The sequence below is a fragment of the Protopterus annectens genome, chromosome 1.part1, assembly GCF_019279795.1.
Source record: "Protopterus annectens isolate FY-2018-M chromosome 1.part1, PAN1.0, whole genome shotgun sequence".
Lineage (NCBI taxonomy): Eukaryota > Metazoa > Chordata > Ceratodontiformes > Protopteridae > Protopterus > Protopterus annectens.
In genome coordinates this window covers 1,459,282,989-1,459,355,077 of record NC_056726.1, presented here as the reverse complement: position 1 = coordinate 1,459,355,077, position 72,089 = coordinate 1,459,282,989, and positions in this window count along the sequence as shown.

The following is a 72,089-nucleotide window of genomic DNA, read 5'->3' as shown; positions in this document are numbered from 1 at the left end:
GGGCGTATTACTGTATCAAACTGTAGTATTCCCACAGGCATATTACTGTATCAAACTGTAGTATTCCCACAGGCATATTACTGTATCAAACAGTACTATTCCCATGACAATGTGCTCTAGTGCTACACGAAATACACAAAGGTTGTCAATGTCTCACACAATGTAGAGAAAGTCCCAAAATGTCATGGTGGTCGAGAAATGTCAATCAAGACCCCAATAACATTTTATTTTATTTTTATTTTGTTGAAATGGTTGTGCTGGTCTCATTTCTCTTTTGTCATAAACCATCTCAAAGACAAGAACCATTAATTCTTGTCATTTGTCACAAAATTAATTCTTGTCATTTGTCACAAATTCTAACTTGTGATTGTTACAGATCAAATGCTACCTTATAATAGTGGACTATTACTACCATGAGGTATAATTAATATATGTTTCATCCACAACAAACCAATAAATAATAGCTAATTTTAAGACAATGGTCACAAGATAGGGAATATGTGTTGAAGTAGCTGCTGACAAACGGTGCACAATTTGTGCCAGCTGTATTCCAACAGTTTGTTGCTGACAATCAGTTTACTCATACTGCACTCTCACTAGTTTCAATTAAATGGTGATGCTGAGATAACAGTTCAAACAGTTAAAATGCTATTAATACAACCTGGCCTTCACAGATCTCTCAAACATCATATCAAGCTACTTCACACAGTACAAAGCATATCACAGCTAATGTGTAAAAGACAAATGAAAACCAGTGTGTCAATCTTAATGCCAAAACCTGAGCTTAAAACTGTTCCACACATCCCAGTTAAACAAAATGACCAGCAAGCCAAAGTTTGTACAAAAAGTTCTATGCCTAGTGTTAATTGCTCAGCTCCCTATCCTTTAACCAGACTAATCAGTATTCCTGAAGTCGGGGGGACAAAGTGGACATAACAGGTGTTACAGATCCGAAAGCTAATGAACCAAGCTCCTTCATGGTGCAAACAGAGGATGGAACAATAGATAGATGAAATCTGAGGATTAATTGAGTAGCTCCTGATGAGTCTCAAACTGAAAGCAGTGTTCTTGAGAGAAGGGTGGAAGTTTGAAATCTACAATGTGAAATGACAGACCACGTGTTGAACAACTGAATGCAGCTGTTCCTGATCCTGTTAAAACTGCAGTGCAGATTGTCACTAAGCATAATACTGTTCATTATAATTGATTGTTTAATAGTTCTCCGTACACTGGTTCCAGTTCCTGTGCTCATTGAGTGACAAGCAAGGGCTGTAAAATTAAAACAGTGATTCATTATAAAGATTGTAATAAGATCATATGGTCAGATAAGTGGCTGCATGAAATTTTTTCTTGATAAAAATCTCTTGCTAGTAATGTCTACCTCAAGGTGCTGTTTCATAAGTAATCATTTTAGAGTGCATGAAAAATGTTAGAATATTGTTGAATGTATCCACTGAGAGGAGCAATACAGAGGGTTAAATGTATATGTGCATCAGTTGCTCCCGCAGCGGTACTTCATAATTCTAAATAGACAATTCTCTTTCCTTTGGTGGGGGGGGGGTCATGAGAAATAAAGGAGATTCATGCTGACTCACAGAAGGTAGTTTTGGTGGACACAAAAAAAATGAAAACTGTTCACCAAAACAACCTTCAGCAAACACTGGGGAAAACCTTTTTTTTGTATGGGGAGACAACCCCTACACCCCCTGGACTTATATATACTAGCTCCAAAGTTGCACAACAGTTTATCAGTGAAAATAGTTTTCATTTTTTTATCTTTAATGAACAATGTTCGAACATTTTACTCTCATCAAAACTACCTTTAGTGATTTGACATATTATCAAGTAAAGGAGAGTTGTTTATGTCTTTAAGTACCATGAATTTGGATTATAGTCATTGTTACTTTGAGACTATTGTATAGTATATTCATTTTAATAATGACTGCATTCCATAAGGCATTGAGTTTGATGCCTATTGCATGTGTATTCATGATGACTAAACTGTAACTATCTAAACTCTTGGGGCTCACATTACTGAGGGTGGAGACTGAATGGCCAAAAATCTGGACTTACATGTACTAAGTCTGAGATTTCCATTTTGCAGACTATTTTCTTTTCCGTAACATATGGTCATGTTGGAATTGGTATGTTTAAGTTCAGGTTAGTGCAGGGGTTTGCCTTCCCAGAAAAAAAAAACAAGTTTAAAGTAGAAGACCAAAATTCAATATCCTCTGTTCTCCTGCAGTTTGGTCTTTATTTTCAGTGTCTCAGGACTTGGCAATGCGAGTCTCAAGATTTCAATAAGGAGCTGACTGAACTGTTGACATCATTCTCAATGAGCTGTCATTTTGTAGAAAATAAAACTTAACTCGTTGATTAAAATGGCGATATATATCCTGAAACTAATAACATTAGTATCAGAAGTGCAGGCCAACACAGAAGGTCTTTGGCTAACAAAGTTTGCAGATGACTGCAAACTAGGAGCCATAATCAAAACTCCTAACGATGTGGACAAACTACAAAAGGGCCTCACTGAGACAGATACCTGGTGTCAAAGCCATGGCCTGAAGCTCAATGCCAAAAAGCGTATTGTCATCCCCTTTGGTAAAAACTCTGTACCCATAAACTACCACATAGCTGGTAGTCTAATTAATGCTGAAAATGTGATGACACCTTGGGACACAGGTGGACAGTAGTCTCTCCTTTGATAATCACATCACCACAGTGGTCAGGAAGGCTCATCTCATCACAAAAGGATTCTCATCCAGAAAAAAAGAGGTCATTGTTCCCCTTTACTCATCACTCATTAGACCCATTATAGAGTACAATGCCCCTTTTGGTATGTACCTCACAAGACATCTACAACAACTGGAAAGACCACAGAAATACCTCACAAAGAGGATTACTGGCCTCAAACAGATGCCCTATGCAGACCATCTCAAAAAACTACAGCTTTACTCCATCACATATCGCCTACTCAGGGGCGATCTCTGCCTAACATACAAAGCTATGTCAAACCCAGAGCTGTTGGACATGCTCCACTTAAAGAAATCCCAATCCCTCTGAGCTACACGCTCTAGGGACCTTAACCTTGTCACCACAATAAACAGAACATGCTGGAGGGATAGATTCCTGTCCCAGAGACTTCCCATACTCTGGAACAGACTACCTATCTATGTCAAACAGAGCTCCTCATTAGCACTCTTCAAGAAGAATCTTGATGATTGGATGGGAAATGGGAAATTCACCCTGGGGATCACTTTTGAGGCTCTGCTCTACAGGGGCACAGGAAAATAATTTTCTTGGGTGGCGAAAGCCAGGGTACATTTTTTGGCTAGGCTTGTATGAGCCGTAGGGCCGATAGCCTAGTACCTATCTATGAACCTATGAACCTATTAATAGGCAACATTATTGGGCAATGAGAGGTGCACATCATGCTAGGATGCGCCTTGCATTTTTTTTAAGCACTGTAATATTTTCAGTTACTTGTTCATTTAAAGTATCCCCTACAATAACATTTTTTTGATAGAGTGCACCTTTTTTTTGATAGTGAAGAACTGAAATAATTTACCAAATAAAAAGAATATGTCTTAACAGGAAGATTCAGTTTTCCTGCACAAGCCCAGCCAGTGACTGATACTTTTATTATTGGATGCATGTACCTCTAATGTTTGACTGTGATTATGGGAAAGAAATTATATTCACAGTAATGTATTTCAGTTTGTTTCAAATACGTATACACTGTCCTGACTATCACACCTCAGAATCTTAACCAGTCTTTTATAGTGTTTCCACTATTACTTCATAGTATCATAAACTATTACTTTTTCTCCTTCTCCCTCTCCTGCAACCCCTTACTTGCTTCCTGCGTTGCTCTCCCTTTGACGGATGTTTTGGCATACCACAGGTCAGGAAAAGAAGCTACATCCTTCTAACATATCTTGTGTTTAAAGTGGGCAGGACTGAAATTGTACCATAAAACTGAGACAATATAATGATTGAAGGGATTTGAAATTTGTATTTCTGTGTTATGAAGGGATCTGAATTTTGTGCCTCTGTGTTAACAAGCAAGTATGGCTGTCTTGTTAGGCTGACCTCTCATAAAATCACAGAACCAAGACATACAATTTCCTCAGCATTTGGTATGGTCACTGTGCTAATGAAAGCCATATGTGTTTCATTTGTGTGACTGTAGTCCTTTTAATCTGAATCAGTTTCTAGATTCTACTATATGTCCAGACTGAGATATCAGTCCTGTCACCCGTGGTCTTTAGCCAATCAGATTTTGGGATTTTTATAATTCATACACCTGTAAATAAGGGCAGCTTGAAATGCGACCCATTAACTATTTATTATGTCACAGGCAATTATCAGTTTGAATAATGTGATGATGTCACAACTGGGAATGCTTCAAGATCAGCAGAAAATGTGGTAGGATTGCTAGTCAAATACTTTTACATTTTCTTCTTTACATCTCAGTCTATGTGATATATTTATTTACACTTTGTTGACTTGGCTAGTGCCACTACGCCAAAGGCCTCTTTTTAGGGAAGATCCAAGGTGGTATTCATACTATATTTTATGGCTCGGGCACTGGGTGATTTTCCCTACTCTTTGAGCGAGATCTTTTACATCCACCTGAGCTACCACCAACTCAAACAGACAGGGCTTTCAATTTTCCATCACAGTCATAATAACAGAAAAATAAAATTTTTACTTAATGAATTTAATTTCCACTGTTTTGTTATAGGTGCTGAAAATATGAATGAAACCAGAAGGTTTCTTCAGTTTTTGCTACTTCAGTACAACCTCTAACAAATCCTATTTAAAAACAATTCAGAAAAGAAGTATGTCTGATTATGTCTTTATTTTCTGATACTCTAAAATGCAAAATGTTGGTTCTTTGTTAACCAACATCTTGACACTCCCGTGATTATTTTATTTAATTAGGAAAGTATATGGCAAATTTTTTTATACTAAAAAAGCAATGGCTGATGTAAAACTATTATCCAGTGGCTAAAAATTTTAGAAGAGCATTTTAAGAAAGCAAAGCGTTCATTACATTCTTTCTCCAAAAGCAGGGCCTGTAGAACATAGATTTGTGCTTTATTTAAATGCTGGCTTTTAGTTCCATTTGTTTCACTTCTTAAAATTACCAGGACTGAAGCCAGATGAAATAATCAGTTGTTTTAGTAAAACAGTCATGTTATTAGAAAGGCATATCGTGCTGAGCCTGTCAGCTGTGTGTCTAATAAGACCATTGAAATTGAGAAATTCATTGCAGCTGAGGTACACAACTTGTTCCAAGTCACAATTTTCTGTTTTTGTACAATGTCCCTGCAAAACTAGTACATCGCATAGCTATAGTCAAACTATGGGAGACACACGCCATACTACAAGGATTGATACTTTTACTTTTATAAACTTTTTATTATTTTTTTAGACTTAATAATGCACATTGTCAAAGTTAACTAGAAATCATTTGAGTGGTACAATCCATTGTATTCTAAATTATACCTGACATACTTTATAAACATACCTCTCAACTGTTCACAGAATGTCCAGATTTTTCCATATATTTTTGGTCTGTTTCTCATAAAACTGTGGTTTTCTGACAAATCACTGGCAAATCGAGGCCTGAAATCAGAGAATAACGGTAGATATTTGAGATTCAGACTTCATATCCTTCAGAAAATGAATGCTGATGCAAAACCTGTTAGTCTATCAACTTTCAAAGCTTGTAAGAGCAATATTTAAAAAGTGTCCTTATTTCTTTACTTTGACCCCCCATTATTTGTAACTTTGTCCAGATTTCTTGCTCTAAGAGGTTGACAGATATGTTTATAAACCTTATTACCTTCCTAATCTTAAAGTTTTCTTGTTCCATAGCAGGTCTTGGAACATTTTCCATTACAAAACCGCAGCATTAAGTTCTCATTTATGACCGATGTTACACTGGGACAGGGGCTACTGCTTGTTATGATGTGGCTGGAGAATTCTGTGAATATAACAAGCTAATAAATCATCTGCCAGCCCTGTTACTGTCGCAGACAGAAATAAATAAATAAATAAATAAAACATGATTTAGATAAGGACTGGAAAAAGAATACCAACACAAACTAACTGTCATATTGCAAGATGAAGGCAGGACACTGTTATACAAATTATAGAAATGTATCACGTTCGCCATTCGCCTTCATGACACCACCTTCTTTCATGTAATAATATCCAAGAAATGCAATTTGGTTCCATCTAACTGCTGTATCAATACACTATAATATGACAAAACTGAAGGTTTGCAGCTGGAACCTAAATAAAGAACACAGCTGAATTTTAAACTGGCATACTTTTTATATACAGACAGATAAAAATAGTTCTAAAAGAAAGGCGGACAAATCCTATTTATTAGGATCAGTGATGCGTAATCTCAAATCACAGGGTAGTACCTTTTGTGAACAAAATCAAATAGCCTGTTGCAATGTGATAGCAAGCCAGGGTAATTAAATATACCGTGTTGAATTTCCATACACTTACAATCAAGCAGACTGCCTTTGTCAGATGTATTATTACATCAAAATAATTATACTTTACATGTTTACAACTAGTAAATGAAGCAGTCATCAATGGTGGGGAAATTGTAAGGCTTGCTAATTCTAGTGATATAAAGCTAGCATTCATTTATTTTAAAGTTAACCCTTCTTTTTGTATACTTTCTGCTACAAAACATCAGTGCCAACTTACACCTGCTAGGGAAATGCCACAGTCTTAGGTCCATTTAAATAAATATAACAACTTTAATGTCCATGGATCCCATAGTCCAATGAGATATACTTTTCCATTAGAATTTAATTATGGTCTGGAAGCCTTATTATATAGATAGACACCACTGATGTCAGACATATTTGCACATACAGTATGTCCCACTCGACTGATATGCATGAATGCCATTGATGGATATACATACAGGAACATTCCAGTACTCTGATGAAAATTACTTAAAATGTGAAAGGTGCTCACATGCAAGGAAAATGCTGATGTAATAGCACTGTCTGGCTTTATCTACACCTACTTTAACCAGGGCAGTCTGCGACTTTCAGCTTTATTTTCCTGTAGAAATCAAATCAGCATCTAATAACAGAATTGTGGAGAGGGTTATAAGACTCACCAAGAATATGTAAAGTACAGTATAGAATTCAGCATGTTCAGGATAAGAAAAGCCAACAACAGCGTACTGTGAAATCCATTTTGCTTACATATGCTTCATAAGGATTCGGTAGTAGAGAATATCACAGAATTAGTCATCCTTCCAATATCACTCTCCGTTATCCGTCTGTCCATATGTTTCTCTTCCAAAAGTGTTGCAGCTTATGAACCTCTGCCAAAATATGCAGTAAATTATGTTGGACTACTCCAAACTCCGACCAGCAACGTCATACCCCTAATGACCTCCATTGCATCTCAGCCAATGTGACAAAAATTATTAAAGATCTTCTGAACAGACTTACTCCTTCAAAGGCACGCACGAATTTAGATGGGTTCATAGTGTTACATTCTTCCCAAACTTTTACTGGCAACACAGTCCTGAAGCAGCACCCCCTTGTAAACATTTGGAAAGACTTGGGGTATAGTTCATTCAAAAACATGTGAACCCCACCAACCAAATGAGTAGTATCCTACTCCTTAAAAAAGATCCACTAATTAAGTAATTCCCATTCCTCAGTTCTAAAGCAGGAAACCTGCTGTAGAAGGACTCCTCATCAGGCTGTAATAGCTTCTCAAGCCTTCATCATGACGTCTGTGTTCTCCCCATCAACCAATCCCTGATAGCTTGTGTTGTCTGGTGGAATTACTAAATTGCACAAGAACTGAGAATTGGAGTGATGATAAAGAGATCTTTGGTCAATCAGAGAAAGTTACTATGTTTAACATATGAACCACAACATCTAACACTTGGAGGGAAAACAGGACAGGATGGTGTAGACCACTTTCTTAATTACCTTTCCAACGAAGGATGGGTTAGAGACCAGGCAATCATTCTCCATTGGTTACAGTCAAAGAATTTTCTTTAAGAACTAGGGTAACAAAATTCTCTGAAAGATGATGGAAATAACCTGGTTCTCAAGGAGCTTTGAGCTATGATAGGAATAACTGGTCCAAGTCAATTAAGAGAGTTTTAAGTAGCCTCTTTGGACCAGGGGTTTGGTTGCAAATGGTCAAAAAATAATACCTGCAACAATCAAAACAATACCCAGGAATTTGTCTTAACTGACTTATTCAAACTCTACCCAGCAGAAGTCAAAGTTACCTATCACAATCAGTCTGTAATTCCCAATGGATGCTTCCAGAGGAAAAGAGTGCCTTACCTTGGAAATCTTTTAATACAAAATGCAAGTTCTTCATAGTCATCAATGGCAAAAATATTTCAATATGGTGGAGGAAGCAGTCACAGAGCTGAGAGTGCTGTCAGGTCATTGGAAAATAAGTGATACGAACAGCGAAAAGAGAATTACCAAGACTTATGCTGAAATTGTGAGTCAAGCAGACAGAAGAAGAAGCACGGGGTAAGTATGAAGTGTAGGCCTAAAAAGGGCCATGAAAGGACTGAATGCACAGAGAAGGGTGGGAGGTTGGTGTAATGGTCAAGGTGCTTACCTTAGAAACACAAGGTGCAGGGTTTGATTCTGACATGGAGTAATTGGCTGGGCTTAAAAATGGCCCATAAGGGCAGTTAGCCTAGTACTAATCTATGAACCTATGAGAAAATAACCAGTGGTGAGAAAACAAAACTAATGACACCATTCAAATGTATTTTCTATTTATTTATTTATTTTACATTTGTTTACCAGGAAAGTCTGACCGGACAAAATGTCCTTTTTCAGCCAACGCCCGGGAAAAAAGCTCCACATTTCTAAATAACAGTAAGATACGTATACAATGTACAGATAAAAATATTGATTCAGTCTTGAGTACTAGTACAAAATGAAAATACACATTATACATTTCACTGATACAATCATATAGTCTAGATAGGATACAAAGAATAGAAGTACTGTGATTGTAGGCAGAACGCAAGCAATTTAAGTATACATATGCTTAGTAGGGGTGTGTTATTCAAATACAAAAATAACAGGTTGTGATCCTTTAGCTGCCTTAAGACATCTATTTCCTAACCAGGGTTTGTGCAAGAGCAGGTCCATGATTCTGATAGGTGTGATTTGAGAAGTTTTGTAAAGTTGGAAGTGTTAGTAGTTCTTATATTTAATAGCAGGGAATTCCAAGTTTTGGCTATACAGTTGGAGTAAACTGAAACTCCAGCTGCATTGTTACATGGATAATTTTAAGAAGGATTTGTTAGTGGAACGCAATACCCTGTTATTGGAGTAGTGTATTAGTAGATTTTGATGTACTGGTGTTTTTTCTGGCTGATTTAGTATTGGATAGGTGAAGGTGAGTTGATTACAAGCAAGAATTTGGTACTTCGAGCCAAGATAATTGTTTTAAAGCCAAACCATAATGGTATCTGAAATTTGTTTCTATGGCAAACTTTGCGATTTTATTATAGCAAGTTTCAAGTTTTGCTAGGTCAGATTTCTTAATGTTTGTAAGAATTTGTGAGGCGTATCGTAGTATAGAGATAAGATGGGTTCTTGCTATAGTGGCCTTTGAAGATTTATTTAGAAAGTGCCAATTTCTGTACAGGGCTCCTAGTTTTTTGTGAACATTTTTAATGGTCTGTGATATGTGTATATCGAATTTTATATTATGGTCAATGACCACTCCAAGTAATTTTGTTAGTGAAACTAGAGAAATAATTGTATGGTTTGAGATAACATATTTAGTATTGGGTGGGGGTCTGAAACTCTAGTTGGATAGAAGAGCATACGTTTTGTTTTGGTAGGGTTAAGTATAAGTCGTGCATTACTTAACCAAGATTCCACAACATGGAATGACTGCTGGGTGATTTTTTGGAGTTTTTGTAGTGTTGGGTTGCACAGATCAGGGTAGAATCGTCCACATATTGTAGTATGAAGAGTTTTAGTAAAGATAAAGACGAGAGGGCCCAGAATAGATCCATGTGGAACTCCTAAGGTTACAGGCAGTAATGAAGAAAGATTTTGCTGCCATTTTACCATTTGCTGGCATCTAGTTAGATATTGCTGGAACCAAGTAAGTGCAGAATGGCTAAGTGTAAGTTCTGAGAGTGTATTTAAGAGTTTAGAATGAGAGACAGTATCAAAAGCTTTGGACAGATCAAGAAAGACGGAGGAAATAAAATGCCATCACTGTGATGGTGGTTAATAATGTTAGTACAGTTAACAAGGGCAGTGGTGGTGCTATGATTAGAATGGAAACCATGCTGAGTGTTAGATAGAAGATTGTTGGTTATTAGATAGTTTAAGATTTGTGAATGGATGCACCTGTCAAGAATTTTAGATAATGGTGATAGTATAGCTATTGGCCGGTAATTTGATAATTCTGTTGAGTTTCCGCCTTTATGTAGTGAGATGATGTTTGATACTTTGTAAATTTTAGGGACTTGTTCTGAGATGGATTGGTTTATTAATATGGATACTGGAGATGATATTGCTTCTGCAGCGATTTTTAGATATTTTGCAGGTAGATAGCATCAGGTGTAGTAGGTTTAAGCCTTTTGAGATATTTAACTATGGTGTTTATTGGGACAGGTTGGAAAGAGAAGTTATTGGGATCAAGGGTGGGTACTATTTGAGTCTGGGTAGGGGAAGAGCAAGTATTGTTCGTGAGGACTAATATGGATTGAGTGAAGTGTATCTGTTAAATTGTAAGACTCTGCTGTCTTTAGTATCAGTGAATGTTGGAGAGGGAGTACTAGTTTGTCCTGGCTGTAGGATTTTTTGATGGCAGCCCACATTTTTTGTGGGTTTCTTTGATTTTTTGACTGGATACTGCTGTAGTAATTTATGTTGTCCTGTCTAATATGTTTTTTAGCTTTACTTTGTAGTTCTAGATATGTTAGTTAGATGTCGTTTTGCCATTACATTATTTATAATATTATTTTGCCACTGTTTTGTTTTATGAGACATAAGGCCATTAATTCACTTTTGTAGGTAATGAAAGCTTTTGTGAAGTGTCATTTGTTATCAGAGCACTACTTTATGAAAAAGAAAATTTTTTTAAATTATTTTCATTTCAGGGCTGGCAGAATTTAGAATTTATTTCCTATTAGAATGAAGAAGGAAGAAACGTTAATTCAATTTAAATATCCGACTGATAGTTGGATAGAGAAGGGTCTTTTGTTGTAAATTATTTAATGGCAAGCTTTTTTGAAGCTATGAGTTTGTTGAGGTGAACACTGAATATGTAATAAATTAATTGCAAAGGTGTTGCCAGGATTGATAGAGCTTATCAAGATGGTTTTGAGAAATGGAGGCAAACATTTGACAACATTACTAATTCTGTTCATTCCTTTCTGTTATTGCTTTTTTTCACACAGCATGTACATTGGTGCATTAACACAGGACTGGAACTAGTGCACCATCCTCATTTTTATTATTATATAATTTTATTTTTGTTTGTTTTTTCACATGCATTAGCTACTACAAGTCTTTGAACCTTTAAATGTTTGATGTATACTCTCTCTTGCAGACTATTCTTTAGTATTCCATTTTGCTTAGGATCATAGATTAGTACAAGGTTAACTGCCTTTGAGGGCCATTTAAAGCCTAGCCAATTACCCCACATGAGAATCAAACCCCGCACCATGAGTCGGTAAGGTAAATGCTTTAACCATTATGCCAACCTCCCACTTCTCTCACTCCTTGACCTCCTGCTTATTTCCCTAATTCTCCTGACTTTCTCCTATTTGCTGAAGTTCATACTTTCCACTATTTTTTCTCCAAGTCTTTTCGGACCTGAAAACCGCAGCTATTAATTGCAAAAAATCTCTCCTCTCATTACTTTCCCCTCACAATCTAACAATTATGCTTTGCTTAATTTAAACCTTGCCTTGTCCCCCTATTCCCCAGTTTAACGCAAAGCATTAAGGCCATCAGCAGTTACTGAGCTTTATCATTCTCTCAGCCTCCCTTTGCATTGTGATTGACTCTAAGCATTACACTTAACCAGTCATTCTAGATATCCAAATAAAATAAGCTTCGACCCAACTAGACCACCCAAATACATAAATACATAAAGTAAAAAAACTGTTTCATACTCAGGGGAACGATCATCTTCTGCAGTACAGGTAAAAGCCCTTGATGGTGTACATCTCCTCCTTCAGTCTTTTTTTCCTTGCCTATATTCTCCCTTGACATATTCTTGTAAAAGTTGTAACAGCAATTCCGACGCTGCATTCTGCAGCCTTTTCAATATCTTCTGCCTGTATCTCCATAACCTGGGAGACAGCTGTGAACAGCTTCAGATCTTACTTCTCTGCTCTTCATGCACATCTAATGTGCCTTTCCATCTTAAACAGCAACTTATATATATATATATATATATATATATAGTCTATATTAAAACCCCAAAAGATATAAAACACGAATGTATGTACATTGACACATAAAGGTTGATGTACATGCACAGTGAAACACGAAAACAGCAAAAATCAAAATGCCAAACGTGTTTCATCAGCAAAACACGCCACACAGGTAAGTACAATATAAAAAATAAAATACATTAACACGCTTATGCGGGGGGGCTGCCCTGCATCCCCCATTTGGGGGGCTTCACCCCCCACACCCCTTCTTAAATATACCAACTCTGAGACCGCACTACAGTGAGGAAAAGGATATATTTCCTTATCTCCACCTCCATGCTGCTGGCTAGGAAACACGTTCGGAGTTTTGATTTTCACTGTTTACATGTTTTGCTGTGTATGTACATCAACCTTTATGTGTAGATGTACATACATTTGCATTTTAGATCTTTCGTTTCCTAGCCTTAATCTGTCTACACATCCTGCATTTCCTGTCTAATATCCTTTTAGCTTTACTGTAGTTCTAGATATCATAGTTACATGTCGCTTTGCCATTACATTATTTATAATATTATTTTGCCACATCTTGTTCTTGTCTTTATTACTGTAATAATAAAATCTGTTGGACAAAAAGCACACTATCCAAAATAATCTCATACCCATCCTTCACTGCACAGCACTAAACCTAAGGAGAGAAGATTTGGGCCTATAGCCACATACCCCTTCACCATCTCTGTTTTGCTCTTGTTTTTTTCTCATCCTTTCTACAACTTGCTGTAATACATCTGTCATTATTATGCTTCTTTTAAACACCACCCCATCTGCGGCTCCCACTCTCATTTCTTCCATTAAATTGTTCCTGAATTTGATATCACAAGTTTGCTCCAGCCTCTGTCTGGATACATCCACCCAATCACTTTACAGCCTCACAGCTTCATCTTACTTCCGTATTCCCTCTCTTTTCTTCAAAGTTCATTCTCTCCCACATTTTTATCTTATCAATCCCTTCAGTAGATATTTTCCTTATCAACTCCTTCACTACATCAATTTGTTTTTACACCTCTGTTCATTTATAGATCTCATTCCTACTTGAAGAGGATATAAAAATAGTCCATTCCTGCACTCTTCCTTACCCTAGGTCCCTTCCTCTACAGATATAAGAAGTAATTCTGTCCTACACTGCCCCCTACCCTAGGTCCATTCCTCCCCAGTTCTTACTGACCTTATTTTGGCCTTAAGCAAGATGTTTTGAATATTGGATGTAGTACAAATTTATTGATCTTCATGCCTGTCTTAATCAACATGTCTTAGGCATACTAAATATTTGTGAATCCCAATTTAAGTCTGAGCATAGTAACCTACACCTTTACTTTTCTCACTATAACTCACATGCCCTCCAATAGAGCTCAGGAAGTCTGCACTGTAACTTCAAATGAGCGGAGCTTAAGCCTTTTGGCAGACTCAAATTATGTCCTCACATTTCAAACAAATGTTCATATCTCTGGAACCATAGCAATTATGAAAGAATTATGAATGGCAAACTCTTCGGCACAAACTATTTTTTTACAGTGGTAGTATTCTTTAGGTTCTAGGTCTTAAACCAAATTTTATAAGTCACAGTAAACACAGTAACTGTTACATTTGTAATATTTTATAAACAACTTACACCATCTCAGCAACCATTCAAGTTACACACATACTGTCAGCAGCATTTTATTCTTCTAGCTGAGAGCTTTCATATGAGGCTAAGGTTACTTGGTTATTGGGATATTTATAAAAATGTGAAAATTATATATACATAAATTAATATCATAAAAACAGTTAATATCTATTTAACTACACTAGACAGAGCAGAAATATTAATGCAGTTGAATTTGCCATTGTGTAAGATTTAAGATGAAATCTTTTAAAATTTTGTGCAAAGCATGGTTTTAGAATTATTGATACAAATATGAACAAGCAATATTTGACGCCTAGAGGCATCAATAAATTTTAATTGCAGATGCACCTTGAAGCATCACTCGGATGTAATGAGTTAAGGTTACACCATCCAAGCCTCAAAATTGCTGGTGACTGCTTCTTACTTTTTAAAGAACATCTCATGTGTACAGCTGCTATACATTTATAGTCACTTTCCAGACCACAGAACATTTCAGTTCCAGCTGGTTAATCACCAAACTTAGAAGTTCTAACGCCACTGAAATTATAGTCGACATTGTGTTTTTTCATCCCTCAAACAGACATTTAGATTTTGTTCAAATCCTTCCCAAGAGCTCTTCTTGGATATTTCACAAAAGGAACATTCTGGTTTTGGAGTACTTTAACTTAAACCATTTTGCCTCATCTAACCATAACATATTCAACTCTCGCTGATATCGGCCTACGTCATCTGATCAAATACTGTCAAATCTTAAGCAATTAAAAGTCCCAAACCATAATCCTCTCTTGTCTTTAATTTATTAATTTTCTTTTTTTTTTTTTTGCATCTAGCAAAAAGATAGAACAAACCTCCTTGCCTACACCCTTAGACATAAAATTCTAACAAAATGTATGCCCTTGTGCTCCTTTATACCAATTCCACCTCTATTTAGCAAAGTTCCTCAGGGAATTTCACCTTGTTTCATTTTTCTGTTATGATCTTACATCAACTCAACAAACACTTTTCACTCATAACCAGGATTACGAGAGTAGATGTGGAAGGTGGATGTACATAACTTCTTCAGATTCTCAAAAACACTTCAGCTTCTCAAAGACAGAAACATTAGTTTCACCTCTTGGAACAAAAACAGCTACACTGAAACATTATTTTAATCATATTTTACAGAAACGAGGCTAAGAAAGCTTTCAGACGTATAACGCTACTTCTACAGAGCATACCTCTCAACCTCTTAGAACAGGAAATCTGGACAAAGTCATAAATAAAAGTGGGACAACGGCCCAAAAATAGGGACAATTTTTAAATATTGTTCTTACAAACTTAGAAAGTTGATAGAATAATAAGTGTTGCAGTAGCATGAATTTTCTGAAGGATATGAAGTCTGAAACTCAAATGTCTGTTATTATTTTCTAACTACAATTTGTAATGACTTACCATTAATTTGACAGAAAACCACAAATATATGAAAAATAGGCCAGATATATGAGGCCAAAATCTGGACATTCTGAGAAAACCTGTACAGTTGGGAGGTACAGAGATAAATAGCCACATCTCATCTCCTCTCCAAACTAAAACATTTCCAGAAGAAAGTAAACAAAGACATGCAGATGGCAGGTCTCTCCAAAACCTGTCCTAATTATGACAGACACCTTTCTTTCATTTGATTCAGAAGGAAACCTTTAAATACCCCCACAACCCGCTCTCCTTCCGTTCCTGTACCACAGAAGCAAACCCACTCCACCCTAATTTTATTTCCAGAAAATGTCTATAAAGCACTTCAGGTTCACATTCCAGATTTATAGTTAATGAGGCAGGTATTATATATTAACCTGCTTCCAGAAATTATGCAAAGACTGCATTAATACTGCATTAATAAGTGGCCTGGTTACATTTTTAACCTGTCCTTGTGTGACAATAATTGCCTTCCTTAAGGAAAACAGTTATTAACTACATAGGTTAATTCAAGGCGTTTGATCGAGTGAACCATGTCTAGCCTAGCGCATGATCCCACGTGTTCCCTCTTCCCAAATACTACCATCCCTAAGTTTGCCTCCAGGTTCAAACCTATCTTAACATCAGCTTCAGATGTAACTCTCTTTTCCTTCTCTCTAAATTGGGTTAAGCTTTAGACAAATTATTACAGCTCAAGCTACCAACTGCCTAAATACTTAATATTCTGTCTGGCAACTAGTAAAGATGATTAAGGCTATGAGCTGTTAACAAACTACTTCCTGTGGTTCAGGGGTTGGGGTTTGATTCTCTCAGTCTCCATTTGCATCTGTGTGACCCTCAGAATGTTACTTAAGCAAACAGTGCTTTGGCACAACTGGGAAAGATTACATGCCTAGTTACTCCCTATGCCTTCAGACCTCAGCCTAGGCTGAGTCACTCACAACAGCACTACGTGTTATTAAGCAATGTATTCACACAGGTATAGGAAAGGGCTTCTTACTGGGGATCTTTTTATAGAGCTTACAAAAGCTTTCAACATGGTCAGACACACACTTTTCCTTCATTAGCAATTTTCTATATACTTCCCTTTAGGATCATTTCCTGTTTTACATTTTATCTCTCAGATAGATCATTTCAAGTCAATTTTGACTGTCCTGTATCTCCTCCTCACACCATATGCTTAGGTTTTCCCCCAAGGCTCTGTTCTTAATATCTTCTTGTTTTTCTGTCAATCTTTAAACCTTATGCCATATGTTGATGACTTAGCCATCTTCCATCCTTTTTTCCTATCTCAGACAATATCACCTCTGCATTTTTCTCTTATTTAGATAATTTCCATCAGTACCTGAAATTCATTCTGAACTAGAGTAAAACTAAGTAAATACATTTTGGTACTAGTGTTATATGCCCTGAAATTCTTGTTTTTCAAAAATATGTTTACCTTCCTGCATGATAAACACATCAAGCAGGTCTCTTCCTTCAAATATTTAGGATACATCTTCACCCACGACTGCAGACTCAGATCTCTTCATTTGTAAAATTAATGATACTCGGTTTTGCATTTTATAAACTACAAGTTACTGTGCCACATGCTACTGCCATTCCTGTGGACATTCTTTTGCCTCATCTAGAATTTGGTCCTCCACTTTGGGCAATGTGCACCACTGGGTGGCGCAGTGGTGCAGCAGTAGCAATCTCGCCTCACAGCAAGAGGTTCTCCGGTTTGATTCTCCCTGCTGTGCCTTCTGTGCGGAGTCTGCATATCCTCCCTGCGTTCATGTGGATTTCTTCTGGGTACTCCAGGTTCCTTCCACATTACAAAGATGTGCATCTGTATCATTTCTCCCCAGGCCTCTCCTGAAAATAAGTTCTGTCCTAGTCAGACTTTCCTGGTCAACAAATGTTAAATAAATAAAAATGTCTCCTCCAAAAAAACAATATAAACTTCAAGTCCTGCATCTTCAAAACATGCAGCAAAATATGAAGTTTAAACAGGTTAAGCAGTTTAGGTGTATAAGATCTACAGTAATGATAACATTTTAGTTGGTTGCATTCATAATGGAAGAAACTTTTTCTGTGAAAGTATGTGTGAAACTCGGATGTGTAAGGATAGTATTGACCCACTGTGACATGAGATAATACTGGCTTTTGCTTAATGTGATTTTTTTTCTTGCAAACATAAAACAATTTTCAGCACACATAGGTAGGTGAAGTGAGATGCCACATGTTAAGCAAATCTTTTAGTATTAAGGAGCCAGTGAATGCTTGCAGGGTAGGTAAGCAATCCTTCATTAATTTATGAAGGGGCATAAGCCTACATATTTTACTTAGTGTTGCCTTCACCCACTTTACACCAGTATTTGAGCCACAAATGACATGTAGAACTGCATATACTATTTCAGAAATATGACCGTAAATGCCACCTAGCAAAGTAAAGTAAGTTTCATGGATAAAAAGAGTACTTTTCTTGTATCCATGTTTAGAGGAACCATAATGGTGTAATCATGTTTTCATTCTGGCTAGAGATTAACCAGGTGCTAAGACATTTAAATCAGGGGACTGATTTTATACCACTAGTAAATAGGTCATTAATGCACACTGCATGATTGTTAAGCCAGTCTGTGGGATGTACCAAACATAAATGTGCATCGCAGTGTGTTTATAAATCTTTTGTCCACAAACATCCTGTCTAGGGAGCACCATTAATTATTTCACCAAACCGAATAAGCCATTTACTCCATAAATCACAGCAGAAACCTAGGTGCTTAGGTGGTGCTATGCTCCTCATTTGATGAAACCAGCTATCCCCTATATTCTAATAGGAGGCGTGAAGAGACCAGACAGCCACAAGGTAATAGACCTTCAGCTAATTTGAGGTGCACACTGACTTACAGCATGGATAATGGATTCATTTGTAATACTATTTAGGAAGTATTGGCCAGTCCTAACTTCGGATGAGAAATTACGAAACATAGTGGGGGATAAACCTAGCTTTGCATTTCAGAAGAAGAAGAATCTGAAGCGCTTATTGTGTCAACATGATGGCCTTAATATTAGCAGATATAGTACACGGAGCCAACGTAAAGGTACCTGGAAAAGTGTTTTTTCCAAAGCCTGCCCTTTTATATGGACACATAATATATTTGAATACCCAGTAACCAAGAAGAGTTATTGCTTTCAAGGTTATGCCACATGTATCAGTAAGAACATTGTATATTTAGCCATCTTTTGGGCATGCTCTTCCTACTATGTAGGTAAAACAAATAGGGCTTTTAAAGAATGGATTTTATGCCATCTATCAGACATAAGAAATCAAGTAGCTACAAATGATCTATATCAGCATATTAGGTAAGGTTGAAGAAAATCACAGTTTCAAATTTATGGCTCTAATGAAGCTGAATGAAATCCCAAGGGAAGGTGACATGAGAAACAGAACAGAGGTGGAAGAGACCAAGTGGATTATAGAAGTGAGAGCAGATAAACCACCAGGCCTTAATAAAACGGTACCTTTAAAACCCATTCTGAAAGAAGGGAGCATAAACATAAAAAGTAGAAACAGGAAGATGGAATAAGCAAAATGTATTCCTGCTACTTGTAATATTGGAGGACTACAACCAGAGGGAACTGTCTCCATTACCCATGGAAGAGAAACCACCCCTGAACAGCATGATTGGTTGAACACTGTTTAAAAGTTTTGCCTTGATGGGAGTGAATAAAGGATCTGAAGAAGGTTTTATCAAAAGCGCTTATCCTACGTTCTCTTCATTTGTTTTGTCTTTTAAGAGTTTTATTAAATCACAGATTTTATAGTGGTACGTCTACATTATTTTTCTACTTTAGTCAGATTTTCCTTGTCAACAAATGTTAAATAAATAAATAAAAATGTCTCCTTCAAAAATCAATATGAACTTCAAGTTCTGCATCTTCAAAACATGCAGTAAAATATGAAGTTTAAACAGGTTAAGCAGTTTAAGTGTATAAGATCTGCATTAATGAAGAAATTTTAGTTGGCTGTATTCATAGTGGAGGAAACTTTTTCTGTAAAAGTTTGTGTGAAACTTGGTTGTGTAAGGATAGTATTGACCCACTGTGACATGAGATAATACTGGCTTTTGTTTAACATGATTTTTTTTTCTTGCAAACATAAAACAGTTTTCAGCACAGATAGGTATGTGAATTGAGATGCCACATGTTAAGTAAATCTTTTAGTATTAAGGAGCCAGTGAATGCTTGCAGGGTAGGTAAGCAATCCTCCATTGATTTATGAAGGGATATAAGCCTACATATTTTACTTAGGGATGCCTTCACCCACTTTACACTAGAATTTGAGCCACAAATGACTGTAGAACTGCATATACTATTTCAGGAATACGACAGTAAATGCCACCTAGCAAAGTAAACTAAGTTTAATGGGTAAAAAGAGTACTTTTCTTGTATCCATGTTTAGAGGACCCAGAATGGTGTAATCATGTTTTCATTCTGGCTAGAGATTAACCAGGTGCTAAGGCATTGAAATCAGGGGACTGACTTTATACCACTAGTAAACAGGTCATTAATGCACACTGCATGTATGTTAAGCCAGTCTGTGGGATGTACCAAACATAAATATGCATCACAGTGTGTTTATAAATGTTTTGTCCACAAACATCCTGTCTAGGGAGCACCATTAATTATTTTGCCAAACTGAATAAGCCATTTACTCTATGAATCACAGCACAAGCCTAAGCGCTTGGGTGGTGATATGCAGCTCATTTGATGAAAGCAGCTTCTCCAGTAATTTTTGATTGTTGTTATTGTTTTAAGTACATTTTCCTCCTTAACTCAGACTGGATCTTCTGCTTTTGCTATCATGTACTGCATGCAAAGGTGCAGAATTCAGTCTGCTCACATAATCCACCAGACTGATTCACTGCCTAAACATCCAACTGGCACTTAGTAGCGTACAGCTGTTAAAGTCCTATTACTTTTTTATGACAAAAACAAGTATTACTGCATGTTCAAATCCTGGTTCTTAGATTGGCACTAATACAACATCTCTTTTTATATATATTTTGTTTTATTTCTGCACCATCTCATTAACTTCTTGCTAGTTTAGTCAATTGCTCATAAAAAGCATTTTCAAGCCTAAGAAATAAGCTATGAAGATCAAGTGCTCGGATAAGTTTAATTGGCAGTATTTTCTATAGCCCCCCTCTTAACTTTCTTCTAAGAATTCCAGCTTTTGCAGACCTGCTCTACACTTCTTTCATTGCAGGGTGTGTACCCGGTTAGTTATTTTTAGAAAAAAATGTCATGCATTCCCAACAATGTTTTTTTCCTTTACCCCCCTCACCCATTGCATTCCTGTCTAGTTTTTAAAAGGGATGACGGATTGGGAGTTTTGAGGGACACTGGCCTGCTGTACTAATAAAATAAATGCTAGATTTAAAGGGGAGTACATACAGTTTGTCATTGCTCTTATTATCTTATTACCATATTAGCAAGAGACCACAAAGCAACATGCTTTACCACCTGTGAGACTGGCGACTTACCCCAACACTGCATTGACCCAATGACACTTTAACACTTTCATTAAGTCACTAATCAATTATTCTTTTGCTGTAGGCATGACTTGGCCATCTTCACAACAGTAACATCTTCTACAAGTTATATGAATGGGTCAAAAGAGATATAGATGTAGTAAAACACTGACATTTATTTGGTTATCAGACAAGTCTGCCTTCCACAATTACATCTTTTCAAGGGTGACCCAGGTATAGTTTGATAAAGTGAATTACTCCAAGGCACAGTATGATGTGGAGATTGAGGGAATCAATCCCAGAACTATACGTTGTAGCTCCATAACAGCTAATAGCCTGAACTCATATAGTGACCTGCTAGAAAGATGCCATACAGAGAATACAAATCAAAAAAATATTTTGGAAGATACTTTCCCATGTTACGGATCTCACAATTTAGTCATGCTGTTTTTAAAAAATGTTTTGGGGTGTAAAAATTTACTGCCATGCAAACAATAGTTAATACAATGCTGAAGTTATTTTTATTACACAAATGGTGGTTCTGCACTAAACAGTCCTTGTCCATTCTGAGAAACAAATAAGTATTTTTGTGTTATTATCCAACTTTCATTTCTCACAGCACATACGGAAACAGCAAGGGTAGTCAGGACTGCATGAGAGAGACAAAAGTCAAGCACAACAACACAAGTACATGGTTAATATGGGGAAAACAAGGCTGAATGGAAAAAAGGGTAGAGTAAATATGACAGGTAGTCATTATCTCTGAATCAGTTTCTAGCCACATGCTGCCTGTATGACTGCCTCTCATTTTCTCCGCACTAGCCGTCCATCTGTGGATATTGCATGTCCCTTAGTGGCTGACTCACTCCCTGTTTTTCTCCCTTTTTTTCTACAGCTGCCTTTCGGTGTCTAGCAGTTTCATATCCTGTACAGCATTTTCACTTCTCAGGCTGTGGTTCAAAGGCCATGAAATTATAACCGCAGTGTACTACTGCAAACATGGTCATAAAGAAAACTTCTAGAACCTGCAGCGTGCAAAACAACAGGAAAATGCCACCAACATCCGCCCAAGTGAATGCTCATGACAATGACTGGCAGTTGTAGGATTGACCAGATATTTTACAACCACATTTCACTTGCTAAAAGACATTAATTAACTTTTAAACATGTTATCAACCAGCTATTTATATAGTTTCAAAGTATTACATTAGGCATTGTACTATTACTGATAGGCCTAACAAAAATAAAATATAAAAAAATCTAAAGCAAAGCTAAGTTTTCTTCATATTTATTTATTCTTATTCTGACTGCAAGTGTATAGCAAGCATATATTCTCTATTCAGCATCTCTTTGTAATTTTATGAATTACAGAGAGAGAGAAAGAGAGAGAGAGAGAGAAATGTCTACATCATGGGTCTGCATAGAAATTGTTGGGACTGTTCATATAAAAACACATTTTCTGATTATACAGACAACACAGTTGAAAATTCTGCATTTATTTATTTTTGGTGAAGACAAGAATTGAAAAAGAACGCAAATCCATTTTAAGTGTGCGCTTAGGTGGGTGCAACAAAAGGGTGCATTCACAACTGGTAGTAGCTGTTATATCACATTGTGGGTGCCAAGATCCCATAATAACATTTCAGGGAACCATTGACAGCTTAAAAGAAACCTTTCCTTTATGTTACTTAAAAGAAAGAGGGAGTTTATATACCAGAGTCAGTGGATGTGGTCAGACAACCTCATAACCAAAAACTTAGCAAAATACTTTTGATTTACTATGACAAATGGTCTCTCTAATGTGCCCCTGAATTCCCAGGTCTTCAGAAACTCTCACTGGAAGGAGTTGGTTATATAACTCAATATGTGTGTATGTGGTTTAACAACACAGATATTTCCACACACCAAGGATATCACGAGGCATGAGGGATTGGGGTTTTGTTATAATGGCAAAGGTGTTTATGCCACAGACACAAAGTACAGGGTTTGATTATTATCTTTGAAAGAGAAACTGGATATGCTTAAAATGGCCCACAAGGGCAGCTAGCCTAGTACTTACCTATGAACCCAGTGTATGAGTGTGCCATAATATATTTTCAGCACACATCCCAGCATTTGTTATTGCACTAGTGAAACATTGTGCAGTCTTTGCTGGGATTTACTTACTTTTGAAATTAATGTTAAACATTTGCAAGCACATTTTAAAAGAACAAGCTGACTCATTTTGTAAATGTGTACATGTTGAAAAAAAAACTGGGACATTTTTCAGTGACAGCCTAAGGCAGAACCCCAAGAACCATAAAACTGCACTCAGAATCAAATAAAAGTGGAAACAGATGACAGAATGTCAAACAAAAAGTAAACTAGCATCAATGTAGCAACAGTACAGCTAATAGAGTAACCATAAGCTAGTATCAATGTAGCAACAGTGCAGCCAATAGAGCGACAATAAGCCGGTATAAATGTAGCAACAGTACAGCCAATAGAGTAACCTTTTGAAATGTCAGGACCTTCTGAAACATGGAGACTGAATGGCTGAAAAAGCAGACTTATATATATCAAGTCCAAGATGGCCATTTCCCAGAATATTCCCTTTTCTCCAAACTATGGCAATCTTGGAGTTGGTTTATATAAGTTTGGAGGTGTAGGGGCTTATTCCCCTGCAAAAAGGAGGTAGAAATAAGAACAGCATTCTTTCACAGTTGTTGTTCTCCTGTAATCTCGGTCCTTTTATTTTTCAGCTTGTTGGCACTCAGTATTTCGAGGGCCAACATTTCAACTGGGAGCCCAAACACAGGAAAAGCTCATGAGGTTTGTAGTACATGTGCAATTATGTATTTTTTCACACCTGTACCTTGTGTCTGTGAGGTAAACACCTTAATAATTATACCTGACACACAGGCCATTACCATGGAACAGTAATAGCCCCACTTTCCTGGAACTAACCCATCCACACAGTTCGTTAAAAGTTAAGGGATAGCAACTAAGACACCATTATTACTCATACTGTTCTTTCAAAGTTCCTTAGATGGAGTCTTCACACCTCCATTAATACATCTAATGATATTTATTTTTTTTCAAATGGTTAAATATTGTCCCTCATTTTTGTCATGTGTTTTCCTTTAACTCTTTTATTACACCTGAGCCCAAACTGGCAGTTAGTCACAGTACTGTGTTCTGCTTTATCATCCCCCTCATTACATCATATTTTCCTTTCACCTTCCCAAAACACATTCAGCAAAATCATGATAAATTTTGCTTATGAATGCTTTTGTTACATTGTTTATTCTAGTCCTATCTTCACGGTGTGTGTGTGTGTGTGTGTGTGTGTGTGTGTGTGTGTGTGTGTGTGTGTGTGTGTGTGTGTGTGTGTGTGTGTGTGTGTGTGTGTGTAATATTACACATAAACACACAGACACAGGCACTGTTAGTGGCTCTGAAGCATGCTTACATTTGATGAAGAAACAATGACATGGCTGTGGGATTTATTGCTATACCAGGTGTTCTGATCTGTGCTCCAAAATGAACTATACAAAGCACCGGGGGGGGGGGGGGGGGGGTAACTATACCAAGAATGTGATGTCCTTGAGATGAGATATTAAACTGAAGTTCTCAGCTGTGTGAACTGCTGGTAACCTATCCGGATATTAAATATCTCATAGCACTTACAAGATAAGATGCAAGAAGAAACAATATAATTTTTGTTGTGTGTCTTGGCCAAAATTGCACTAGTCTATATTAATACAGTTTTAGGCCCCCTTTGAAAGCAGGATAGATTTTATTCTATCTACTTTCAAAAGTTTATTTATCCAGTTCAGTCATAGTACCACACAGCCTAACCCAGCATATAATTGGTATAAGGCAGGAGTCAGTCCTGGAACTGATACTAGTCCATTGCAGGATAAATGTATAGTCTCTCTCAAGCATACACACGCACAAACATACACTTACACACACAAGCACACTTGTGCTCACATATACATGTGCAAGAATGCACACACACACACACACACACACACACACACACACACACACACACACACACACACACACACACACACACACATACCTTTTAACATACAATCAGGGCAAAATGTAAAAGTTATATCTGTGTTTCATTGTTATTATTATTGCATATCTACAAATCTTAAGAAAAACCCAGATTGCTCTTTGAAACATTTGATTTCTGTATAGTTTATTAAAGCAGACATTCTCATTACTTTAGAGGTGGAAACAAAAGAAAAAATATGTTTTTAAGCAGATTCAGACAGAACTAAACCAGAAACATCCTGTTAAGCACAGAAATGTAAAAAACTCTATCTGTTTTTAAGTCATCTTTTTGGTTGAATCCCCTATTTATTTGTCTGGGTAGCTTCTTTGCTTCCATTTAGAAAATCAGAGTTGGATCCTGATTATAGCTCTAGTGATTACCTAGCATTTTATTGCCTGTTTCTAATTTAAACTGTGTTGATCAAGCCCATGTAAAAGCGCACATTAAAGAAACCTCAAAATACATGTAATAGAATATGGTTACTCCAAAAGGCACTGGATATAAAGGCAGGTTTCACACACTGCTAGTTATATACCTAATTTGCAAACCATAAATGCTAAGCATAATGGGAAATATATGGTTCTGTTAAAGTGTTCAGAGCAATTTGCATTGAATAAAATGTACATGATTTCATTGCACAGCTGCATTTGTAACCAGTTTATCTATCAGTAGGTACATAATAGTATGGGTGCAGACACAGTCTGAAAACAGTTTTCACATTAGAATACAGTAAACACATCAATTAATGTTTTTTATTTCTGCACGACAGATAGGAAATGCATTGCAGCAACTGCTTCCCTTCCCTTGCTTTTACCTTCTGCCCACATTCAGACCCTTCAACCCCTATGTTTTGCTGTCTGCTGTTCTCCGCTCTCTGATCTTTTAGCAGAATCCACTATTTAGGAGCTTTAAATATGATAACCCTAACTGTAATGTATCATTCAAATTATTATTTAATTTTTGTAATAAGCCATAAATTACATAACAAGGTCAGATAAAACGTATTCCTGAGATCATCTCATGCAGCTTGTAAGCCAGCAAAACACAATTTTGCAAGAGATATCTCAGTTTCATTTACAAAGGCAACAAACAAATTAGTAGAGTTAGTCTTCAGTAACATAATGTGGGCAGGTACCATGTGAAAACCCTGAAGGGTAATAATGCAGTAACTAAAGTCTTTGCGGTGGTACAGCGGTAGCGTTGTTACCTCACAGCAAGAGGTTTGATTCTCGGCTTGGCTTGGGAGTGCCTTCTGTGTGGAGTCTGCATGTCCTCCTCGCAGTTGGGTAGCATTCGAAAGACATGCGTGCATAAATGGGCATGCCTTCGTTGAAGGTTGAGCTGGCACCTTGGCGTTTCGTAAAAATCTACTGCCAATCATTAGCGGACTGGAGTTCTGCTGTGGCGACCCCTTACCGGGAAAAAGCCAAAAGACAAACAAGAACTGAGGGAAATCTCATGACGTTCAGTACTTTGCTGTGAAACAATTTCCTATTTTGCCGTTTTGCCTTTATTTACTTATTGGTCAGTTGTTCATAGATTTCTTGCTTTAGTTTTGCAAACATAGGATGAAATATCACTTTTAACACAGCCTTTTATTTTATACTTTCTACTGTTACTATATTAGTGCAGGAGGATACTTCTGACCTTGCAACAATGGCACCCCTTCCCCATGTATGCTGTCTTACACCTTACCTATGTACCCATTTACAGATATCACCATTTAAATTCACCGCAATTCCAGCAGTGGTACAGCGGTAGCATTGTTACCTCACAGCAAGAGGTTCTCCTGTTCAATTCTTGGCTTGGGAGTGCCTTCTGTGTGGAGTCTGCATGTCATCCCCGTGGTTGGGAAGTGTTTGAAAGACATGTGTGGGTAAATGGCCATGCCTTCACTGAAGGTTGGGCATTGAGCTGGCACCTCGGCATTTCGTAAAAATCTACTGCCAATCATTAGCAGACTGGAGTTCGGCTGTGGCGACCCCTTACAGGGAAAAAGCCGAAAGACAAACAACAACAACCATTTTTAAATTTACCCTACTCTTAATCCTAAAACCACTTACCAAACTGTTTCCTAACAGCTTTGTCTATCTGGCTTTCTGGCTGACATTGTGGACAGATTTACATATGACTGTACAAGCTGCAAAGACTAACCATGACGGACGTGCGTTTATGGCCATTGATGACATAGCCACTTAGTAATTATGTTTATTTTCCTCACAACTCCATGGACATGGGTTCATTTCTAAGCTTTGCCTACTGTATTTGTGGAGTTTTCACATTCACTTTGTGTCTGCATGTTTTCCTCTGGTTAGCCACACATCTAAAAAATATCAAGTTGAACTGGCTGCTTAAACTAGATGTCACTAACATTAATAATGGTACAGTGGCATTTTTGTGTTTCTGTGTTATTGATGAGACAGTATTGCTTATGCTTTAAGTTACTGCCTGTCTTTCTGGGATATTAGTATGTTTGAAGTTTAATATACAGAGGGAGTATCCAGACAGTGAGGTGAAAGTTTGGTTTGATATGTAAGTAATCTGTTACAGATATGTTTAGGTGGTGACATACATTTGATCTAAAGTCAAAATTTTGAAAAGCTGTTGCTGGCACAAAATATCTAACAATCAAAATATTGAAAACATGGAACTTGCCCTTTTTTACTGTTGTGCAACCCCAGAGTTGGCGTATATAAGTTGGAGAATGCAAGGGCCCCTGCATAAATTAGTTTTTAATTTTTAATATTTTGAGGTTAGATATTTTGAGTTTAAAAATGTTCACTGTTAGATATTTTGAGTTTCGGTACATACCCATTTAGGGGTATACAAATGCAGTAGGCATAGTTTTAAAAAGTTAAACTATTTATTTATTTATTTATTTTACATTTGTCTACAGAGAAGGTCTGAGTGAGCTAGAAGCCCACTTTCAGTGTGGCCCAGGTAGAAAAGCTCCATTACAGTTTATAAGATTACAAGTAGAAAATTTGAACTTACATAGCATGATGTATCGCAAACATAACTAAGCTCTTACAACACAGGTACAAACTGTCAAACATAAGACTGATCACAACATAGATTATTCTAAAATTACACTTACACAGCTAAGTTGTTTCAATACAGGTAGAAACTGCCAAGCAAACATGACTGATTACAATATAGCTTATTTTGTTTTATTATTTGTACAAGACAGTTGAATAGTAATTAAGGAGATCACATAGGCAAATTACATATTTAGGGGTTTCAGTAAACACAGATAAATAGAGATATGGATAGAGGATAGGATGTGGGGAGAGAGCAGCTAGGGGGTATGGTGGTTGAGCATGGTCAGATCATCCTGGGGTAATACAGGAGCACAGACACTTTTTTTTGAGGTCTTCCTTAAGAAGTAGTTTGAATTGTTAGTAGTGCTAAATATATGCTGGGGTAAGGTGTTCCACATTTTGCTGTTTGGTTAGAGAACAGAAAGTCTCCAGAACTGTTGTTGGCTTTAGTGACTTTTAATAGGAGCTTGTTAGATGACCACAGAGAATGACTGGCTGAGTAAGGTTGAACTAATGTTTTAAAGGAAGGGAATTTGTCTGGTTGGTGTATAATGGTGTGGGCAATTTTAAGTTGGTTGAGTGATAGCAGATTTGGTAATTCAGTCCATTTTAGTTGATGGAGAGCAGAGCAGTGGTGTGATCTGTTAGGGCATTTAGTAGCAAATCTATCTATTTTATGGTATAGGCTTCTAATTTGGTTAGGTCAGATCTTCTAAGGTTGGTGAAAATAGGAGAAGCATACAGTATGGTGGGTAGCAGGTGTGATATGACAACAGACTGTCTGGTAGTAGGAGTTAGGGAAGGTTTGGCTATATATAGTGATCCAACTTTGAAGTGGACCTTTTATATGGCTAAGGTTGTGTGTTTATCATATGTCAACTGTGACTCCTGGTAACTTGCTACTGTCAACTGGTTCAATTTTGGTTTTGTTAGAAGAGAGGATGAAGAAGGGGAATGGAGGCTCTGGAGTTCTGCTATTTGAGAAAAGTGTGAGTTTTGTCTTTTTAGGATTTAGTATGAGTTGTTTTTCTGTCAGATATTGTTCTATGCCTGTGAATGCTTTTTGGGTTCTATCCAGGAGTTCACGGAGGGAGGGGTCTGTGCAGATGAGAATGGAGTCATCTGCATGTTGTAAAATTATTGCCAGGCTGGATGCAGTACTGAGTTTATTGGTGAGGATATTAAAAAAGTAGTGGCCTAAGAACTAAGCCTTGAGGGATACCTACTGAGACAGGTAGCAGGGCTGAGATTTCATTTTGCTACTTCACTGCTTGTGGGAGTTCAAACAAGTTGCTAAGAAACCATAAGATGGTAGATCGGAGAGATTTATGGTGGATAATTCATTGAGTAGTTTGTGGTGGAATACTGTGTCAAAAGCATTTGAAATGTCGAGGCACAGTGGTGCAGCAGTAGTACTGTCACCCCACAGTAGGAGATTCCTTGGTTAGATTCTTAGCTGGGGTGCCTTCTGTGTGGAGTCTGCATGTCCTCCCTGAATTCCTTTGGGTTTCTTCCAAGTGCTCTGGTTTCCTTCCATGTTTCAAAGACATGTGTCTGGAGAATTTCTCTCTGGGTCTCCACTGAAAATTGGCTTTGTTCCAAGTCAGACTTTCCCAGTAAACAAATGATGGATGATACAAGTTTGGCATTATTTTTGTATTTGTTAACTGAATCTGTGAAGCTTCAGACAGTGGTTGTGGTGCTATGTTTTGGTCTAAAACCATGTTGAGAGCCGGAAAGAAGGTTATTGTGTAGCAAGTAGGGGAGGAGTTGTGAATGTTTGCATCTTTCTAGTATTTTGGCTGGGGAGGATGGCAATTGGCCTGCAGTTTGATAATTCTGTGGATGTGTCTCTTTTATGCACGGGGATTAATATGGAAGATTTTCCAAAGTTTAGGGACATATTGTTCAGAGATGGAGCAGTTATTGAGTAGTGAAACTGGATATGAGATGGAGTTTGCTGCTATTTTGAGAAATTCATTGGGAATTGGCGGCAAGTGATGTGGGTTTTAGTTGCATTAGGAGATTTTTTTATGAAGCTGGTCTGAATGGGGCTAATAGAGAAAGAGTTGGGTTGAGGGAAATAATTATTGGGAATAGATAGTGGTGTGTTGTTTCTGTTATTTACTACAAACAGCATGGAGTTTATGAAGTGTGAGTTAAATTGGATTACTGTGTCCTGACTGGTAATGGGTAGGTTGGAGGTGGGAGTAGTGGATTATCCTGAGTTTAAAAGTTGTTTTCTGGTGGCCTAGAATTTCTGGGTTTGTTTTGATGTTTTTGTTGGACTAAGGTGTAGTAAGACTTTTTATCATTCCAAATGTGTTTTTTGGCTAGATTTCTTAATCAGTGATAACTTTGGAGGGAAGTTTGGCTTTTGGATTATTGATAGTGTTACCAGGGTCTATCTCTGTTTCATTATCTGTATAGTATCTTTAGTTAGCCATGGCCTTGGCTTTGCTTTGATGTGCATTTTTCCAAGTGGGGCCAGGGAATTAAGAATATTGAGGAATTCATTATTGAAGTATTAGATAGCATCATCTAACTGTAGGTGTTTTAGAGGGGTCCAGTTGCATTGTTTTAGGAGGGAGTTGAAACTTTCTGTGGGGAAGTGTATTTTGCTGTGGATATATTTATATAGATGTTTTTGGTAGGGTAGATTTTCTGTTTGAGAAGATAGGTGGGCATGTGGTCGCTAAGAGTGTCTGGGAGGCAGCCGGAGTGCTTATATAAGGATGGCCAGTTGATGAGTGTCCAATCTAGTATAGAATGTCTGTTACTGTGTTTGTCAGTTCTGGTTGGTGTACAGATTAGATGTGAGAACTTGAAGAGGTTGATAAAGTTGGTTGAGTTGTCTGAGTTATAGGTGGTCTAGTCTAAGATGAAGTAGCCTAAGATTAGTTTTTTCTGGTTATATGTGAAGGCAGCCCAGCAAAGAAGGTTTTCAATTATGGTGGTATTGTTGTCGGGGGGGTGTAGGTAGCTGTGATGATAATGCTCTTTTCAGTGTTAAGGTGGAAATGTGAAACTAGTATTTCTGCATTGGTACACTCAGGTGGGTTGTTATCTAAGTGCTGTAGCATAAGTTTATCCTTACAGGTAATGGCTATGCCACCACCATGTTTGTAAGATCTATCAAGTATGTGGATATTATATCCCTGAATGAGGAATTCACTATATTTAGTGTGTTTTAAGCAGGTTTTGGTTAGTACTGTGATGTCTGGGGAGTATAGAGAGAGAGAGTAGCATGAACACAGGTACTTTGTTTAGAATGCTTCTAAAGTTCATGTTCATGATTAGGAGATCTGAAAACCAATGTGTTTGGATGTGGGAGTTTTGAAGGACAGAATAACCATGTGTGCATGGTGTGTTATTTTAGAGTTCTGGGTCTGGATTTGGGTGAATATCTCTCCTTAAGCTAAGTAGAAATAAATTGACTCTAAAGAGGAGAGAGAGAGGGAGTTTGGGTAGTAGTTTGACATATTTGCATTGTAGATGTGGGACTCCCTGTGTGCTGGTGTATTTATGTGTAAAGTATTCTGTGTAAGAGTTATTGAATAGTTACGGTGATATACCAATGTCTCTTGGTATGTTAATTTTATGTGGGTTAGTTGGTATTGTGGGGGCATAAATATCAGTGGCTTGAAGATCATGAAAGGAGCTGGCTAGGTAAGTTGAGGAAAGTAAGCTGATCAAGAGTGGATGTAAGAGAAACATTTTATGTAGATTAAGAATGGGGTTACTGGTGAGAACTTGTTTGTGAGAGTTGAATATAAGTGAAACATTATATTAGAGATCTAGAGTAGGTGGTATTATAATGAAATAGATAGTAGTAGAGATTGAGTTGAAGATTAGAATGGTTTGGGAGATATGATAAGTGAATGGGAAGAAGAGGTGTGATTATCCTTAACTATAAGCTTAGGAGTATTGGAGGTGGGTGTGATTTGGGGGTAGATTAGGGGTGTAAAGTAAGCCCAAGCACAGCAGGGGTAAACAGAGTGGGTTGAACCAGAAAGTGACCATGCAGCAAGCCAGAAAAAAATGGTTGCCTCTGTTTACCAGATTGTTTAAGAAACAAGCACCCTTTTTGAAGTGAACAGCAAAAACTTTAGCTGAATAATCTGTGGTAAGTATGTTGGTTTGTCAGACTGATTATTAGAACATGGAAATAAGACTCTACTATAATAAAACAGACCAGAAAAATGAAGAGTAATCATATAAGATAAGAGGTGATAGGGCAGAGGGGATTTCAGTAGTGTGCACACCCTGAGCTAGTTCTATTCAGATATTAGTAAGCAAACAAAAATATTTTTTTCTAAGCCACATAGACTGCAGGAAATTTCTTTACTTATGATTTATCACAGCCGTGAGGCTCAGATTGAATTGTAGAACATTTCAGGCAGCTTATTTTTTTTTATGGGTAGGACTTGCAGCATGTATTTGTAAAGGGACTAAAATAGGAAAAAGAGAAAATAGAGAAGGATGCTTATTAAGAGGAAGTGGAAAATAGTAAAAAGAGAGTGTGATAACTGAGTCTTGTACAATCACAGAGGTATATGACAATTAAATAAACTTAGTCAAATTAGCATCATGGAGTTATATAACAGTGGAAAACAGTTACCTAAACTAGCATGCATAGAGTTAACTGTGATTAGTTACAAACATAATCACTTTACCAACAGATGTGGTAACATTTTGGAGTAACATTAGAAATATATGAGATAAATTAGCCACATGTATTTTTATAGTCTCAAAACACTTAATAAGGTCTAAAAAAGGCAAGCCAGTATATTATCTGCACTTGTAGCTGCAACCAGAGAGGATTTATAGCCTCAAAGCACTTAATAAAGTTTAAAAAAGGCAACACCGCATATTATCTGCAATTGTAGCTACAACCAGGGAGCATTTATAGCCTCAAAGCACTTAATATGGTTTAAAAAAGGCAATCCAGCATATTATCTGCACTCATAGTTGTAATCAGGGAGCACCCAAACATTAAGGCAAGTTCTGAGGAGCCATGATCTGGCACCTTTTTGTTTTTATTTATAATGAAGTAAACTTACTGAACACAAGCACCTCTTTTCAGGGATGACCCAAGAAAACTGCCATGTTAGGTGTCTTAGACTCATATGGTAGGCAAATGGAGACTAAGGGAATGAAACCCAGATCTTCAGCAGAAACTCTTATCTTCTAGTCATAATGGTCTTTGTTAAAATGCTGCACTAAGCTAACATCTCCAGAGTCCAGCAACGTTAGCTCATAAAATCCTATTAACATGGCAGGGAGTGCAGGCATAACTGGTACTAGCTGTAGAGGGTTCAATTGATCTATCCTGGAAAGGGAGGGAAAGATTTATAGAGGACAAAACACAGATGATTAAAAAAAGAAAACAGTTACAAAAGTTTTGTCTGGTATCAGTCTTCCATTAATAAACAGCTCTAGAGAACAATTTAATGTGTTGTTCACTTTATTGCACTACTTTATCCCTGGGCTGAAAATGAACACACACACACACACACACACACACACACACACACACACACACACACACACACACACACACACACACAAGGACACATGGACACACCACCATACCTCTTTCCTGATCTTGAGATTACAGAATGGCTTTGATGTAGACTCATATTCTTTCCCTGACCCTCATAATTTATGGATGTTTACAGTAAGTCAGTAATACCAGACATTAGAGTTTCATTTTTCTTGTTAAGAAACTGCATTGTGGTGGTTGACCTGTTACTGTATTTACTGTTCAAGTGACTCTGAGTAACCCTTGTCATCTAATGTTCCTCCTAGCTTTGTCCGAAAGTCTTGAGTACTGTCATTTAGAGGTATGTTATCCCCACCCACTGACATGGACACATCCCAATCCCTCTCAACTATTTCTAATCTTAAAGAACATCCCTGACTTCAGCTCTTATACTCACAGACCATTAAAGTCAATCAGTAATGCCAGACACTGTATTATCATAGTCAGTTGGCCTCTTGTGTAAAAAGTACAAGGTTCGATCCTGACCACTGGCCAATGCCTGTATGGAGTTTTCAAGTCCTCCTGATGTATCTGTGGGGTTAGTCCCGCCTTCCAAAGACATGCTGAGTGTTTCCACCTCATACTCTCCCAAGAATAGAGTTGTGAACAGCAGTACAGACTCTAGATGGCACCCTATAGGAAGAAGAGTTGTATTTCCCACCTACTTTGGGCATCAACAGTGGTACATAGTATCCACTAGACAGCAGAAACTGTATTACACACTGCATGCCATGTCAGCATTAGCCCCTCAGTGGTGTAAAAATTGTCTCTATGTGATTAGGTCATGTTGGCTACTGTCACCAATATATGATGGACCAGCCTACTCAGACCTATGGCAAGGACCCATTATAACAGTGGGAGGTGTCTGTGTGCACCTATTGACTAGTATGTGCCTGCCATTAAGTGCAGCCCTCAGTCAGTAAGATATTTACCGGCCAGTGTCCAGCTGCCAAGCTTGGATTACCTGGGTTAGCTCTGCTAAGTGAAGGTTAGGCATTTAAAAGAATCAACCTCACCATCACCAAATCACCACAATCAGCTTCAAGTATTGGCCAGAGAAGGCTCTAAGGTCAAAAGAGACTAGGTGGAAGACCTAGAAGATGACCGGAAAGAAAGCATAAGAGTTCAAGGAAATACTTGGGGCTTTAGCCCCTCAGAAAGAAGAGACAGTAGGTGGAGTTGAAGGATGGCAGTGCCTTAAAACACTATGTGTGAGGACTATAGAACAGATATGTGACCAAGTCAGGTCTAGAAATAGGGTAGATAAGGAAGGCTAGTGGTGAAATGCTGAAGTCCAAGAAGTTGTCAAAAAAAAGAAGGAATGCAGGTAAAAAGCAGGAGAGAGAGACAGAAACAATAAATCAGGCTAAGAAGGAATATTTGTTGGCTAAGAAAGGAGTTGCAATAATGACCAAGGCATCAGAAGCACTCTACCAGCTTTTGGAAGTTGACTCAGCAGAAGGAACTAAGAAACTCTATCAGGCTACAAGTCAAAGATAGAAAGATAAAGAAGATAGTCATCAGACACTCTTCATAAGTGATTCCAGCAACAACCTGCTCACCAGTCCACAGGACAGCAAAGGCAGACAGAAGGAATACTTCCATCTATATACTTCGCCAGACACGGCTTATCATAAGAAAAGAAGAGGAGCCCATCACAGAAGAAGTAAGAACAGCACTAAGAAAAATAAAGTTAGGAAAAGCAGGAGGCTCAGATGAGGTCACAGCAGATATGATGACGATGCTGAGTGAGTTGGGGATGAGAAATGGCTACTGTGGGTATGCATAGCTGGTTCCTATTATATAATCGAAGATGCAATTCTTCAGCATTGTTACCTCACAGCACGAGGTTCTCCTGTTTGATTCTCGGCTTGGCTTGGGAGTGCCTTCTGTGTGGATTCTGCATGTCCTCCCCATGGTTGGGTAGCATTCGAAAGACATGCGTGCGTAAATGGGTATGTCTTCGTTGAAGGTTGGGCGTCGAGCTGGCACCTCGGCGTTTTGTAAAAATCTACTGCCAATCATTAGTGGACTGGAGTTCCGCTGTGGTGACCCCTTACCAGGAAAAAGCCGAAAGACCAACAACAACAACAACATCTTGATCGAACTTGAAAGCACGAAACAGCAAAATAGCAAAACGGCATATAACAGATTTCTTTCCCTGGGAAAGAAATCGCTTGGCCACCTCCGTTCTTTGCCATTTTCCTCACGGTAGTGCACTCTCGAAGTTGGTATATTTAAGTAGGGGGGTGTGAGGGGCAAAGCCCCCCACTTTATGTAATGTTTTGAAGTTTTTATTTTTATTTTTTTATTTTTTTCCTGGAACAGCGATTTTTTTCCCTGGGAAAAAAAATCGCTGTTCCAAGTGTTCGGGATTGTAAGCTTTCGCTTACATGGGGTCAATAAATCAGCATTCGCTTTTTTAAGCATTCGCTGATTTAATATAGATTCCTCATAGAAATATGGAAAAAAAGACATATACCACATGACTGAAGAATAAGCATACTAGTGCCAGAGTGCAAGAACAAAGGGGACATTCACAACTATAAACAGTGTGGAAGTATCACACTCCTGTCACACTGCATGAAGGTTCTGGAGAATGTGATCAATAAATGATATGCAAAGTAGTAGAAAGAACAGTGGCAGACAAGCACTTCTGATTCAGAGCAGGATGTAGCACAAATGGCTCGATGTTTGCAGTGTCACGGATAAGTGAGAAAACGAAGGTAGAAATTAGGAATTATACAATGCCTACTCTAAAACGTGCACGCCGATTGGCCAGCCCAACCAGCATGCCCGTTGTAAATCCCTCAATATACTAACGGAAAAAGGTCCGGTCGCCCGGACTTTTTCCGTTAGTATAAAACACTGTCTCGCTATGTTAAAAGAGTTTAACATAGCGACACAGATTTAAAAAAAGCAACGGAGATCTCCGTTGCTTTTTTTAAAGCTGTCTCGCTATGTTAAACTCCTTTTACATAGCGACACAGTGTGTAAAAAGCAAGGGAGATCTTGCGATCTCCGTTGCTTTTTTTTAAACCTGTCTCGCTATGTTAAATGAGTTTAACATAGCGAGACAGCTTTAAAATAAGCAACGGAGATCTCCATTGCTTATTTTAAAGCTGTCTCGCTATGTTAAACCCATTTAACATAGCGAGACAGTAAAAAGCAACGGAGATCTTGCGTTCTCTGTTGCTTTTGCCCACAGCTCTGATGTACTGCGAGGCATGCGCAGTACATCAGAACTGCCGCTGAACACCATACAGCCGCGAAGGGCAGCAAAGAGGCATTATATAATGCCATTATTTAAGAAAAGTAATTATTTCTTTTCTTAAATAATGTCATTGTATAATAGCAATAACCCACTTCTGGTGGTAATGCTGGATTTACCCACGGTTGACTTTGTTTGGTCCCTCGGGCTTCACCCTCGGGACCAAACCACGCCAACCGTGGGTAAATCCAGCATTACCCACACCCAGGCGTGGGTTATTGCTATAATAGTCCGACTGGGCATTCCTAGACTTGGGTAAAGCATGTGATCAAGTCCAAAGAAAGATGATTTAGGCAGTCCTGCAATGGTTCTAAGTCCCAGAAACATTGTTAGAATGTTATGTAAAAGGACACAATAACATAAGTATGACCAGTGTTCTGACACACCGAAGGTTTCCCATTGGAAGTGGGTATACATCAGGGTTCAGTTCTAAGCCCACTGCTATTTATACTGGTAATGGACTATATTAGCAAGCAGTCAAGAGCTGAGAGATTACAAAAGTTGCAGTATATAGTGCAGATGATGTGACATTACTGGCAGTCTGATCAAGAACTTCATCAAAGGATAGGTGAAAGAAATGTAAAACTGAAGGCACATTGGATGAAACTGAGTACAGATAAGATTGCTGTAAAGGCAACAAATGGAGGAAGTCAAGAAAAGCAGTGGGATAAGTTAACAGCTTTAAGTACCTGGGAGGTATAGTTGAAGAGAAAGGAAATCTGAATGAGGATGTCAAAGCTGTGGCTGCAGCCAACTGGCTCAGAGTGTTGGGGTAGTGTATGACAGAAGAATGACAAAGATGGTAAAACGTAAAGTATAAAAAAAAGTAGTGCAACCAGAACTACTGTATGGTACAGGAACCTGGGCAGTAAAGGCAGAGCAGTTGATGACGCTAGAGGTGGTTGAAATGAAATACCCGAGGTGGACGGTAGAATGTGCACTGTGGAATAGATGATGAAATGAGGACATCATTTCAGAATTCAAAGTAGCTGCAATTGTAGAGAAGGTCAAGGAGAAGAAATTACAATGGTTTGGGACGTGCAGAAAGGCAAAAGACAATATAGTAAAGAGGATTTGGGACAGACAGGAAGAAGACAAGAGGAAATAAGGTCATCCAGCAATGAGATGGATGGATTGTGTGAGAGAAGACCAGTTGGCAGTCAGCCATGAGTGTCAAAGAAGGTAGGAGGGTGGCACTGAATCAAGACAGAAATGGCGACAGTTGACATGACACCCCAATCCCATGTAGAAAATGTGCAAAAAGGGAGTTGTTGATGATGATGATGATTAGATTATCACACTTCTTATTGTTTAGAAAATTCATTAAACTGAAAGTCCTAACAGTTTGCATGGCTCTCAGTTGGTGGGCAGGATAACACTCTGCTTTAGTAAAGAGCTGCTTTCTGTATGAAGAATACAAGGTTCAAAGAATTTTATTTCTTACCGTCACCTCACAGTAAGACATTGTCCTGTTCGATTCTCAGCTAGAGCGTCTTCTGTGTGGAGACATGCGTGAATGGGGTGTACCTTCGTTGGAGGTTGTGCATGAGGGCCGGCAACTCGGGATGTAAAAATCTACTGCCAATCATTAGTGGACCGGAGTTCTGCTGTGGCAACTCCTAACCGGGAAAAGCCGAAAGATACAACAACCTTAATTTTTTGGGGTTACAGTAATATTTAAACACACCTGGTGTTTAGAGTTAGCAGAGAGGACTGAAGCTTTGTTTTATTAACAAGCTGCTTTTTATGCCACTCGTACAGTGTCTGAAGCTTTTTCCCCTGTTGTTTTTTAATGTTTTAAAGAGATTTATGATAATATTTAAACATTATCCCTGGTGTTTAGTGTTAGTGCAAAGGACTAAAATTCTACATTGTTATCAAGATGCTTTCTGTTCAACATTTACAGGGTCTGAAGCTTTTTCCCACTGTATTTTTAAAGTGAATTATGGTAATAGTTAATGAATGCCCTTGGTGCCTTTTATTCCCCCATACGTCTTACATCTTTTAGGTTGCAAAACCTGGTGTTCTATTAACCTTTTAAGTGAGCCAGTATAATATTTCATTTCCTTGGTTTCAAGTGCCTACCACCCCCACAGCATTTCAGAATTTCCTTATTAATCTAGGAGAGTTTAGAGGTATGGCAGTCTCCCTTCATAGGTAAACACAGTCACACATTTACACACACACACACACACACACACACACACAGACACAAATGCTCACGCACAGCTACACACACACACACACACACACACACACACACACACACACACACACACACACACACACACACACACACACACACACACACACACACACACCTGAGTCTTCTCATCCTTCAGAATTCACCCATGTATGAAGTCACACACAAACACACATGCATATATACCGCACCATCATACCTCGCAACCTCTTAGCACAAAAAATATCTGGACAAAGCCAAAATAATGGGGGGTTCAAAGCCCAAAAATATGGACAAACTTTAAATATTGCTCTTTCAAAAGCAGAAAGTTGTTAGAATAAAAGGTTTTGCATTACCATATATTTTCTGAAGGATATGTAGTCTGAAACTCAAATGTCTGTCATTATTTAGTTAATTCGATCATCTCTGATTTGTTGGAAAGCAATACATTTTATGAGGAACAGAATAAAAATATGAGGCAGCAAAATGGACATTCTGGAAAAATCTGGACATTTGAGAGGTATGCCAACCACTGACTGCTAAATTCCCCAGCACTTACCTCTAACTTGATTTCCCCATTGAGAGTAATGGGCAAATGTGAACATCTAGCCAAGTTAAATAACGCAGACAGATATGCTAGCTTGCAGAGCTGAGTGATTCTCTAAATCATTTCCCTGTTTAAATATCTAACTGCAGACATTTCAAGGGGAGACCACATATCTAATTAGCATAGGCTGCTATCCCAAAATACCTCATTAGTACTTTTGGCAAGCCACAGAAACGACCATTGTGGTGCTGCATCTCTTTGATGTAATTCATTGCCATAGGACTGTTTAAGAATCAGAAATAGTTATCATCAACAGTAAAAAGGGCTTACTGATGATCCCCACAGGCAGTCTGTTCAGGTATGGTTTGGCATAGTATTCACACATACAGCCACTTTCTCGAAATCACTGGCCTCTGCAAAAATTTGCTAGTAAAACATTTTGCAATGTTGCTGTTATATGTTATTTCAGTAGTGCTTGCACTTATATTTATTTGGTAGTTGAACCTTTTAATTAGGATTTCATGTACTTAAAATGCATTTTTTGTTATCAGATGTAAAGATGACAAGCTTATATTCATAAATTGCCTTTGCACTTCCAATACATTGTTTCAGGTTAATTTTGGATCCAAGATTATTTAGCTTTGTTATGCCTGGTAGGATACCTACTACAAATCAACCTTTAGCATTTCTTCTTTTTAGATATTTTTCTGAACACCAGTTCCACAAAGTAAAATACATATTTTGCAACCTCTGTATGGCTCTCGATAACATATGTATCAATTAACTCATTCCTTTTCTTATAATAGCAGTCCAAACTATCCCTTATGGTTAATCCAGCTAAATTATTCACACATCTCTTAAGTCTTGCACAACAGAACTGTAGTTAACATGATAAGCATTATTCCTTGAAGAATGCAGTCGAATTATTGTTGTGACTACCTTATATACCTCCCATGCAAGACTGAAATTATCAGAATTACAGTATTAGGGTAGGACAATATAATTGCATCACTTAACCAGACAACATCAGGTATGGTTTTCCCCTTCTCTGTAAAATCCCAGACACTGAATACCCCAGCAAGTCTTTATTCAGTAAGAATTGTGTAGTCAGTGTTCCCCAACAAATATTTGGCAGTCCAAGTTACCTCTTTTATGCTATTTTTTTTAAGCAGGGCTCAAGAACTCTGAAAAAAATTGCTTCTCTTCTCTGCTCCCAGGTTAGTTGCAAATTCATAAAAATAGGTAATATGCAGTTTAAGACTATCGGCTTCTAAAGTTTTAAAGATGAATGCAGAACATATGTCATCCCATGTATAGACTGAAACACTCCACCCGAGGAATATTGCCAACAGTTAAATCCCTTTAATCGCAAAGACTGATTCCTTAACTTAAACCATTTGTCAGTAATTATAATAATATTATCATCATGGGTGCAATACAGCCACTACAACCCAGCTGCTCAGATTCCACTTCCTTGTAACCAGGGACTTGAGTGACTGATAGCTCATACGTCTAACCGCTCATGCCCGAATCTGAATACTGTGTTTGAGCCAGGTGTGGAAGCCATAGGGAGGGAGTACAGATGCAGCACCTCTCACCAACACAGCATTCATGTTCAGGCAAGGTTAATGGGTGGACATGGGGTGGGAGATCAGGCTGCTTTGGCTAGCAACTGGGAGAGGGGGCTTTAGAATTAGGGTGCAGGAAGGTAGTTTAGGGTTAGGGAACAGGAGGGCGATTTTAAGATTAGGAGAAGGCACTGCTTTTAGGTTTATGGGCAATTAAGTCCTTTTAAGTTTAGGGAGAGGAAAGGGGATTTAGATTTAGGAAGCTAGGAAGGGCTATTAGTTTTTAGGGACCTGCTATGCATAGAACTGAGTAGGAGTTTTAGGTTTAGGGTTTAGGTTCTGGTTGGGCTATGTATGACTGGGACTTGGGAAGGCTATGTAAGACAAGGGCATTGAGCTACTGGAAGTTAGGAAACTTACTTTTTTGAACACTGAACAAGTCTATCTTGAGCAATTAGCAAGTAAATACCTCTAGTAGACCTATTGTAATAACAACAATGCACATTGGAAAAAGCACAGTTATCAGATAAAAATTATGATGCAATAAGGCAAACAATGCATGTTAACAATTTTTACTTTGTATACCAAAATATATGTTTTGTAGTCTGCTTTATATTCCAGTTAAAAGGCTGTAAAACACAAATACACAATAGTGAAATGTAGTGCAATATTTATGTTGACAAAACACCACTTAATGCAGCTGAGTAGCAGAGCATAAAAGAACAGTGCTTTTATCTAACCACTTCAATCACCAAACAATCTTAATTAGTTTAATTTGTCTCTCTCCCAGGGTACTGAGTACATAGTTGCCCCAAAAATTCGTTTTGCAAAAGAATTAGGAAAATCTCACAGCCAAAGGAATTTTCACAGCTAAATTTAAGACAACTTTCTAAAAGCAGTAAAAGGACAAAGCGTTTAGTTGAAATGAATGTAAGGCAGCACCCAAAAACCAAATGAAATTTCTGACATATCTTGACATTAGAGTAGTTTGTACTGCAGTGTAGAAACTGCTGGAAGCCCCCTCCCCCCACATCCCTCAGACTTTATACTGCTTTAGTTAAACCAAATTTAAGACTTTAGCGTATTCTACTTTTACAGAGCAAAACGTCCATGGTGAAAGTAATTCCCTCAGCCACAAACCTTTGCTGAGGCTTTCCCAACTTGAAAAAAAAAAACAGTACTAAATCAGTGAGTGAGTGGCCTCTAGCTAAGGGAACCTCTTGTCAGAACAGTAGCCATCTGGTAAACTTAGCAGCCCTCTGGTAAATGCTACTTCCATAAAAATAAAATTAAATGCTGTGACTCACCTCAAGCAGCCAGAGTAAAAAGACCTCATCTTTCTGTCCCTACACGTTCTGGCTCATTGATCATTTTGCTGGAAAACAATCTGAGGGGGGAGCAAGTGCTACAACTCTCTTTTAAACTCATCATAACTTTAAACTGAAACCCTGCCAATGTGAATGCAATTTTGCCTCCTAGTCACTTCTCCCCCCAATCTAGCACTATCTTTTAATCTCTCTTTCTAGTTGCAGAGTCCTTTCCACCCTTATAGTACCATGACATTTTGAATTCTTCGCTTTCTCCGCAGTATATGAGTATGTTAGCACGCTATCATACTGATTCCTTTGATTTGTCTGATTGTATTTGTTGTTGTTGTACACTGCATTGCCAGGACAAATGTATGAGTTGTTAATGAGCTTTATCCTTTAGTCCAGCGACTGATTATCTAGGCCACTATTTGCTTACTGTATGATTGTGAACAAGTCGCTTAGCCAGACAGTACTCCTGAGCTGTTGGTAAAATGATTCCCAGTGGATCAGTCCACTACCTAGGTAAAAAAAAAAGCCAAGTTACTTCTCAGGCAACCACTCTGTAATCTATTTTGTTGATAGTGATACTTTGTTTTTAAAAGTTCCTCATGATGACTTTCTTTCACCTCATAATAACCACTGCTTAATTTTCTTTTACTGGTTTTATAAAAAAAATCAAAGATGCACACAACTATCTTTTCTCACATATCCATGTCTTCAGATAACATTTATGCCCTTGACTCTGGGCTCTCTGCGATAGGATGGTTATCTGTTTATACAGCATTTCTCTGTGAGAAAACTACACCTTTTGTGCTAGTTAATAGGATTTTTAGTCTTCGGAACAGATCCATTCCTTTTACAACAAGAATGAAATGAGAAAGAAAAGCCTGCATGGCAAAGGAACTTGTATTACCTCTTAAAACGTAGAGGTGATGTCTAGCTTGGAAAACATTATCAATCAATGTGTCATGAGATCACTTTGCTCTTCATATAAAACTGCCTAAAAAGACCCATAGGGAGAAATAAAGCCATTGCCACAGAACCAAACAAATTAAGCACCTCTCTAACTCCTGAGACTTCTGAGAAGAGAAAATTAGCTACATATCATTTGTATGACTGATGTTTAGTTGAATTATGTATAGTCAAAAACAAATGGGTGACGCATTATTTAGGAAGAAGCTTCATTTGGCTGAAAATAATTTCACCAATAGTACTGTCAAATAATAATTTATCCCACCTCTCAGTGACTGGCTCAAAACCCTGGAGTCTGTATATAATAATTCTGAGTTTGCACTACCTTAAATTACAGCCAAATTTGAACTTAATGACTAAGTAAATCCTCACTTTACTCAATTGTATTATGATCTCAGAGTTAGTATGTAAACAGGCATATCATTCGGGGGGTAGCACTTAAAAATTCTTTATGTATCTCAATTACACTACATATATCTCCTACAATATTTCATATTGTTATACTGCCAACCAAATGGTTTTCACCGAAATGAAGTTTTATTCATTTGTTTTCACCATGTCATTCAACCAGATATTATTTGTGCAAATAATGTGGACCTTAATATAATTTCCAGATATTGTAGAATGCAGACAATATTGCAAAGTGCCACATTAGTGCAATTTCTTTTATTTTAATGCATTTATTTTTTAAATGGGTAACAGAACTCGACACTATCTCACTCTTATGTATTCATACGTGATAAACATAACGGTCAATTTAGAATAAACAATTAGCCGACATGTTGTTAGAAGGAAACAAAGTAACTCAATGTAAATGAAGGGACAACATGCAAACTTCAGGGGGCTGATTTGAATCCCCAAACTTGAAAATGTGATGCAGATCTTTTAACCAATGAGACGCTATGCTGTTTCCCGTCCTATTGCCATCTACTTATGTCATCACTGTTTAATACAGTAACAATATCATCCTGACATAAAACAATGAAATCCAAATTTTTATTACAATATTTAAAAGAAAATTAAGGGTGCATTGAAAGCGATAAACAGGAGAGTATGACAATGTAATTGACATAATTTGGTTTAAAGGAGCAGAGGAGAATAAATGTTGCATAATAGGAGTCAGCCATTTATGGAAATTTTTGTAGATGCATAATAAGATAGATACATTGAGAGAAATTCAAAGCGGATTGAAGAAAACATATGCGTTTTGTCATTAGTCTCTACGTTCTGTGCAGTAACAATCTTTACTTTTTTTTTATTAAGTATCAAATGTTTAAACAATGTGTGAGTGACACAGTGATGCAGCAAGTAACATTGTTAGCTCGCAGCAAGAGATCCTCCAGTTCATTTCTCTGGTGGGGCAATTTGCAAAACCTTCCTTTGTCAGTGTGAGGTTGTTCTCGACTTCCAAAGTCACAATATAGTTTGATTGGTTGTTGTTGTTGTTTGTCTTTCGGCCTTTTCCTGGTAAGGGGTCGCCACAGCGGAACTCCAGTCTGCTAATGATTGGCAGTAGATTTTTACAAAATGCCAAGGTGCCAGCTTGACGCCCAACCTTCAACTAAGGCACGCCCATTTATGCACGCATGTCTTTTGAACGCTACCCAACCGCGTAATCTTCCAAATTACCCATAGGTATGAATATGGGCATCCTGAGACAGTGTAGCAACTGCCTTATGTACCCAGACAATCCTCTACTACTACCACCTAGGAACACAATATGTGAGAGATGCAATCACATTAAGAACTAATCCTTGCTGTCTCAGTCACAAGCCAGTACATCTGGCACTGAGAAGGTTGTCTGCACAAACACTATGAACACCATACTTCTAACACCACCAACATCTGTACAACACACTCCTACATATGCGGGGGGTTCTCAGCAAAAAATACCTAAACAAAAGAGAACTCTGAAGCAAAAACACACGCACATCACAACCCACAGCACCAAGCATCACGCATAGTACACACACCTGTGTCTCAAAGCCTCTAAGGCCCAGCCACAAACCCAACATACTAGTCATAGGAGACTCTATCATGAGACACACAGATGCACCCCTCACCAGCCTAGTCAAGGAGAAAGTCACTGTAAGTTGCTTGTCAGGTGCTAGAATCCGCCATATCATGCACGCACTCAAGTGTCTTAACAAGAGGTACTGTTATGACTCTTTCATAGTCCTTGTTGGTGTGAATGACTTGAGAAGTACCTCTCTGGACTATATGAAGAGACACATGATTGAGCTCACTGAATATGTGTCCCAAGCAGGTATGTCCCTAGCCTTAAGCAGCATCCTACCATCACACAGAATGATGTCTCAATACAAACAGAAAATGATTGACTTTAACAATTGGCTTAGTTTCTGGTGTCATTCCAAGGGGATCCAGTAGCTGATAGCCTGGGAAGACATGATTGACAGACCACAATGCTTTGGCAGAGATGGACTTCATCTGTCTCCCCTGGGCTTTAAGCTTCTACAAAGGCTCTTGCCTCCCCTATAGTACCTTTTTTATGTAAAGTCATGAGCCCAAAATTACCAACATGAAAAATTCTTATAAATGAAATTTAAAGGTCATGCTGCTAAAGGCTAGGAGTCTTAGCATGAAACTGCACTGGTTGCAAGCATTCCTTGCCCTGGAAGATGCTGACATTTTTGCAGTCACTGAAACCTGGTTCAAAGCTGTGGAGACCACCCCAGCCTTACCAGGTTACTCATCCTACCATACTTTCAGACTCCAAATGGAGGGCTACAAAGCCAAAGGAGGTGGAGTTTCAATATTTATCAAAGACATACAAACCTCAAGGCTGGTCAAATGGTATGACACACACAGGAGGCACTCCAAGTGCAGTTAACTGTTGACAAAATACCTCTTCAAATAATAGCTAGCTACAGACCCCCAATCATGACTCAGGACGCCCTCTCCACCTGTCTGAACTTACTTGAATCCATCAAGATTCAATCCTCTACCTTGATCCTGGATGATGTTAACTACCCATCCATAGAGTAGAAGACCTATTCTAGCCCAAGTATGAATGCCCAGAGATTCCTCAACTTTACTGGTCGACACCCCTACGAGAGGTGAAAATATCCTGGACCTGATCCTAACCAACATGAGAAGCCACTGTAGCACTCCTACAGTGTCATCCTCCTTGGAAAGATCTGACCATAAATTGATCACTTTTGAAGGCACCATCTCCCCTGACTTCCCTCTTGTCAGGGTCAAATGAAAAAATTATTCCAAAGCTGACTACAGTCTCTTCAGAGCAGGTATAAGCAGCTTCACAGCCACTGTCCCTTCAGTTGGAACAAGCACTAATGTCCAAGCCTACACCAAAAAACTATATGAGCACCTACATAGCTGTATGGACTCAGCAATACCTGACAGGACCAAATCATCTTCCTCAAGGAAGAGTAAACCTGTATGGTGGACAGCAGCAACAAACAAACTCTATAATAAAAGGAAAAAATTGTTGTCCAGGGCCAAGAAAGAGCAGATGCCAAGTTGGAAGCAATCTCTCCTTTGTCTGAACAAGCAAATAAGGTCACTGGTGAAATCCTCTAAGGCTAACTTCAAGTCCAAATTGGCCACATCCACCAAGGACAATCACAAGGCCTTCTGCACATATGTCTTCAATCTCAAAGGCAACACCCAAATCTGCTCTGAACTGGTGGTCAGTAACATCACATACACAAACACCATAGATATAGCCAACCTGCTTGCAGGCAGGTTCAGTGGAAATGTCACCCCCTGCCCCCCATCAGTAAACCAGGAAATCCCCAGCACCTGCCCACCTCCCCTCATCACCAGGGAGCAGGTCCTTAATGCCCTCTCAAAGGCAAAAAATACAGTCTCCATGGGACCCGATAACATCCCTGACTGTATCCTACATGAACTCAGGCATGAGCTCTCAGCTCCATTAGGCACCCTATTCAACCAAAGCCTGAGCATCGGCTTCATCCCAGCTGAATGGAGGACAGCCACTGTTATCCTGCTACACAAAGGTGGAGCATCCACTGACCCAGGCAATTATAGGCCTATCAGCCTAACTAGCCTGATCTGCAAGCCCATGCAATGCATTATCATGGACCTTATAAACAAGGACATTGGCAGTCTCCAAATGCTTGACCCCACACAGTTTGGTTTTGTCAAAGGGAGATCACGCCTGTTAAACCTGATCGACTTCTTTGAAACAGTCACCAAAGCCATGGATGAGCGGAAGATGGTGCACACTGCCTACCTTGACCTAGCCAAAGCCTTTGACACTATTCCCCACTTGGGAATAATAGATAAACTCTCCCAGCTAGGCATCAGCCCATATGTTACCAGATGGGTAGCTAACTGGCTCACTGAAAGAACCCACTCAGTCAAAGTAGGGGAAGACACCTCTAGTAGGAGACCCGTGATGAGCGGTGTGCCCCAAGGATCAGTCTTGGAGCCTCTACTGTTTGGAATATGCTTTTCTGAGATGCAAGCCAAAACCAGTGGTCTGCGGATGACAAAGTTTGCAGATTGGTGCAAATTGGGTGCTGTCTTGAATTCCCCTAGTGATGTGAATATCCTCCAAGAGGGCCTTACCCAACCTAATGACTGGTGCCTGAAACATGGGCTTTAACTGAATGCCAAGAAATGCATCATTATCCCTTTGAGGAAAATGTCATCCCCACTAATTATCACATTAATAACAATGTACTAAGCATGCATTCAGTCGTAAGGGACTTGGGCACCCAGGTTGATAGCAACCTGATTTTTGACCACCACATTGCCTCAATTGTACAGAAGGCTTTCTACATGGCCCACCTCATAAATAAGGGTATTTCATCCAGGAACAAGGAGGTCATAACATCCCTGTACTCTTCCCTTATCAGACCGATTATCGAGTACAATGCCCCCAGGGTCTCAAACACCTATCCTATACAGATAGGCTAAAGCCCTCTCCCGCTACTCAGTCTCATACAGACTGCTCAGACATGACCTGTGTCTGGCATTAAAGGCCATTTCAGACCCAGACTTGATGGAGTTGCTTCATATCCATAAGACAAACTCCACTCATGCAACCCGCATGCAAGGCCTTAACCTGGTCTTTGACATTAATAGAACTTATTGGTGTGATAGATTTGTGTCCCAAAAACTCCCCTTTCTGTGGAATAGACTTCCTCTCCATGTCAAGCAGAGTACCTCTCTAGCCCTCTTTAAGAGGAACCTGGATGACTGGATGGGAAACAGAAAATACACCCCTGGGATCCGACCTCTGTCTTTGCTGGACACGGGAAACAGGTGTTGACTTTGAGGGAACATGGGCAAAATTCTTGCCTAGACTTATAAAGGCCTCCGGGCCAATAGTCTAATATCATCATATGAACCTATGAACCTATAATAAGTGTACATGTGTGTGTTCTGCAGTAGGTCAGCAGCCTGTCCAAAATGAGCTTCAAAGCTCTGTGCTGTTTGAATATTCTCTGCTACTCCCCAATCCTCTGAAGGATAAAGTTGTCAGAAAATGGATGGATATCTGCAACAATACTTTTCAGCAATTGCCCTGAGACAATTAGCAGTCATGTAAATTACTGCTAACTCAGCAGCCAGGACCTTAGTTTAATGTCTCATATGAAGGGCATCACATCACTATTTATTATTTATTATTTACTGGTATTTGATTACTGGGAAATCTGACTGTGTAGAAGTTCATTTTCAGCAGAGGTCTTGGGAGAAAATCTCCAGATTAATACAAAACATTTTAGGAAAAATAATAATACAATCAACAAAAATAAAAGAAAAATATCTGCAGTTTAAATAATTATAACAAATTCGACATAATATAAAAACATTGGTTAAGAATCAGTACGAGGTATATGATAATCATTTAATAAAGACATATTAGACAGTTTGCAGAGAAATTAAAGCTAAGTTAGTTTAATACAAATAGAAATTGCAATATGAGATGAGGGAAAAACTGTCTTATGGTATATTTAGAGAGAAAGACCGGGAAGAGAATTAGATAGCATTAAGAAAGTAAGTGAAGAAGGGAGAGTAAGGAGGTATAAGGAATGAAAAGGTACCTATTCATATTTAGAAATAAGAGTTTATCCTGGTTTTGAGTAAGAACAGAGCTATATTTTAGCTAGGAGGTCTTTCAGAGTGGTTTTGAAAGATGGGAGGGAGGGTATGGACCTGATGGATACATGTAAACGTGCACTTCAGTTTCATCCTTGGGAAATGAATCTAAATACTGGTTTGGGGACAGAACCCATAGCTGATATTCTCTCTGACAAAGATGAGTTGCAGTCTTCTGAGGCAGAAACACTACATGTTGACTATATAAGGCTTGTGGAGATGACATTGTACCATTTCTGCTGGCCTCCTGTGTACTGTTTCTGTCATATCTATATCCTGGCAAAAATAAGGTCTCAGGGTACTCAGTTCTGTAGATGGGATCTTACAACCTGCCTATAAAGATATATCAGTCCTGAGGTGCCATTCTTCAGATAAGATGTTGAGCTGATAGTAGTTTAGGATCCTAGTAAGGAGCCCCATGATGCTTATGGAAAGCTAGGGAAATTGCTCTCTATGTCCAAATCATATTTCCCAATGTCTGTATTTACATCACCTCAGGTATCCCCCTTACAGAAAGTTACAATTTTACTGGGGTTAACCTGGATACAACAGTACACAAATACAACAAAATAACCGAATAGCAGTTAAACATATCTTGTATGTCTACTGTGAATTTAATACTTGATTCAATATTGGCCAATTGTCTTTTATAATTTTTATATAGTTCATATATAGTGCACACAGTGCAGGAGTACTTCAGACTGTGTGATAAATATTTATGCTCCTGATGTTTGAGCACACCTGAAAGCACAAACCACTGTAACGTGACCATTGTTTAAAGGACATAAGCCAGTCACATCAACCTTACTCAGAAATGTACTCTGTTACAACAGATCCCACTTCTCACATGTAAGATGGAACTGGCACATGTGAAAGAATTATGGAGTATAACTCCATTAGGCCCAACTGCCCCTGGTCTACTGTAGTTTTATTAGACGTAAGTTCAATTCTGCCAAGTAAAGATTTGCACGGTATTCTTTGAGATAGAGGTGAAAAGAGAGAGGGTTTCTTCATCGGTCAATTTGAAGATTTGTGGGGGGATTTCACAAGATGTCTGCAAGATATGGGGCAAAGAGAGGGTTGTGAAGATAGAGAAATTCAATGAAAAATATTTCTAGGGAAAGCCACAACCAACAGTAAGTATTTGCTTGCACCTGCCTTCAGATTTGTAAGTTTGCTTCTCAACATCTTCCAAAAATCATTGTGGCACCTTAAAGAAAATGTACTGTTTGCAGAGGTCAGAGGTGGGATTACAATAGTGATAAACCGATTTACTTACATCTTGATTTTAGTTATTATCTTTATAATGATGCACAGATATATGTGAGGTTATTACTATGATAAATGTGCAAAGTAACAGGAAAAGGAACTCTGCTGACCATAACGTTTCCTCTTTATTTGCAACATTGTAAGAGCTGATTCAGTCTACTGCTATCTGCTAAATGGTTTTACTATCTAAAAAACTTCAAAATAGATTGTTGTCACAGTTTGTGATTAATGCACTTCTTTAGTTATACTGATAATGCTACGCAGTCGTGTGCATTTTTTCCATTATTTTTCATCTAGATCACCATAACCTTTGCACTGCTACATATTTATAACTATTATTGCAGCAATATGTTGCAACCCAGTGGTTATAGCTACCCAGAATGCAAGAAACCAAGTTGAAAACAATACTGTTTGCCAAGAGTGCGGTTCTCCTGGTACTGCAGATAAGGAACATTCTCCTACGTTTTCATGGTCTCACCCTTTTTTTTTTTTTTTTTTTTGTATTAGACATTACAGATACATAGCAGCAAGGTGTGTATGTGAATTATTTCTAAAGAAAGAAGAAGTGGAAAAAGCAGCCCGGTAAAGATGCCAAGCATATGACCATTTTCTAATTAAAATATCAAGCTGGGCAAATAGGAAAAAAAGTAATAAAAAGGTTCTGGATCCAGGAAAAGTGATGTTTGCAAAACAAGTACAGTGCCCTAACTGGAGAAATAGAAGTCTGTTAACAGTGGAGTACAAAGGCTGAAACAGTGATGTGTTCTTAATGCAATGTAATATACAGCCAGGGAATGGTCATTCATGAGTATCTGCTAGTTCTGTATGTATTCATTTACTAACTGGGTAACTGCATCAGGTATAAGGGTCTGTTTTCAGTGGTGACCCAGGAGTATTGCCTAGTTACTAAAAAACAAAAAGTACTAAAACTAACATCAGACAGTCTGATGAAGCAGTGACAGCACACCGTGAAAGCGCTTACTCTCTTTTGTGTGCATTAAAGTTCGTTGTTTTACCTTCAGCTGTGTTAGTTTTGGTACTTTTTTCTGTTTTTAGTAGTTTCTTGTTATTGTACCGTTCTATTTTTATTCTCAGCATATTTTTTGCAGTATTGCCTAGTTAAGTGGCAACAGTTTTCTACTTCAGCAGACGGAATTTGGCTCAGGACTGCAGGATAGTGCTTGTTAGCACCTTACAGCCTTAATCTTATGAGCTAAATCATCAAATAAGCATGCTGGAAATATCCACCAGTAGGCACCGAAAGGTGTGGCAAATAGCAGTAGCTGTCTTCATAACCAAGCTTGCTGGGTTGCAAGGACCCAAACCTCCATAACAAACATTTGTGTATGTGTGTGTGTGTGTCTGTGTGTGTGTGTGTGTGTACATGGCTGTGTGTGTGTAATGGTGTGTGTTTGCCTTACAAACATTAGCCTAGTACTGGCCTATGAACCTATGAATCAAAAGTGATTTGAAGGTTTTTGTGGTGGAGTTTATGTGAAATCTCTGTACAAGGGAGACTGGAGAATGTACATATATATGGGTCTCCTTCTGTTTGTCGAACATATTTATATATATATATATATATATATATATATATATATATATATATATATATATATATCATCATCAACCCCCTTTTTCCCAGTTTTCTACGTGGGGAGGGTATCGTGTTAACTGTTGCCATCTCTCTTGATTCAGTGCCACACTCCTGCCTTCTTCAACACTCATGCCTGACTGTCACAGATCTTCTTCACACAATCCATCCACCTCTTTGCTGGATGTCCTCACTTCCTCTTACCTTCTTCCTGTCTGTCCCAAATCTTCCTCACCAGATTGTCTTCTACTTTTCTACACATGTGCCCAAACCACAGTGATCTAATCTCTTTGATCTTTTCTGCAATTGGAGCTACTTTGGCTTCTGCTCTTATGTCCTCATTTCTTTGTCTGTCCTACAGTTTGCATCCTATCACCTTTCTCAGGCACTTCATTCCCATCACCTCTAGCTTCTTCAACTCTTCTGCCTTTACTGCTCAGGTTTCTGTACTATACAGTAGTACTGGTCGCACCACTGTCTTGTACACCTTACTTTTCAGCTTCTTTGGCATTCTTCTGTCATAGACTACACCTGATACTCTATGCCAGTTGGCTGCAGCCCCTCTGATTCTAGCTTTGACCTCTTCATTCTGACTACCCTTCTCCTCAACTACCTCTCCCATATACTTGAAGCTGTTTACCTGTCTCACTATCTTCCCTTCTGTCTCTATTCTCAGCTTCTTCTGATTTCTCCAATTTGCTGCTATTACCACAGTCTTATCTGTGCTTAGTTTCCTCCCATGTGCCTTCAGATTTGCATTCCATTTTCTTATCCTTTGCTGAAGTTCTAGCTCAGAGTCTGCCTGTACTGCCACATCATCTGCATACAGAATCTTTGTTGATCTGTCCCCTTCAACCTGTTTGCTAATATAGTCCATCACCAGTATGAACAGCAGTGGGCTTAGAGCTGAACCCTGGTGTACACACACTCCCACCGGGAACCCCTCTGTGAGACCGAAGACTGTTCGTACTTGAGTCACTAGGTCATTGTAGATAGCCTGCACTAATTCTACCAATGTTTCTTGGATTTCAAACCACCATAGTACTGCCCAGATCAGCTTTCTTGGGACCTTGTCATATGCTTTCTCCAAGTCTAGGAATGTCCATTTGGACTCTCTCCTCATCTCTAGCTTCTTCCCAAGTATCTGTCTCAGTGCAAACATCGGGGCAGTTGTGCTGCATCCTAATCTGAATCCGAACTGCTCATCTCCTATCTTCCATTCTACTACTCTGCATATCCATTTATCAATATATATATATATATATATATATATATATATATATATATATATATATATATATATATATATATATATATATATAGATAGATATATATATATATATATATATATATATATATATACATACATACATATATATATATATATATATATATATATAAAACCCAGCCACTGGGAATGCAGTCCCAAGCCCGGATAAATGAGGAGGGTTGCACCAGGAAGGGCATCCGGCGTAAAACTTCGCCAATCATTTCATGCAGACACCAATAAATAATTTAATACCGGATCGGTCGAGGCCCGTGTTAACAATGACTGCCACCAATACTGTTAGCCAACAGGGTGCTGGCGGAAATTAGGCTGCTGTTGGCCAAAGGAGAAGAAGAGGTGGAAGACATGGCCGAAGACAGGAAGAGAGGAGAAAGGCTAGGACTCTGGTAGTGAGGGTCGGAACTTTGAATGTTGGCAGTATGACTGGTATAGGGTGAGAGCTAGCTGATATGATGGACAGAAGGAAGGTTGGTATATTGTGTGTGCAAGAGACCAGATGGAAGGGGAGTAAGGCTAGGTGTATCAGAGGTGGGTTCAAATTGTTTTATCATGGTGTGGATGGAAGGAGAAATGGCATAGGAGTTATTCTGAAGGAACAGTATGCTAATAGTGTTTTGGAGGTGAAAAGAGTGTCGGATAGAGTAATGTTTATGAAGCTGGAAATTGATGGTGTAATGATGAATGTTGTTAGTGCATATGCTCCACAAGTTGGGTGTGCAAGGGATGAGAAAAAAAAATTTTGGAGTGAATTGGATGAAGTGGTGATGTCTGTACTCAAGGGTGAGAGAGTGGTGATTGGAGCAGATTTCAATGGGCATGTTGGTGAAGGGAACAGAGGGGATGAGGAAGTGATGGGTAGGTATGGTGTTAAACAAAGGAATGTAGAAGGTCAGATGGTAGTGGATTTTGCGAAAAGGATGGACATGGCTGTAGTCAATACATATTTTAACAAGAGGGAGGAGCATAGGGTGACATACAAGAGTGGAGGAAGATACACACAGGTGGATTATATCTTATGTAGGAGGGCCAGTTTGAAGGAGATTGGAGAGTGTAAAGTGGTGACCGGAGAAAGTGTAGTTAGGCAGCATAGGATGGTGGTTTGTAGGATGACGCTGGTGATTAAGAGGAAGAGGAGTGTGAGGGCAGCACCAAGGATCAAATGGTGGAAATTGAAAAAGGGTAATTGTGAGGTGGAGTTCAGGGATGAGTTAAGACAGGCACTGGGTGGCAGTGAAGAGTTACCAAATAGCTAGGTAACTACAGCAGAGCTAGTAAGGGAGACGGCTAGAAAGGTGCTTGGTATCACATCTGGACAGAGGAAGGACGACAAGGAGACATGGTGGTGGAATGAGGAAGTACAGGAGAGTATACAGAGAAAGAGGATGGCAAAGAAGAAGTGGGATTGTCAGAGAGATGAAGAAAGTAGACAGGAGTATAAGGAGTTGAGGTGCATGGCAAAGAGAGAGGTGGCGAAGACTAAGGATAAGGCATATGAAGACTTGTATGAAAGGCTGGACACTAAGGAAGGTGAAAAGGACCTGTACCGATTGGCTAGACATGGGGACCGAGCTAGGAAGGATGTGCAGCAGGTAAAGGTGATAAAGGATAATGAGGGAAACATACTCACAAGCGAGGAGAGTGTGTTGAGGAGATGGAAAGAGTACTTTGAGGGGTTAATGAATGAAGAGAATGAGAGGGAGAGAAGGTTGGATGATGTAGGGATAGTGAATCATGAAGTACAATGGATTAACAAGGAGGAAGTAAGGATAGCTATGAAGAGAATGAAGAATGGAAAGGCTGTTGGCCCAGATGACATACCTGTGGAAGCTTAGAGTTGTTTAGGTGAAATGGCAGTGGAGTTTTTAACCAGATTGTTTAATGAAATCTTGGAAAGTGAGAGGATGCCTGAGGAATGGAGAAAAAGTGTTTTAGTACCAATTTTAAGAATAAGGGTGATGGGCAGAGCTGTAGTAACTACAGAGGGATTAAATTGATCAGTCACAGCATGAAGTTATGGGAAAGAGTAGTGGAAGCAAGGTTAAGGGACGTGATGATTAGTGATCAGCAGTATGGTTTCATGCCTGGAAAGAGCACTACAGGTGCGATGTTTGCTCTGAGAGTGTTGATGGAAAAGTACAGAGAATGTCAGAAGGAGTTGCATTGTGTTTTTGTAGACTTAGAGAAAGTATATGACAGGGTGCCTAGAGAGGAGTTATGGTATTGTATGAGGAAGTCAGGAGTGTCAGAGAAGTATGTAAGAGTGGTACAGGATATGTACGAGGGTAGTGTGACAGTTGTGATGTCTGCGGTGGGAGTGATGGATGCATTTAAGGTGGAGGTGGGGTTACATCAAGGATCAGCTCTGAGCCCTTTCTTATTTGCAATGGTGATGGACAGGTTGACAGACGAGATCAGACAGGAGTCCCCATGGACTATGATGTTTGCAGATGACATTGTGATCTGTAGTGAGAGTAGGGAACAGGTGGAGGAGACCCTGGAAAGATGGAGATATGCTGTAGAGAGAAGAGGAATGAAGGTCAGCAGGAATAAGACAGAATATATGTGTGTGAATGAGAGGGAGGATAGAGGAATTGTGAGGATGCAAGAATTAGAGGTGGCGAAGGTGGATGAGTTTAAATACTTGGGGTCAATAGTTCAGAGTAACGGTGAGTGTGGAAGAGAGGTGAAGAAGAGAGTACAGGCAGGATGGAGTGGGTGGAGAAGAGTGTCAGGAGTGATTTGTGACAGATGAGTACCTGTAAGAGTGAAAGGGAAGGTCTACAAGAGGGTAGTGAGACTAGCTATGTTATATGGGTTGGAGACAGTGGCATTGACAAAAAGGCAGGAGTTTGAGCTGGATGTGGCAGAATTAAAGATGTTAAGATTTGCACTGGGTGTGACAAGGGTGGACAGGATTAGGAATAAGTATATTAGAGGGTCAGTCCAGGTTGGAAGGTTTGGAGACAAAGCCAGAGAGGCACGATTACATTGGTTTGGACATGTGCTGAGGAGGGATGCTGAGTATATTGGGAAAATGATGCTAAGGATGAAGCTACCAGATAACAGGAAAAGAGGAAGGCCTAAGATAAGGTTTATGGATGTGGTGAGAGAGGACATGCAGGTGGTTGGTGTGACAGCGCAAGATGCAGAGGACTGGAAGAAATGGAAACAGGTGATCTGCTGTGGCGACCCCTAATGGGAACAGCCGAAAGAAGATGATGATATATATATATATATATATATATATGTATATTTGTGTGTGTGTGTGTGTGTGTGTGTGTGTGTGTGTGTGTGTGTGTGTGTGTGTGTGTGTGTGTGTGTGTGTGTGTGTGTGTGAGGGGGCAGTATTTATGCTTTTTAACTGGGATAGGCTGATCCAATGGACCTCTTTCATACTCAGCCTGGAATCACTGTTTGGTTGATTGACTTGCTAAGTGTCACACAGTAGACAAATGTAGGCTAATGGAATCAAATCTTACACTAGAGGCCAATGCTCATTAACGGATTACACAACCTAACGCCTGCCACCTCTACAAGACAAATGGAAGATAATGAATATGGCCACAAGCGGCGCTCGGGTAACTTGGGAAAGAATACTAACTGGCATGGAAGTGGCAGGCAAGGAGAAGAAGGCAGAAACATGAACGTCTTATGTCCTTCTCACAAATGGCCAACATCAGAAAATACTTTTCTCAACTACTCACCTATCAGGGACCTTTGTTTCAGCAATAAACTTCTGCTATCTCTCAGTAATTCCTACAACACTGCTGGAAATTCCATCTACTATATTATGTATCAAAACAATGCAAAAACACCCAACAGTGTTCAGAACTTGTTCACAATATTTCTATGCTGTCTGGCCAAAGGAAAAATCTATTATCCTAGCTAACAAATTTAGTGCAAATTTTACTGCACTGACAGTTATAGCTATCCCACACTTTCCACAATCCCCAGCCAGTCTATTTAATTACAGTAGAACAAGTTCTCTCAGTCCTTTCAAAATGTAAGAATACATCATCCATGGGCCCTGACAACATACCAGAGTGCCAGATTATCAGTGCCACATATGGCCTTTCTGAACCCCTTTAATCTAAGCCTACATTCCCAAACCCTGAAAACAGCTGTTCTAATGCCAGTACACAAAGGTGGCCCATCTATGAACCTTGGTAACTATTGACCCATTAAGTCTCACTAGCCTCATATGTAAAGCTATGGACCGCATTATCACAGACTTCATCATTTTGGACATTGAAAATCTCTTAACCATGGACCCTCATCAATTTTATCAAAGGAAGGTCTTGCTTCTTTAATATCATTAATTGCTTTGAAAAAGTAGCCGAAGCAGTGGACAGTAGTTATGCAGTGAATACAGCATTCCTAGACCCGGACAAGGCCTTTGACACTATTCGCTATGCAAGCATTATTGACAGACATGTAAATCTGAATGCAAGTTCTTACCCTGTGCAGTGGACAGCTAACTGGTTGTCTGACAAAACCCTTGCATTAGAGTAGCAGGTGTCACTTCTGAAACCAAAAAAGTTGCCACAGGGCTCAGTTTTGCGGCCTCTCCTGTTTGACACACACACACACACACACACACACACACACACACACACACACACACACACACACACACACACATATACACACACACACACATATATATATATATATATATATATATATATATATATATATATATATATATACATATATATATATATATATATATATATATATATATATATATATAAAACCCAAATACAAGTGGTTTGTTAACTAGTGAGTTGTCTGAACATTTTTATGTTAATCACCTGTTGTTCCCATATTGTATGGCATTCCTAAAATCCACAAACACTTACGTGAACTACCAATGAAACCAGTTGCATCTGGAGGTGTGTGGTTTACTGTGCCTTTGTCAATGTATGTTGAAAAGATGTTACGACCTGCACAGGATAATATCGACACCATACAGTTTTGAGCAGGTAAGGTTTCTGATGCTATGACTCCCCCATTATGTTTGTTGCACTGAATGTAAACTCTTTGTTCACTAACATAACCAATGATTTGGGGGTTGAAGGCATTAAGAGATTTTTATCACAAAGTGCTGATTTCTGAAATAGTAAGATATTTGCCTTTTACTTGACGTTATTCTTGAAAATAATGTATTTTTATTAAATAAGAAGTTTTATTTACAGCGGATTGGTATAGCTCTGGAGCCCGGAGATATCAATGGAGTTTCTACTGTTGTATTAACTTATTCAAGCAGTGTTAATGAGATCTGTGACATTGTTACAATAAACTGGTCTATTCTTATGGAGAATGAGGATTTTAAGAGAATATTGGGCAGTTAAGCAAAGTTTTCTTTTAAAAATGACAGATGCCTTAAACGATAATTATGTTACAGATGTCACAGGCAACATCCTATAACTTCACACCAGAGGCACCTTTCCTTGTAACGATTGTACTGCATGTGTACATCTATCTTTATTCAGTCTGATACCGCTAAATGTTATACATTTGGATTTCATGCTGATTGTAAAAGCACTAATTTAGACTGTTTAGCAGTATGTACCATCTGCTCTTGCTTTTATGTTGGTAAAACAAATCGTTCCCTTAAGGAATGTGTTTTGGAACATTTATATGATATTAAGAAGGGGAGCTCCCTAGTGCATTGGCAAAACATGGTTAAGTGTTTTGATGTTAAACATATGTTCAAATTCTTAGTTCTACAATTGCTATATCTAGATTTAAGGTGGACTATACTAATAGGGCAGAGTGTTCTGAACTAAAATGGATTTTGGAATTGCAAGCTGATACAGGTTCAGTCAGGTGTTAATGATACTGTTGCCTTAAAACTGGTTCTTAGTTCACATGATTTGTTTTGCTACTGATGGCTTCATTGCTGATATATATATATATATATATATATATATATATATATATATATATATATATATATATATATATATATATATGTGTGTGTGTGTGTGTGTGTGTGTGTGTGTGTGTGTGTGTGTGTGTGTGTGTGTGTGTGTGTGTGTGTGTGTGTGTGTGTGTGTGTGTGTGTGTGTGATTGTGTGTGTGCATTTGTGTGTTTATGTGTGTGTGTTTATGTGTGTGTGTGTGTGTGTGTGTGTGTGTGTGTGTGTGTGTGTGTGTGTGTGTGTGTCTCAGAGGATGTGTGTGTGAGTTTATCTGTGTGCGTTTTTGTCTGTATGGTGTGTGTGTGTGTGTGTGTGTGTGTGTGTGTGTGTGTGTGTGTGTGTGTGTGTGTGTGTGTGTGTGTGTGTGTGTATGTGTGTGCAATTGGCTTGTTTTTATATGGTCTGATGAAGCACCTTTTGTGGCATTTTATAATAAAGACTTCTTACTTTTTACTCGATAGTGGTTCACTAAGTTTTTATAAGGCCTGTAGATCATAAGCTTGACAGTCAAACTTATGAATCCATGTATGACTATGGTGTAATGATAATGAATGAAGTCCATTTTTAGGGGTTCAAAAATGTTTGGGGTGCCACATTTTTAAATCATATAACATCCAATGTAACTTTTTCTGATTCCTTAATGCATTTATCAGTTCACTGTTCGGTACTCAGTGTCATGTATTTTTTTACTTAATTTATAAATTGCCATTTTGGAGCCATAAAACAGTGTCACTTGACATATGCATAACTGGCTTATCCAAGCTGCAAATGACAGCTACAGTAAGTTACATCCTTTAGGCCACTGTTTTACAACATCACATACTTACAATCAAAGTTGGTAATTCCTGGTTTCCTTTTGAATTGGTTTGCTGGTTACTGGTAACTGATTCAGTGTCATGAAATAAAGCATACTCAGTGGATCCTTAACGTTGAGTTCTTATGATTTCCCACATCACATTTGCAAAGATAAACCCACACATAATCATAGCGGTGTTGACTGATCCACTTAAACTCAATGTTATTAGCAGCGGATGCTGGAAAAAATTACTCAGTATGTTGTAACTGTGCAGGTACCATGATAACATCTCCTTTCCATGCTGGTGATCCATTACTGCTGTAATGACATTCGCCTCTTTTTCTCTCACTTCATACTGCAATTCCTATTTGTATTAGACTAGTTTACCTTTAAGACTGTCTAAAATTTCTCTAAATATTAAATGACTGTCATATACCTTGTATCAGTTCTTAACCAACATTGTTATAGTATTTCTAATTTGTTATAATTATTTAACTGCAGATGTTTTTGTTTTATTTTTGAAGGTTGTAAATGTATTGCTCTTAAAATGTTATGTAATAATTTGGAGCTTTTCTCCCTGGGCCTCCACTGAAAATGGGCTACTACCCAGTCGGTCCTTCCCAGTAGTCAAATGCCAGTAAGTAAATAAATAATACATCTCTTATCAAACACAAAATAGTGATTACATTTCTTTTCCCCCAAATCAAGTTAACAACCTGTCTTGCTTTTTCATCCACAACCATGAAGTGTATAAGCAATCCTGCTAAAACCAGATCGCACTATAGTCAGAAATGTGCAACTATAATGATACACAGTCAGCTATGCACTCATGACAAATAGGTAAATAAACAGTGCTAATGTCCTTCCACATGATGCAATGATTTATATAAATAGCATTCATGTAAAAGCTGAAATGTAGTTGTTATTGAACTGTAAATGTTAGTTATAATGCAATCTGAATATAAATATTAATTTGAAATGTAACTTTTAAGATCATCTGAAAATGTTATTTTGAAAAGTTGTTATTGCCTCCTGACCAGAATTGTGGCAGAATTAGTCTTCGGACTAATCCGGTTACCCAGTTAACAAAGTTAAATGAATGAGGTGAGATTCTCAGCCTCATATGGAAAATCATGTGCTAGAACAGCACCTTTTCCATGCAGTAAAACACCATGTACCTAATAGAATGACAAGGGCTTGAGGTATGCTAACACCATGTACAGTGTTACCATTTCCTCTGTCACCATGTGCATTTCTTTGCCCATATGTACCCATTTCTATGCTGTTCCAAAATATAACAATGAGTCTAATGGCTGAAGAAATATTAAGATGTCACAACATGTGGCAACAAACTGCCACTTCTATATGCAACTTCATTTCAGACACATTGTTCAGTCTGGGTGTGACGTCCCACGACTGGGTCAGTGATCAAGCAGCCTCAGTCCTCATCATGGACACCAGTGGGGAATGTTCCCTGAGAAAAAAATACAAACACACAGTATTTTGAGATGCAACTCTCTGAACAAAGTACAATTTCCCTTAAGAGCACACAGAGAATGCACACTCCAGTCCTGGGCCTGGGCTTTCTCTCCAGACCCCAAATAAGATTCCCCAATAACCACTACAGAGTTAAGTCTTTAGATGAGTGTTTCAGTCCAAATCCTTCATCACCCTCTCTGTACAATCAGTGTTCTTAGTGTTCCTGCTCAAAGTAGCTGTCACAAACACTCCCTTGATTTGATTCACACACACACACACACACACACACACACACACACACACACACACACACACACACACACACACACACACACACACACACACACACAAAAGGCGGGCACAGCTTATCAGCCCCTCCACCTCCACCCAGACTACAAGGCAGATTCAATGCCACCAGAACATGTGTAACCAGCCATTTTGAGGCTCTTACAAGGGTACCGAGTTACACTTAGTAAAATTAATATTTATACAAATAGAAGTGACAAACATGCAGCAAGACTTTCAGGAATGTGGAGCCACAGCACCACTAAATAAAGGCAAGTACTCTCAAAGGTGAAATATTTTCTAAAAGATCAGCCACAATGAAAGGTTTGCATATATTTAATAATAGATATAACACCAGAGTTTCAATCACTGGAAATAAAAAAAAACAAAAAAAAAAACAACACAGATGAGGAAACTCAGACAGATACAGAAAAACAACATTTAGCTAATCTCACTACATTTTTCTGATGGAAGAATTACTAATGCAAGGCAAGATGAAAGTTGATAAGAGTCTTGTGTCAGGTCCAGTAACAAAGTGCACACCTTACATATCTCACTAGTATTCAAATGCAGTTTCAATGTTGGCTGCAGAATGGCATCACGTCTGGTCATTTGACTCTGTGGTTTCAGCACTACCCCCTTCGCTAGAAATTGAGCCAGGATCTGGCACAGGTATGTCATAATATACACACAGAACTTCAGCTAAGGTTTATTACAGCATCTGGAAATTGTAAAATAATTCCAACACTTCCACCCTTCCTGCAGAAACTAACAAGCTATTTTCTGGAACCCCAGGGTGGCACAGACATTGCGTCTCTGACTGCATTTAGACCTGTGAGATAAAATCTTTATGGCCCAAACAAAGTCATTTAATTTCAGGCTATTTTTCTTAAGGTTAGGTGGGCTGAGCTTAACCTCTTCCCTTCCAGTATCCTTTGTTAAAATATATACATTTCATCAGTTATAACAATACAGTCTGACATACATGTATGTTCCTTTTCTGTCCTACTGTTGATACATTTTTAACACAAGCAACTTTACAAATACATTTTTAACACAAGTATCTGTACAAATCGGTTTGATATTCAAATGACATATAATTCTTTGCAGAACGCCAGCTAGCTATGCTGGCATATGATACACATGCACTGCCCTACTCTCCCTGGCACAGATGGCACTACCTCACATCATCACACCTGTCCCCCTTTGAAGACTCAAGCTAGTTTTTCAAGTGACCCTGGAGAAATGTTGCTTGAGAGAAATGAACCTGGCTGGGGGCACATTAACCCATATCCTGTCTTGAAAGGCCATATGAATTGGCATTGCTGACCCCACTACAGTGCTGCACTGTCATGTTATACAGTATGCCTGCAATTTTAGGCTCAACCATAATAACTTGGCATTTTGCTGGCTGGCTTGATGTAGCCTTATTAAGGGATTGTGGTCTGTAACTACAGTGAATTTCCTTCTGTACAGATAGGGATGAAGTTTTTGCAGTGTCCATACTATGGATAGGCATTCTTTTTCTACAGCGGCATAACATTCCTCCCTGGGTTGCAGTCTACAGCTGAGATATACAGCAGGATGTTCTCCTCCCTCTGAGGAAACTTGACCGAGTACAGCCCCCACACCATGGTTTGAAGCATCTACCTGTACAACAAATTCTATGCTGTAATCTGGACTGGCTAGCACAGGGGTCCTCCCAAAGCCCCTTTAAGCTTTTGGAATGCCTGCTCACAGGCTGGGATCCACACAACCCTATCTAACCTGTTTTGTTTTCACCACGGAAGGACTGTGGCTGAAACATTTTATATAGCCCACCTAATCATGAAGGGGATTCACATCTATCAGGGGAGGTCATCGGCTTCTTTACTCATCCATCATCAGGCCCATAATTGAGTACAATGTACCAGACACCTGCAGCAACTGGAAAGACCCCAAAAGTACCTCACCAACAGGATCAAAGGGGCTCAAACAGATGCCATGCTGCCCCCGGTAAAGAAAACTCAGCTCTACTCAGTGGCATACCGCCTGTTCAACCTCAGCACTGAAATAAATAGGACATGCTGAACCTATGAACCTATGAACCAGGTATGTGAGGGGAGCAACTATTGTATTATAACTGGGAACAAACTTTCTATAGTACTCCACTCTCTCCAAGAATGCCCTCACATGCTTTTTGGTAACAGGGGCAGACCATGCTTGAATAGCTTCCACTTTGGCAGATTCTGGCCTGATCTTATTACTCTCCACTCCGTGTTTCAGGTAGGAGACCTCTGCCATACCCACCTGACACTTACTGGGCTTAATGGTCAACCCTGCTCTTTGCAGTCTGTCTAGGACTTCCCTGACATGCTGAAGTAGCCCTTGGTCAGATCAGTAGTGGTGAAATACTTAGCCCCACTCAGCTGCTGCAAGGCTTCATCTGTCATAGGCATGGGGTAAGCATCTGACTTTGTGTGACTGTTTAGTTTTCTATCCACACAGAATCTGGTGCTGCCATCCTTTTTTGGTAGCAGCATCACGGGGAAGCCCAGGGATGGCTGGATTCCTGGGTTACTCCCAGGTCCAACATTTCCTCTATCCCATCCCTCAGAGTCTATCTGACTCACTTAGGCACCCTGTAAGGCACATACTTGATAGGTCTTTGGTGTCCTGCATCCACATAGTGCTGCATCAGGTGGGTGCACCCAGGTTTCCTAGTGAACATGTCCCCAAGCTCCTGTACCACTGCTTGTATTTCTCAAACCTGAATAGCCACTGGGAAATTGCTACCCCTTGCACTGAGGTGTTAGTCCGAGCCTCACTGAGGAGATCAGTCACCAGATCTCCCTCAGGTTCCTTCTGTCACCCACTGCAAATACTCAGCACAAGGGCCTCCCTATTATGGTAAGGCTTCATCATGTTAATAGGGTAGAGTTTTTGCCCCTGCCTCTTGCCTAGCAGTTTTACCATGTTGGTAACATCACTGCTCTTCCTTACCACTTTGAAGGTTCCTTTCCAAGCTGCCTGCAGCTTATTGTCTCTGACAGAAATGAGCACCACAACTTGCTGTTCAACAGCATACTTTCAGGCTCGAGCATTCCTGTCATACCAGACCTTTTTCTGCTGTTGGGCTCCTGGCAGGTTCTCTTGAGCCACACCCATGAGCTACCTAAGCCTTGTCCTGAGGTTTAGGACATAGACAACACCAGCCTCCTTGTTGGATTCACACATACCCTCCCACGCATCACAAATCAAATCCAAGGGCCCCTCACCCTATGCTCATACAGCAACTCAAAGGGTGAAAAACGTTTGGATTCCTGGGGTACCTCACTGTATGCAAACAGCAGATGGAGCAAATATTTATCCCACTCTCTCTGTAAATGCCCTTAGCATGGTCTTCAGTATAGAATTTAACCTCTCCACAAGGCCATTAGTCTGGGAGTGGTAGGTTGTAGTCTTTAGGAGCTTCACCCAACAGCACTCCCACAGAGAAGACAGCAGGTCTGACATGAAACTGTCACCTCTGTCAGTCAGTATTCCTCTTGGGAACCTACCCTGCTGAAAATATCTAAATAAGCATTTGCCACCTTCTCTGCCAAGATGGAGGACAGAGCCACTGGCATAATATACTACCACTAGAATATATTTCTTCCCTGTGGAACTTTGGGTACTTAGAGGCCCCACAATATCCATAGCCTCTGAAATGGCTCCTCAATCACAGGCAAAGCCATCATTTGACCTTGCCTCCTGCCTTGCCTACTTTTTGCCATTGCTCACAGGTCCTGCAGTGCCCTTTTACATCCCTTGCAATCCTAGGTTTAGATCAATATTTATGTATACCTTTAAAAATCTTTCCATGGGGTTGCATATGTGTATAAAAACTGAGCAAGTGCGAGTCAGACTACCATTTTGTAGAGAGCTGTTGAGATGTAAGCATGCATATATGTAATGGTCAGTCAGTTAATGAGTTTGCTTATATTTTATGTAGCTGTTATCCATCCTGATGTGTTTCTAAATAATAAAGCATATAAATGAAATACCTCACCTGTTCACCTTGAATCATAACATAAGATGAACAACACTAGGCCAATAAAAAATCTGCATAATACATCTTGTGGTACACTTTATGCCCATATGACCTGCAAAGGGAATGCCATGGGTTATGGCTAGAAGTAACAGACAGTAGGCTCTGGGCATTAACAACTTTGTCCCAGTATACAGACTTCACTTTTCCTTGAGAATCAGGTGTCTCCTTAGCTACCTCCCTCAAGCCTTCAAGCCTCGTAATGTAGGCTCCAAGAACTTTACCTTTGTGACCCTTCCCATCTCCCATTCCACAGGAAGTCTGGTATCTTCTAACAGTGGTGCCTCACTGTCAGCCCAGTCACCTCTGCCCTAGAAGTAACCCTGTCCAAGGGAATATCAGTATCTATCAGCAGCTGTGGCTCACCTTTAGGTTCACTGATACACAGTAGCTCCTCCCTTGAAATAGCCACATCACCATCCCCGGATTTAGGTGTGGGTTCCGTCTGGGTCTTCCCCAGTCTATTAGACCCATATGCTTGTCTCCAAGCCTGACTGTGTGTAACAGCATGCACACAAGGTACTGCATTATTAAAATCATTCCCTATCAAGACATCTGCAGGGATATCCTCAAACACACCTACTTGCTTGCTTCCTTTTCCACCCTCCCAGTCAAGGTGAACTCTGGCCATAGGTATTTGGAATGGGAATCCCTCCTAAAGCTCTGACTGGAGTGAACTTCCCAAGCAAGTACTGCTCCTGTTTAACCACTGCATGCTTCACAATGGTTATGTCAGAGGCTGTGTCTCTCTTGGCAGTGGCCTGTTTTCCACCCACCAAGATAGGATACAAACTCCGATGATAGTTTGGTACCCCTATTGTCTCCAGACAACTTACCACTGGCATGCTGTTATTCCCACTTGCTCGCTCCCTTACCTTTTGTTTCCCACCTTGCTTCAGTGGATATTTGTATGCTGTATGACCCCTATGGTTACATTTAAACATCTAAATTCTTATTTAATTATTATTTAACATTTGTTGACTGGGAAAGTTCGACTAGGACAGAACCTATTTTTAGCGGAGGCCTGGGGAGAAACACTCCATATGCATATCTTATCCTGGCCATGTACCTGAACTAGTGGCCTGCTTATTTTACTGGTGGACTCTCTGGATTAGGCTGTCTACCATGGGATCCCTTATATTCATGTGCAGCACTGGGTATTCCCTTCTTGTGCAGTGATGCCCTGCTTGCTAAGTAGAGATCCCCTTTTCTCTCCAGCTCATCTGCAGAGTAAAACTACCAGTCTGCCAACTAGATTCTCATGTCCTCAGGCAAAGTGCTAAGAGCTTCTTCCCTCACCAAAACATCTGCCAGCTTTTCAAAAGTGGTGACCTGATACCCACTCAGCCACCTATGAAAATAAGTGCTTAGCTCAGCAATATAATCACATACACTTTCATCTGCTCTACATCCGTACTCATGAATTTTTTTTGCTGTAAGCTTCATGTGTTAACTTAAAGCATTCCAATAAACATTGTTTGACTTTTTCATAATTTAAATAATTAACATCAGGCAATTTAGAAACAGTAGTTACAGCTTTGCCATGAAGTAAGGGGGTCAGGAACCATACCTGGAGGCCTTTGTCAACATCATATTGTGTACTTACTCTTTCAAATATGTGAATAAAACTATCAAAATGATCACCTTCTTTACACTGTGGAAGAAATTTACTGACATTTGTTGCTTGTGGGGTTAAGTTATTCCCTTCCCCATTATTTCCATGTTTCTTTTAAAGTGTCAGCACTTCCCTCTCATGTTGATATTGCTTCTCATTTTCTTTGGCTTAAAAATACTGCAGTTTATCTGCCAATTCTAATTCCATACACTTTGCCTCCAGTTCAGTTTTCTTTAACTCCAGATGGGTTTTTATGTCCTGTGAGGAAGAGGTGAACTATCCTGTTTCTGAGGACTGCACATTCCCATCACCAGACTGTTTGTCTTCCTGGTTACTGGCCTGTGCTGCAGCTGTGACTAAGGCTGAAATAATTTCCTCTTAAGTCATGCTGGCATACACCAGTCCATTTGATTTGCATACCTTGCCAACTGGTTCACTGTCAGCATGCCTTAATCCTCTGCTGACATCTCTGCCTACTTTCCCTTACTAAACTAAACTTAAAAAAGAAAAAAAAGTAAACAAAACTATTTTAAGAAGTGAAACTCTGTATGTTTACCTTGCAGCTGCTGAGAGTACACACACCTTTAGTGACAACTGCCTACAGGCTACAGAAGTTCAATTGATAATCACACCGCTGCTCATCAATATGTGACATCCCTCCTGACACCAATGAGGAATGTTCTTGGTGAGAAAAATAGACACAGTATTTTCAGATGCAGTTCTCTGCACCAAGTACAGTCTCCCATAAGAGGACACACAGAATGCACACTCCAGTCCTGGGGCTGGGCTTTTTCTACAAGCTCCAAATAAAACTCCCCACTGACCACTATAGAGTTAAGTCCTTAGCCAGGTATTCCAAGCCAAGTCCTCCACCACTATCTCTGTGAAATCAATGCTGTCAGTGTCTCTGTTCAAAGTAGATGTCACACTCTCTTTGAGATTTGATTTTCACACACACACACACACACACACACACACACACACACACACACACACACACACACACACACACACACACACCTAGAAAAGGCTAGCACAGCTTACCCTCTTCACCACCTTCACCCAGATTATAAGGTAGGTTCACTGCCACCAGAACACTCAAAGCCAGTTAAGTTAAGGCTCTTGCAAGGGTACCCAATTACACTTAGTAAAATTAATACTTATACAAATGGTAGTGTTAACCAAGCTACAAGACTTTCAGGAAAGTGGAGCCACAGTGGCACTAAATAAATGCAAGTACTATCAAAGGTTAAATATTTTCTAAAAGACCAGCCACAGTGAAAAGTTTAGATATATTTAATAATAAATAATAAAAAGAAAACATGAAAATACTGAATATCTATTTACAATAAACACCAGAGTTTCAATCACAGGAAATATATAAAAAACCACAGATGGAAAGACTCATTCAGATACGGAAAAACATTTAGCTAATCTCACTATATTTTACTAACTGACTGAAGAATTACTCTTCCGTAGTTACTAAAGCAAGGCTAGATGAAAGTGGATAAATGTCTTGCGTGAGGTCCAAAAACAAAGTACATACTTCACATCTCTCACTAGTATTCAAATACAATTTCAGTGCTGGCTACAGAATGACATCACATCTGGTCACCTGATTCTGTGATTCCCACTCTAACCCCCTCACTAGAAACTGAGCCAGGATCTGGCACGGATGTATCACAGTACACACATAGAACTTTAGCTAAAGTTTATTACAGTATCTGAAAATTGTAAAACAATTCCAACACTTGCACCTTTCCTGCAGAGTCTAACAAGTTATTCTCTGGCACCTCAGGGTGGCAAAGATATTGCATCTCTGACTGCATTCAGACCTGTGAAATAAAATCTTTATGGCCTAAACCAAGTCATTTAATTTCAGGCTACTTTTTGTAATGTTAGCTGGGCTGAGTTTAACATTTTCCCTTCCAGTATCCTCTGTTAAAATATGTACATTTCATCATTTACAGTAATACAGTCTGACATACATATATATTTCTTTTCTGTCCAGCAGGACCCACTGTTGATACATTTTTAACAGAAGCAACTTTACAAAAACATTTTTAACACAAGCATCTGTACAAATCAGTGTGATAGTCAAATGACATAACATTCTTTATAAAACTCCAGCTAGCTACGCTGGCATGCATTACACATGCACTGCCCTACTCTCCCTGGCACAGCTGGCACTACCTCACATCATCACGCTGGGCTCCTTTGCTATAACACTGTACCTTGTCTAGTGATTTCTGCAGCTTCATTATTTATCTATTTTCTCAGTCTCTTGTCCTAGTGAAGGTCACAGTGATTTAAAGCTGATTAGAATTAGATAGACCTCTCTATCGCCAGTATCAATCTTTATCTCTCCATCTCATTCTATATAATATCTAAATGTTCCCATGCAATTGAGTGGCTGGGGACAGAGATTTTCCAGTCAATAGTGAGCTTTACTGTATGACTCAGGCCTCATTTCAGCATCACATTATTGCACAAAACTGTCAAGATTTCACAAAATGCCCAGATTTTTGCCTCATATTTTTGGTCTGCTCCTCATAAAATGTGTGGTTTTCTGGCAAATTGCCAAGGATTTAGGTCACTAAATAATAACATACATTTGAGTTTCAGACTTTATATCCTTCAAAACTGCATGCTAACAAAATCCTGTTATTCTATCAGCTTTCTAAATTTGTAAGAATAACATTTAAAATGTGTTCCTATTTTTGGGTCTTTGTCCAAATTTCTTATGCTAAGAGTTTGAGTGCTTTGTAACATGCAGTACTGCTGCCACTCTATTTATCCAGTAGTTCAATTCCTGATCCATTCTACATTTCCTCATGAACAAGATCCCAAAATAATTATATTCCTCCACTTCAGGTAACTGTTTACTGCTTCCATCTCACCTGCAAAAAGCAATCCACTCCTTAGTAGAGAACCATGACCTCATACTCAGAAGTTCTGTTTTTCATTTACTCCTCTCATTAGTGAAATTTTCCAGTGAATTCTGCAAATGAAAAGCACTTGAATTTAAGAAGACAGCATGACTACAAATAACAAAAATGCAACTATTGTGCCCCTAAACTAAATACTCTCCATATCTTTGCTGCAGTTTGAAATGGCAATGGATCAACCTGAATTAGATATAGTAAACTCATAGATGTTAACCTTATATTAGTCACTTTGAGCTGCCGTTCTATATATAATAATTTTACCTAAGGTTCAGTATAAATAGTGAGGCTGTTAACTTCTTTCAGGAAGGACTATGACAGCAAACACAACCTCTTAAAACAAAAAATCTGGATAAAGGCAAAAATAATGAGTGGACAAAGCCCCCAAAATAGGGACAAATCTTAAACATTGCTCTTATAAACTTAGAAAGTTTTTAGAATAAAAGGTTTTGTGTTATTATGCGTTTTCTGATGAAGACTGCAACTCAATGCCTGTCATTGTTTAGTGAATTCATTCCAAACTGATTTGCCGCAAAAATCCAGAAAATCACAAATTTTATGAAGAACAGATCAAAAATACGAGGCAAAAATCTGGACATTCTGCAAAAATCTGGAAAGTTGAGAGGCATAAACTTACTGACAATTTTTTTGCATCTTTATCAAATCATCACATTACACAATGACATAAGTGTACAGACAATAGTAGATAATAAAACAAAGCATAGTATAATTTTCCATTGCTTTGATGCAGTATAGATATGTTTTATATTTAACAGTTTTAATTTACTTGGATACTACATACTATGCTCAGTTCCTGCCTTCCCTTAAACCTCACTCCTTCTGAACATTATTCTGCATGTACTATTCCCATAAATTCCATTTACTTCTCTGTAATTTGCTTCATCTCTTTTCTAAAGATCACACCTCCATTTCTTTTATCTCCTTTAATATTCAGCATTTCAATTAACGGTGGTTTAGAGTTCGGTTTCCATTTTCTAATAATTGTTTTTTTGGAAACCAATAGCATTAAACATAGGCCTTATTATGCCTGCACAATTCAGAATCTATATCCCAGCTCAAAAGATCATTTAGTTAGTTACAATCATTTTCTTCCCCAACATTTCTGAGAAAGTACTCTG